General features: G+C 38.8%; 2 protein-coding genes across 2 annotated transcripts; both read left to right on the top strand.

Annotated features, from left to right (window-relative positions):
- The first annotated feature begins 11,875 nt into the window (after positions 1-11,875).
- LOC145073593 (uncharacterized) lies at positions 11,876-22,624 on the top strand. Its single transcript, XM_079020135.1, has 2 exons — positions 11,876-12,103; positions 21,796-22,624. The coding sequence occupies exons 1-2, from the start codon at positions 11,942-11,944 to the stop codon at positions 22,360-22,362; spliced, it is 729 nt and encodes a 242-aa protein (XP_078876261.1). The 5' UTR covers positions 11,876-11,941; the 3' UTR covers positions 22,363-22,624.
- Positions 22,625-40,728: 18,104 nt separating this feature from the next.
- On the top strand, positions 40,729-49,904 carry LOC145075213 (F-box/kelch-repeat protein At3g06240-like). Its single transcript, XM_079021512.1, has 2 exons — positions 40,729-42,371; positions 49,794-49,904. Exon 1 carries the CDS (start codon positions 41,194-41,196, stop codon positions 42,367-42,369), a length of 1,176 nt encoding a protein of 391 aa, XP_078877638.1. The 5' UTR covers positions 40,729-41,193; the 3' UTR covers positions 42,370-42,371; positions 49,794-49,904.
- The last annotated feature ends 22,185 nt before the right edge of the window (positions 49,905-72,089 follow it).

Here is a 72,089-nt window from a genome sequence, read left to right as displayed (position 1 = left end):
CTCATAGAAGGGGTGTTGTATAAACTTTGTTGGTCACTTACATTCGGAGTATTGTCAAAACAATTGTTATGGTCACTTACAGTAGGAGTACTGTCTAAACATGTATATGGTCACTTACAGTCGACACACTGTTTAAACTCATATCGGGACACATACGACCGTTGTGCCGTTCATATAGGGACACATACGACCGTTGTCCCGATAGAACTTTTGTAGCTTAACATTATTAAGCATTACAACCAAAGGTCTTCAAACTCAAACAATCGGGAACTATAACAATGTCCCAAATACAGATATACTAATACACACTAGGATGAGGTTGTATGTAGTAAAAAATATTGTTTGTAGATTGTTAAACCGATTGTTAGTGTCTATTTATACAAACACTAAATATTTTGCTTCACAAAAATATGTTAATATTTACTTTTATCATAATTATTTTAACATGGATACTCGTATTGGATTTCAAGTATCGGGTCTCACACGAAGCATAGCGGTAACATTGTTGACCATGTTTTGCCCAACTTATTTTGTTAAACATTCCATGTTTTATAAAGAGAATATGTAGTATAAATATTGTTTGTAGATTGTTAAACTGATTGGTGGTGTTTATTTATATAAACACTTAATATTTTGCTTCACAAAAATATATTAATATTTACTTTTATTATAAGTATTTTTACGTGGATACTCGTATCGGATTTCAAGTATCCGGTCTCACAAGAAGCATATCAGTAACATTAATGGCCATGTTTTGCACAACTTATTTTGTTAAATATTCCACATTTTATAAAGATTTCTTTTTATAAAACTCACGGAGTCAAAACCTGTGGAACTCACCAATAATTTTTGTTGACGTATTTTAAAAATGTGTATTCTCGGGTAACTAAGAAGTCGGAGGTAGGACATCAGTTTTAAGAAAATTATAGTTCCTTTCTTTTGGGAATAATCTTGAACTGTTTTTATTTACCGTTGTGTGTTTAAAATGAAGATATATGTAACGACCCAAAAATACGACCCAAAAAATTTCATTTTTTTAATATAACCAAAAACCATAAACTGAGTGTCATATCATAAAACCATACGTGATGTATCCCAAACATAATAAAAACACTGTGCGGAAAACTGTATCATATCTATGTCATATCAAAATCAAAAACTGAATCAACTCCCAGGATAAAAGCTAAAGCTGTGGTGTGTGCGATGCCATCATCCCGAGCTCTTCCCTCTGCTTGCGGAAGTACCTGAAACCAAAACTGAAACTGTAAGCACGAAGCTTAGTGAGCTCCCCCAAACTACCACATACCACACAATAACATATAAAGCACGTACTGGGCCTTGCCCACTGCATCGGACCGAAGTCCGGCTAAGCGGGGCCTTGCCCCCTACATCGGACCGAAGTCCGAAGCTGGCTGAAACATCGGACCGTAGTCCGAAGCTGACTGGGACATTCGTCCCCTACATCGAACCAAGTCCGAAGCTGACTAGGACATCGGACCGAAGTCCGAAGCTGACTGAGACATCGGACCGAAGCCCGAAGCTGACTGGGACCTACGTCCCCTACATCGGACCGGAGTCCGAAGCTGACATCGGACCGAAGTCCGAAGCTGACTAGGACCTTGTCCCCTACATCGGATCGGAGTCCAAAGCTGACTGAACATAGCATAAACATATCATCTAGCATAAACACATAACCCTGTCTGAACCACGAAGGCATCAAACATACTGACTACTACATCGGACCGAGGTCCGAAGCTGACTGCTAGCTAAACGGGCCGGCATTGTGGCCTTAGACCCGTTACTACTGGAAGGAACACTCACCTCGTGAACTGGCTGCTGTGTGAATGGCTCTGGAAGCTAACTGCTGTTGCTCCGGTATCTCCCCGGCTACAAGGCCATAAACACACTCAATCAAATACTAAACACTGCATTGGGGTAAAATGACTCTTTTACCCTAGGTCAAAGTCAACTCTCCCGGTCAAAGTCAACCCACAGTTGACCTGACTCGCCGAGTTGGGCCACCAACTCGCCGAGTCTCTGATCTCATTTCACAACCCCACTCGTGGCTACTCGTCGAGTATGGCTTCAACTCGACGAGTACTCTTTCTATCCAAGAACTCAGACAATCTTCATCCGACTCGTCGAGTCATATGAACAACTCGACGAGTTGTTCTTGAGCTCAAGAAGATTGCCTTGGACTCGCCGAGTTTTATGAACAACTCGCTGAGTCCCTCCATTATTGAGTCTACCCTCAAACTCGCTGAGTCCACTCCACTACTCACTGGTCCCACTCGACACCGCTCAAAAGGAAGAAATCGGGGACTCGCGACTCGACTCGCCGAGTCACAACCATGCAACTATTCTACACTCGATTCTGCTTGAATCCGTTACATACAAATGATAGATCTGAGTCCAATAAGCTGATTTACCACGTAAAGTTTCCAACTTTACGTGTACAAACACATGAAAAAGGGGATAAAGGCTAAAAAGGCACTTAAAAGGGTAGATCTAGGGTTATGATGCAAAATAGCTCCATAAAGGCAATAGATCTGGGCTCTACAACTCCTAAATGAGCAGATCTAAGGATATCTCGACATAATAGGGCTTCCATATCAACATAAGGCTTGAGAATAGCATCAACTAGATCTAGAGGGGTTTTTAAAGCATAAAAGGGAAGGAAATCCGAAGAATACCTCAAAGAACTCTGGTTTTCCCCTGAATCTTTGCTCTACAGCTCTTCTCCTTGCTCCTTTCTTCTTCTCCTTCTTCAAGCCTTCACAAATGCACACAAGATCACATAAATCACTCAAGAACGAATTAGGGTTTTCTCACAGCTCTCTGAGGGTGAAGGAGGCGAGATTGGGGGCTATAAGGTGGCTTAAATAATGGGGAACCCAGGGATTTAGGGTTTCTCACAGACAGGCAGACTCGCCGGGTCCAGAATATGGACTCGCCGAGTCGCCAGCTAACACGTGCACGAAAATCCCGTCCCTACTCGGCGAGTCAGGCTATGAACTCGCCGAGTCCCTCCTGAAAACTTCAAAGTAAGTACCATGGAATCATCATACCGGAGACGGGTCGTTACAATTATCCCCCACTTATCTCGGACTTCGTCCTCGAAGTCTGCTACGGCTAAATCTGCAAATATATCTGGGTAGTGCTCTCTCATCTCCTCCTCAGCCTCCCACGTCCACTCAGACCCCTTCCGGTGCTGCTACTGCACCTTCACTAATTGAATTTCCTTGTTCCTCAAGGTCTTGGTCTTCCGGTCCAGAATCGCGACCGGCCTCTCAATATAATTCAGGCTGCTATCAACCTGAATATCCTCTAGGGGAACGACTGCTGACTCGTCCACCAAACACTTCCTCAACTGAGACACATGGAAAGTGTTGTGGATTTGACTAAGCTCCTCAGGAAGATCTAACCGATAAGCAACCCGACCCACTCGGGCCAAAACCCTGAAAGGACCAATAAATTTGGGGCCCAACTTGCCCCTCTTCCGGAATCTGATGACACCCTTCCAAGGTGAGACCTTCAGAAGGACCATATCTCCCACCTGGAACTCCAAGTCCGAATGCCTCCTGTCGGCGTAACTCTTCTGCCGACTCTGCGCAGTCTGCAGTCTACTACGGACCTGCTGGATCAACTCGGTCGTCTTGAGCACCACTTCTGTGCTCCAAATGACTCGCTGACCGACCTCGCCCCAACAAATCGGGGTCCTACACTTCCTCCCATAAAGCATCTCAAAGGGAGGTCGATCAATGCTCGCATGATAACTGTTGTTATACGAAAATTCCGCTAACGGAAGATACGTATCCCAACTGCCACCAAAATCTAAAACACATGCCTTAAGCATGTCCTCGAGAGTCTGAATCGTCCTCTCGCTCTGCCCGTCCGTCTGAGGGTGGAAAGCGGTGCTGAAATGAAGACGAGTACCCATCTCGTCGTGAAACCGCTTCCAGAATCTGGATGTAAAACGGGCATCTCGGTCTGACGCCACCGATACCGGCACTCCATGACGTGCCACAATCTCTCGCACATAGATATCGGCCAACTTCTCTGCCGATATACTCTCCTGGATCGGGATAAAATGAGCACTCTTCGTCAACCGATCCATTACTACCTATATCGAATCCACTCCTCGTGCGGTCCTGGGAAGCTTGGTGACAAAATCCATGGTGATGTCCTGCCATTTCCACACGGGAATGTCTAACGGCTGCATCTTGCCGTGAGGCCTCTGGTGCTCCGCCTTGACCTTCCTGCAGGTCAGGCACCTCTCAACATACCAAGCGACATCCCGCTTCATGCAGGGCCACCAATAATCGGGTCGAAGATTTCTATACATCTTCGTCGCCCCTGGGTGAATAGAAAATCGAGACTTATGAGCCTCATCCATCTCCTCCCCAGTACGGTACCCACACTCTCCCATGAAGTGTCAGCAATCCCCGACTGTCATAATCAAACGAAGATGCTCGGCCCACTATTCTCTCACACTTCTGCCTCTCCTCCTTGAGGCCCTCGACCTGAGCCTCCCTGATCCGTTCCAACAACGGAGTAATCACTGTCATCCTCAAACACAAATCTCTGATAGGGGCTGCTGACACTTTGCGGCTTAGGGCATCGGCCACCACGTTGGCCTTCCCTGGATGGTAAAGGATCTCACAATCATAATCTTTCAGCACATCTAACCACCTCCTCTGCCTCATGTTCAGACTCGGCTGATCCATAAGGTACCTCAAACTCTTGTGATCCGTGTAGATAGTACAACGGACCCCATAAAGATAATGCCTCCAAATCTTGAAGGCAAACACAACCGCCCCCAGCTCTAAATCATGGGTAGGATAGTTAGCCTCGTGAGGCTTCAACTGTCTCGAGGCGTAAGCTATCACATGGCCTCGCTGCATCAACACTACTCCCATACCTGTGATTGAGGCATCACAGTAGACTACGAAGTCCTCTACTCCCTCTGGCAAGGTAAGGATCGGAGCCTCGCACAGCCTCTGTCTGAGGGTCTCGAATGCTGCCTGCTGCTCAGGCCCCCAACGAAATGCCACCGACTTCTTGGTCAGTCGGGTGAGCGGCACTGCTATCTTGGAGAAATTCTGAATGAATCTTCGGTAATACCCTGCCAACCCTAGGAAGCTCCGAATCTCAGATGGAGACTTCGGGACCTCCCACTGCATCACAGCCTCTATCTTGGCCGGATCCACCAGAATACCCTTCTGGTTGACGAGGTGACCAAGGAACTGCACCTCTCGCAACCAGAACTCACACTTGGAGAACTTTGCGAAAAGTCTCTCCCTCCTCAAAACTTCCAGCACCTCCCTCAGGTGCTCCTCGTGCTGCTCCTGCGTCTTGGAATATACCAAGATATCATCTATGAATACTATCATTGACTGATCCAGCATCGGCCTACACACGCGGTTCATGAGATCCATGAACGCGGCTGGGGCATTGGTGAGCCCAAATGGCATCACCACAAACTCATAATGACCATACCTGGTCCTGAAAGCAGTCTTCTGCACATCCTCATCCCTAACCCGCATCTGATGATACCCGGAGCTTAGATCGATCTTGGAGAACCAAGACGCTCCCTGAAGCTGGTCAAACAAATCATCTATCCTCGGAAGTGGGTAACGGCTCTTCACCGTCACCTTATTCAACTACCGTAATCTATACACATACGATGCGACCCATCCTTCTTCCTCACAAACAGGATAGGCGCTCCCCAAGGCGAACTGCTCGGCCGGATGAAACCCTTGTCTAGCAGCTCCTGCAGCTGCGTAGACAACTCTTGCATCTCAGGGGGAGCTAGGCGATACGGTGCCTTGGCTATCGGAGCCGCACCAGGAATCAGGTCGATCCCAAACTCAACCTGCCTCTCAGGAGGTATCCCCGGTAAATCCTCGGGAAATACATCCGGGAAGTCTCGCACTATCGGAACATCATCAACTTTCGTCTTGCCCTTCTCCCGGGCATCCAAGACATAAGCTACATAACCAGCGCAACCCTGCTGAAAATAGCGCCTCGCCCTTGCGGCGGAACAAAAGGTCGGTCCGCGCTGTGGCCTCTCGCCCTGAATCACTAACTCTCCCCCACTGGGAGTGCGAACCCTCACTAGCTGAAGCTTACAATCAATCACCGCCCCATTGGGGCTTAGCCAATCCATGCCCACAATAACCTTATTCCCTCGCAGGGGAATAGGAACCAGATCCACTAAGAACTGCTCATCAAACAACTGGAGAGAACAACCTCTATGCACTCTGCCGACCCTCACGGTCCTGTCATCTGCTATCTCAACCTCTAATGGACAATCCAGCTCCCCTGGAGCTCTGCTAAATCTCTTGCTAAGCACAAGCGATACGAATGATCGGGTAGCCCCCGAATCGAATAATACCACAGCAGAAATGCCGTTCACAGAGAACGACCCTGTCACCACATCAGGAGTCGCTCGCGCCTCCTCTGCTGTCATCTGAAACGCTCTACTCTTCGCCACTGGCGCCTCAGCTCGGCCCTGCCGGCCATCTGTAATCCTCAAGGTAGCAGGGGCAGGTGCAACCACCTTCCCTACTGCAGCTAAACTCGGACACTGGGACTTTTTGTGTCCCCTCTAATTGCACTGAAAGCAAATCAGATCTGATGCTGCAACAGTAGTAGCAAGGGCCGTACAATCCCTGCTCAAATGCCCAGTCCGGCCGCACTTGAAACAGCCGGAACTCCCTGCCTTGCACACCCCATCGTGCATCTTCCCACACCTGCCACATCGGCTGTGGCTCGGCTGAGACCTGGACCTGTGATCTGAAACCTTGGGCTTTTTGCCCGAACCTCCTGAACCCGAAACCGCCTCCGGTTTCCTCTTCTTCTCCATCTCGAGATCAATCTCCCTCTCTCGAGCCCTAGCAATCATGTCGTTCAGCGTTTTACAGCTGGACCGGCTCACAAACTGGCGGATATCGCTCCGCAACATCTCATGATAACGGGCCTTCTTCATCTCCTCATCGGCTGCATACTGAGGAACAAGAAGAGCCCTCTCCCTAAACTTGGCGGTGATCTCCGCCATGGTCTCCGTAGTCTGGGTGAGGTCCTGAAACTCCCTAGCTAACTGCTGCACCTCAATAACCGGTGCAAACTCCGCCCTGAACCTGGTAGAGAAATCAGCCCAGGTCATGGCGTCCAATGCTGCATCATCTCCCATAGTATGTCCGACCTCCTCCCACCAATCCCGTGCCCTGTCCTTCAGAAGACAGGATGCCAATCTGACCTTGTCCCCCTCGGGACACCTGCTAATGCGGAAAGCGTTGGCCACATCCGCCAACCATCTAGTACTCGCTATGGGGTCCCGCGCCCCATGATAGTCTGGAGCTCCACATGCCCTGAACTCCCTGAATGTAAAGGTGCGCGACCCCATCATGGCCGCCACCTCGGCACGGAAGGTGCCCAATCTCTCATCCATCAACTCTAGGATCCCCTCCTTGATCGAACCGAAGATCACAGGAGTTTGCTCTAAAATGATACGAGTAATCTCTGAAGAAAGAAACTCTCTGGTCTGCTCATCCATGTGCTCGTTTCCCGAGCCTGATCCTGATCCCTCCCCGGCACCTCCACTGCCGGCTGCTGTCCTCGGACGCAAAACCACCATACTGAAACACATCATAGCAATATCAGAAAACTGAAATATCTCAAGGGATCATTGATACTACTACTAGCTTCCTGGCCTTGTCTCGGCCTTCCTTGATTCGAGTACGAATCCTCTGCTTTCAGTAGTACGGGCCCATACTACCTTCCACATCTATCTGTACTTTCCTCAAGAACCGCCTTGACTCCACCAAGTCACTTCTACTACTGCTGATCTCTGCTACTCTCATCCTAGGCTTGCCCTAGGGAAACCTCAGACTCAACACAACTAGTCCTCAGCTGTTGAAGGCCTCCTTATAATGCTAATTAGCCACCACCTGAACACCATCACATGTGACGAGGCTCAGATAATCCTTCAAGTAAAAGACTCGTCCCTATAACGGTTGGACTCAAACAAGAGCTGCGCAATAGGGCCAAATCCAGCACTCTGAGATTATTCAACCCTGATCACATGTGATGTGGCGTATTCACCTAATGGCTAACTCCCACCACTCAGAGTCCCACAAAGCACAAAGCAAGCAGCATTCGGATAAGGGAAACATACTCAGGCAAAACTATTCTCATAACGAGAAGCTACTCTAGCATACAATGCTAAGCTCGCGCTACCAGGCATAACCTAAACAGGCTATCCTACTGTTGTTTACTTAATACTAGCATGCAATTCTCATAAAGTTGTAACACATAAAGCAGGCACATAAGGCATCCTCCTAGATCCTTAGTCCTACACTAGCATGTTGTTCTACTGAAGCTGGAACAATTAATTATAATAATAAAACTTGTATTGGTAATTTGGGAGTACTTACTTGAGCTCGGCTGATCGCATGCACCACACCCTTATCTGGTTTTTAAAAAAATCTTTTCTTTCTAAGTGCTTTTCAGAATCTAATTCGAAAACATTTTTTTTTCTTTTTGAAAATCTTTTTATCTTTCCCTTAGTTTGAGTTCAGATGCACCCGGAGGTGTATCCGAATCCCTCAAACCAGGGCTCTGATACCAACTTGTAACGACCCAAAAATTTCATTTTTTTAATATAACCAAAAACCATAAACTGAGTGTCATATCATAAAACCATACGTGATGTATCCCAAACATAATAAAAACACTGTGCGGAAAACTGTATCATATCTATGTCATATCAAAATCAAAAACTGAATCAACTCCCAGGATAAAAGCTAAAGCTGTGGTGTGTGCGATGCCATCATCCCGAGCTCTTCCCTCTGCTTGCAGAAGTACCTGAAACCAAAACTGAAACTGTAAGCACGAAGCTTAGTGAGCTCCCCCAAACTACCACATACCACACAATAACATATAAAGCACGTACTGGGCCTTGCCCACTGCATCGGACCGAAGTCCGAAGCTGGCTGAAACATCGGACCGTAGTCCGAAGCTGACTGGGACATTCGTCCCCTACATCGAACCAAGTCCGAAGCTGACTAGGACATCGGACCGGAGTCCGAAGCTGACTGAGACATCGGACCGAAGCCCGAAGCTGACTGGGACCTACGTCCCCTACATCGGACCGGAGTCCGAAGCTGACATCGGACCGAAGTCCGAAGCTGACTAGGACCTTGTCCCCTACATCGGATCGGAGTCCAAAGCTGACTGAACATAGCATAAACATATCATCTAGCATAAACACATAACCCTGTCTGAACCACGAAGGCATCAAACATACTGACTACTACATCGGACCGAGGTCCGAAGCTGACTGCTAGCTAAACGGGCCGGCATTGTGGCCTTAGACCCGTTACTACTGGAAGGAACACTCACCTCGTGAACTGGCTGCTGTGTGAATGGCTCTGGAAGCTAACTGCTGCTGCTCCGGTATCTCCCCGGCTACAAGGCCATAAACACACTCAATCAAATACTAAACACTGCACTGGGGTAAAATGACTCTTTTACCCTAGGTCAAAGTCAACTCTCCCGGTCAAAGTCAACCCACAGTTGACCTGACTCGCCGAGTTGGGCCACCAACTCGCCAAGTCTCTGATCTCATTTCACAACCCCACTCGTGGCTACTCGTCGAGTATGGCTTCAACTCGACGAGTACTCTTTCTATCCAAGAACTCAGACAATCTTCATCCGACTCGTCGAGTCATATGAACAACTCGACGAGTTGTTCTTGAGCTCAAGAAGATTGCCTTGGACTCGCCGAGTTTTATGAACAACTCGCTGAGTCCCTCCATTATTGAGTCTACCCTCAAACTCGCTGAGTCCACTCCACTACTCACTGGTCCCACTCGACACCGCTCAAAAGGAAGAAATCGGGGACTCGCGACTCGACTCGCCGAGTCACAACCATGCAACTATTCTACACTCGATTCTGCTTGAATCCGTTACATACAAATGATAGATCTGAGTCCAATAAGCTGATTTACCACGTAAAGTTTCCAACTTTACGTGTACAAACACATGAAAAAGGGGATAAAGGCTAAAAAGGCACTTAAAAGGGTAGATCTAGGGTTATGATGCAAAATAGCTCCATAAAGGCAATAGATCTGGGCTCTACAACTCCTAAATGAGCAGATCTAAGGATATCTCGACATAATAGGGCTTCCATATCAACATAAGGCTTGAGAATAGCATCAACTAGATCTAGAGGGGTTTTTAAAGCATAAAAGGGAAGGAAATCCGAAGAATACCTCAAAGAACTCTGGTTTTCCCCTGAATCTTTGCTCTACAGCTCTTCTCCTTGCTCCTTTCTTCTTCTCCTTCTTCAAGCCTTCACAAATGCACACAAGATCACATAAATCACTCAAGAACGAATTAGGGTTTTCTCACAGCTCTCTGAGGGTGAAGGAGGCGAGATTGGGGGCTATAAGGTGGCTTAAATAATGGGGAACCCGGGGATTTAGGGTTTCTCACAGACAGGCAGACTCGCCGGGTCCAGAATATGGACTCGCCGAGTCGCCAGCTAACACGTGCACGAAAATCCCGTCCCTACTCGGCGAGTCAGGCTATGAACTCGCCGAGTCCCTCCTACAAACTTCAAAGTAAGTACCATGGAATCATCATACCGGAGACGGGTCGTTACAATATAATTTCAATTCCAAAACTTAAAGGTTTCTAAAATATTGATTCAAATATGTTAAGTATTCGATATATGTGATTGACTGTGATCCAATTTTATAACGTCGCAACCTCGATGATTTCCGTCGTCGATCGGGATGTGACAGCTCCCCTGATAATTGTGTCGTTGTGTCTGGGCTGTGAGGGCTCATCATCAAAGACACATTAGTATGGCATACTCCTCATGTTCGTATCGGGGACTTCTCCTCAGGAAGATAGATGGGGCAATTCAGGTGAGATCCAATGTAAATTTTACTTTCTATTCACTCATGGGATTCGGGCGGTCCGCTGGGGATCACCATGGCTCATCTCTTCTCGAAAATCCGTCCATCCCTTATTCATTTATTAAAATATATTACATTCTAACATTATCATCCTAATTTATTATGAAATTTTGAGATGTTTTTACAAAGGACAAATGTTTTCGCCATAAGTCTATGAACATCATGACTATTTTGAGGTTTAGCTGACTTTTTTTATAAAATTTTAAAAAGTAATTGCTATAATTAGTTTGATCTTTTTTAATATAATTAATCAAGTTAGTTACTTTTTTTTCTTGGTAATTGTTCCTTTATTCTACCAAATGGTCCATGATTTAACGGTCTCAGAAATATTTGGAAAATATATTGATAAGTCACTTGATGATCCAAATCGCACCTTTACATGAAAAATCTAGATTTAGAAATAAAACAGAAAGTTAATTCATGTTCTACTGTTTTTATATTAAGTTATTTAGTGCCAAAAAGGAATCTTTCTTCGTAGTCGAACTTGTTTGACAAATTCTTCCATTGAATCTTACGTTAGTTTCCCTCAATCCAATATAACGTGTGCACCAAATTCTTCTTTCTCCTCTTCTTTAAATAAATACAAGAATTTTATTTTATTATTTATAAAATACATATAGACTGACCGTATTGACTTATTTATAATTACGATGATAAACGAATTTCGATGAACTTAGATCCTGCGATTTACATATGACTATTTATACATCGTTCAAGAAAAAATTATCAGAGTCATCAATTCAAATTAAAAATTAATAGTTTAATCTACTATGAATTGAGATGGAATTACCAAAATAGCCCTTGCATCAAAAAATGAATTGGGGGGGGGGGGGGGGGGGGGGCTCAGTTATTTTATATATATCAACCCCGACCACACAACTCTTTCATTTTCCTTCTAAACCTCTATAATACTTTTGGCTAACAATTAGTTCATATTGAAATCGATAAAGAATATGGAGGAAAATTACTTGAATTTTGTGTTGGTGCCACTAGGACTGCTCATGATGGTTGGGTACCACGTTTGGCTTTTTTATCAAATTCGTCGCAACCCTGTCGGTACCGTTATAGGCATGAATGCAATCAATCGTCGATTTTGGGCAATATATATGATGGAGGTATGTGTATTTATCTATAATAGTATGATTATGTGACTCAATGGCAATTTGTGGCGGATTTATAGTATAACAATGGTGTGAAATTGGTACACTTTTAAATCAAATATTATTCTATCATTTGTTCATATGGATCTTTTTCTTTAATAGAAATGTCAAAACGAAAAGACTGGATTAAAAGAGAGAATTAATAGATTAACATATGGTCATTTATATGAATAGAAAGATGGAAAGACAAAATATAAAAAAATATTTACTTTCTTTCAAATCATTTTTATTAGAAATGTGATTAATTTTAAAACAAAACTATAAAATATTAAAAATATTCATATTGCACTCTCTTGATTTTATAGTTGCATATCCTTCTTAGGTAGAGAGTTCATACTCATTTCCTTCTATATATAAGAAAAAATCAATTTATTTAATTAAATAAAGCTATACATACTATAAAAGAGACAAAATTTTCGCATCATAATTCTAATGACCTTTTAAATTTTCTAATAAACTATCATGACCTTTTAAATTTCTAATAATAAATAAATTGGTTAATTAATTTAAGATAAATACAAAATACAATATACCTAAATTTTAGTTTTTTATAATTTTTTTGATAAGAGTAAATTACTAAAATCATCCCTATGGTTTGATCAAAATTACACGTTTGGTCCCTAATTTTTTTTTGTACTCGGATCGTCCCTATAGTTTGACTTCGTTGCATTTTTTGTCTCTATGGTTTGGTCAAAATATCACGTTTGGTCCCTAATTTTATGTATGCAAATGACGAAAAATGCAACAAAATCAAACCACATGGACGATCCGAGTGCAACAGAAAACTTAGGTATCAAACGTGAAATTTTGACCAAACCATAGGGACGATTTCAGTAATTTACTCTTTTGATAATAATAAGTGGTTTAAAAACTAACTAATAATAATTTACAATAACATACAATTATAAATTAAATTACATTACCTTAACATTGATATTTTAAATAAAGAGCAAAAACTTATAAAATAGTCAAATAAATGATTTTAAATCATTTAATTATAACAAGAGTTAAAATTAATATTAAATCAAAAATTATATCTAAATTTATTCACGAGTAAAAGGTGAGTAGATGTTATTAAGTAATTTGATTCTACTAACTGTTTATTTTATCATATCGTTCAAATTAATAGTTATAGCTTTACATATCAACATAGTGTAAAAATATTATTTCGTAATTAATCTCCACAACGTGCAGACATTTGCTTAGTAAATAAATAATCATAACATGACCTTTCAAAACATGTATGGGTTTATTTTTAAAGTCTTTTATGTTTAAAAAATCCCACAAATAATAATATCCAATTGTGTTTGATAAGAATAACTGTAAACAAAAAGCTAGAATAATATAGTAATATTCGACAAAATCGAATATAATCAATTTATTGTTAACTGACATTATCTATTTAATTTATTTATGAAAATATATGTTTACTTATCAAAAAAATGTTTGATTTCTATTTAGTTTTGGAAATCAAAATCAATGTCTTTCATTTAATTATAGTCTTGCATCGTATCTTTAATTTCCAATTTACTTCTATTAAAAGATATTTGGTTTACCACTAATGACCTCTTAACTAAGAAGTAATTAGTTTAATCTCGCTTGAACAAAAAAATTAATTAAAAATAGATTAATTTGCCATCAAAAGATAATAATAATAAAATAAAATGAAGATGATGATATTTATTGAAAATTGAAACCCCTCATATATATATATATATATATATATATATATATATATATATATATATATATATATATATATATATATATATATATATATATATATATATATATATGGGTGTGGTTTAATAGAGAATTATTATTAACAACGAAGCAAAGAACCAATTGTGAGTCAAGGGAATAGATGTAAACACTTGTATATTGGACACTCTGTTAATGATTTTTCATCCTTTTTTTTATAGAGATCAATTTTGAATATAGAAAGCAAATTTTTTATTTTTCGAAAAAAACTCATTTCTTTTTGTTGTTTTTTCGATATTTAAGTTTATTTTTATCTAAAAAAGAACTAATTATACCAAAAATTTTAATTTTTTGTCCTCTTTTAATTAACATCAACACAAATTATAAAATAATTAAAAAAAAATCTCGATCACTTCAGATTCACAGTATGAATTTGAATTGTAAGTTTTTCAGTTTTAACATTCAAAATATGAATCTGACTTACTATTATTCAAATTGTGAATCTGCTTTGATTCACAATCAGACAATCTGAATCTGGGCAGATTTATAATGTGAATATGCCCGGTGAATCTAGGCAGATTCAGAATGTAAATCTATACTGAAATTAAAATGTTTTACAACAATACGACTCTATATTTAAAGAGTACCAAAAAAATATAAATTTTGATATATTTATTAAATTTTTTCAATATATGATAGGCTTTAACTTTTCAAAAAACAAGAAATGAAATGGTTTTATTTTTAAAAAAAATTATATTTTTGATCAATATGGATCTTTATGGAAAAAAGACGGAAAATCATGAACAACGGTGTATTCTGTTTTTTTTCGATAAAAAATATGGCCTAAAAAAATTAAACTATAAAAAAATTGAGTTTTGTTATAATCCGGTACATATGCGTCTATTATAAAAGTGTACAACCATTGTTTTTGATGTTGATCGCTTTAGATTGATTTTTTGGTTCCTTAATTAAAATAATAGTTATCTATTAAACTTTTCTCACACACTCTCTCTTTATATATATATATATATATATATATATATATATATATATATATATATATATATATATATATATATGTATGTGTGTGTGTAAGTACTATTTTATCGGTGAGAACTCCTAAGAACACCTTAAATAAATTTTTAAAAAATTAAAAAAAAATACAAATTATAAAATCGAACATAATACTATACTGAAGAGAAAAGAAATCGGAATTTTTTTTTTTTAATTATTAAAATTGAATCATTGATCATTTTTATGATCTATGATTTACTATTTGTTATCCATGATTAAATTTTAATGAACCAAAAAAATTACTATAATATTATGTTTGATTTTATGATTTGTCTTTTTTTATTTTTTTAAAGTTTCGTCGCCGAAAAAAGAGTCCTTACATGATCATGTTTCTGTGTCTGTGTGTGTGTGTGTGTATATATATATATATATATATATATATATATATATATATATATATATATATATATATATATATGTGTGTGTGTGTGTGTGTGTGTCTACATTTATTTGAGACCATGTTAATTTTGTGAGACCGTGATGCACAATCTAAAAATAAATTTAAAACGCAAAATAAAAAAAAAATCTGAAATTTTTTTTGTAATTATTATTTTTGTTATTTTATTGAACTAAAAAAATAAAAATATATAAATAAAAATTACCGTCTTTTTTAAATACTTGAAATATTCTAATAGAATATTACACTGTAAATATTTTAATGTTATTTTTAAAATGTTAGAGTATTCTAGTATTCTACTAGATTTTTTCAAATATGTAAAATATTCTAATATTCTACTAAAAAGTTTAATGGATATTTTCAAAAAAAACGGTAGTTTTTTTTTTTAATTTCACGGATATTTTTTTATTTTTTTTAGAAATGTTTTTTTATCTACAAAAGGAATAGCTAGGTATACGTCTCCCCATCTCACAAAATATGGTGGTTTTATATAACCTAACCATATATATATATATATATATATATATATATATATATATATATATATATATATATATATATATATATATATATATATATATATATATATATATATATATATATAATAATTAAATAATTAAATTATTTATTTTTGCAGAACACTTTCATATTCCTTAACAGAATCGAGAAGGAAAAAGACAAAACAATTAATATAAGATAATATAGAGATTCTCATAAAATATCCTTCAAAAAGCCTAGAGTCTTGGACTCTTAGAATAGCATTTTATCAATTATTAACTATTAAGGTCATTTTCAATCCAATACTAAAATTTAATTTTCTCATTATTTGTTGTCTCACCTGCTTTAATGTAACATCGTTTGCATTATTTTAATATAAAAACACTATGCAAATCAATTTGATTAACATTAATTTATAGAAAAATGATATTAAAGTTCCATTTATTAATAGTCCTTTTAATTTTAGGTTTATGTATTTAGTATAGCTGACTATTTAGTCAGATTTTAGACATAATAACTATTATTTATTATATTATATCGCATAGAGTAAATTACTGAAATGGTCCCTATGGTTTGGTCAAAATTACACGTTTGGTCCCTAACTTTTCTTTTGCATTCGGATCATCCCTATGGTTTGATTTTGTTGCGTTTTTCGTCCCTTACATACATAAAGTTAGGGACCAAACGTGTAATTTTGACCAAAGCACAAGGACGAAAAATGTAACAAAATCTAACCATAGGGACGATCCGAGTGCAAAAGAAAAGTTAGGGACCAAACGTGCAATTTTAACCAAACCTTAGGGACTATTTCAGTAATTTACTTTGATAATACAATGGTTACTTCAGATTAATTATATATGATGCTTTAATTGATATTGTAATACAATAACACAATTTATTGTCCTCGGTGAAATTTTGTGGTTCAATGATATCAAATGTTGATAAAAATGTCTCACACATCTAAAGCTTGTCAAATCTTGGTTAGAACAAACGGAGCAGTTTAAGAGTAATTTGTAGCTAATGTAGATCGTGTATGATTTTCGTTTATAAAAAAATACACTTATAACTTATAAGTGGTGTGTTTTTGAACCATATATAACTTACAAAAAATATATACTTAAAATATACTTTTTGTATAAAAAAAGGTGTATAATACACCTTTTGGTGGTTTGGCGTGTCAATGCCTTATACGACATGAAAAAATAAAATATTTGACACGAAATGAAATTCCGTCGAATTAGAATTGCAATGTGTTTTAGTGTCAAACATAAAATAAACGATGTCACGTCGTATCATGTTCATTTTCAAGATTCAACATGAAAGAGTTTGTCGTGTTTATTGTGTGTGTAGCGTTTTTTAAAATTAGTTTACAATTAACTAAACTAAAGGTTTATTTTATTTTATCGTTTTTAGGTTTCTTATGTTGATGGTTTTATAGTGTTTTAATTGTGTCATTTTCATGTTAATAAAACAAAACGCGACATCATGTTGTGTTGTATTTATCTCATATAAAATCATGTCGTGCGTTGTTAGCTAAAAACATAAGGCTATGTGGAGTGGTCACCATCAACCCATCGGAAAAGTGGTGTCACCTCTGCGCCACGTCACCTTCACCACCAACCCACTCTAAATAGGAAATGGTCACCACTAAAAACGTTCACTTTTTTATTTCTTTTATTTTTTTTAACATTATATTAAATAAATAACATAATTTATAAAAGACAAAATTACAAAAATGGTCCCTATGATTTACCAAAAATCACAAAGTCAGTCCCCATTAATTTTTTTTGATGCAAATAGTCGTTCTGGTTTGCGAAACTTGCAAAGTTGGCTCTTTTACTAACATCGTTAGTAAAACGCGGTTAGGGACTAAATCTGTAAGAGCATTTTCGTCTTTTCAAGTATAGAAGGACTGAATTCTGAAGGTAAGGGAGAAGGGTCGAACTCATGACCTCCACCACTCTTTATTTGACCAAATCTTAACCAGTTTAGCTGATTGCTCACTTGGTTATAATACCCTAAAACTAATTTATATAATAACAAAAACGTTAATATTTAAATAATAAATAAATTATAAAAAAACATTTTTCTTACATAATTTGTTTTTTAAATAAACAAAAAGTATTTTAGTCGTGTTATAAAAAAAATATTTTTTACAAATAATTTGTATGTATTTTTATGTACTTATTTTACATAAAAAAAAATGTATAAATTCTGTTGAGCCGCTAGTTCTAAAACCGTTTTTTCGATTATATGTATTAAAAACAACTTAACAACGATTATGTTATGTATCTAAACAATTTATACGGTTTTTTTATGTCAAAAGTACTATTAATTATCGTTATTTTAAAAAGATATATCACTATTTCTTTTCATCTTCATTTCAATCATACGATTTAAAACTTGCAATTAAGATGAAATACGTATTTTAAATAAGATATACAACCGAATAGGTTTTTTATGTTTATTTAAATACATATAACCGAAAAACGGTTTTCAGAAAACTGATTGGTCCAATCGGTTTTCTGAAAACCGTTTTTCGGTTATATATATTTTAAAAAAGTTGCAATACATATTTAGAACTAGCGATACAAAAGAATTAATATATATTTTTTATGTCATGAGTAGTGTTAATTATTATTATTTCAAAGACATAAACAATATAATATACGCAAACTTATTTTTTATATGAAAACTTATTTTTTAAAGAAATAAAAAAAATATTTACGTAAAATAAATACATAAAAATACGTACAAATTATTTGACATAATCGGTTGTATATCTTATTTAAAATACGTATTTCATCTTAATTGCAAGTTTTAAATCGTATGATTGAAATGAAGATGAAAAGAAATAGTGATATATCTTTTTAAAATAACGATAATTAATAGTACTTTTGACATAAAAAAACCGTATAAATTGTTTAGATACATAACATAATCGTTGTTAAGTTGTTTTTAATACATATAATCGAAAAAACGGTTTTAGAACTAGCGGCTCAACAGAATTTATACATTTTTTTTTATGTCATGAGTAGTGTTAATTATTATTATTTCAAAGACATAAAAAAAATATAATATACGAAAACATAATTTTTATACGAAAACTTATTTTTTAAAGAAATAAAAAAAATATTTACGTAAAATAAATACATAAAAATACGTACAAATTATTTGTAAAAAACAATTTTTTTTAATAATACAACTAAAATACTTTTTTTTTACTTAAAAAAAATTATGTAAAAAACTGTTTTTTGTAATTTATTTATTATTTAAATATTAACGTTTTTGTTATTATATAAATTAGTTTTAGGGTGTTATAACAAAGTGAGCAATCAGCTCAACTGGTTAAGGTTTTGGTTAAATAAAGGTCGGTGGAGGTCGAGCCTTCCCCCTACCTTCACTAAATTAATTTATTTTTTCAAACAAATTACAAAAATGGTCCCTATGGTTTCTCAAATGTCACGAATTCAGTCATTCTATATTTGAAAAGACGAAAATGCCCTTATAGATTTAGTCCCTAACGGTATTTTACTAACGGTGTTAGTAAAAAGGGCCAACTTTGCAAGTTTCGCAAACCACAAGGACCATTTGCATCAAAAAAATTAATAGGGACCGCCTTTGTGACTTTTGGTAAACCACATGGACCATTTTTGTAATTTTGTCTTTATAAAATACATAACTGTTTTTTTATATTTTATGACTAAATTAGATAAAAACATAATTTATAATATAATAAAATATTTTATATTAATTAAAACCACGTTACATAAGTTAAAACATAATTTAAAACATAGAAAATTAAACATAAATTACTAGAAAAACATAAAAACATATAAAAAAATAAAACTAAAGTACTAAAAAAACATAAAAATAACTTAGAAAATTAAACCTAAACTACTAAAAAACATCAAATCTAGTTGCGATATTGGTCGAGAACTTCTTGTTGAATTTTCAAAAACACCCTTAAATTTTCCGGGTCGAGATTTGGTTGCAGCACCTTGTTTGTGATTTGAAGATTGGTGAGTGCCAATTGTCGCCGGCGTTGCTCCTCCGTTGAATCAAAGTTTTTTCTAAAAAATTTAGAGTTTTATCGATTTTCTCCGCTGATACATCCTCGTTGGTTGATTTCCCGCTAGACGAAGCCCCCTTTCTCGCTTTGTCCCTTCCCGATGGTCGACGAAGATGAACGTCCGATGGACCCTCCCCCTCGGTGGCGTCGAACTCATCATTGAGGTCGAGTTTAGCACCGATGTCCGACTCGGACGTTCTCGGCCTTTTGTTGGAACCGGTGGTAGATCCCGAATGCGCCGTTTCCGGATAAAGGACCCATTTTGGTCCATTGCAACAAACTTTCCACGCTTTTTTGTTGCCAAAAGGTTTACCATTGTTGGTAATTTTGTATTGGTGCAACGTCGTTGATAAAATGTTGAAATCGTTGCTACCACTTCGATGCATATTTTTTAGATTGTCAAATACGCCGTTAAATTTGGTACAAGCCGCTCTAAGGTCACGCCATTTAGCATTGACTGAGTCGTATGTCCGGTTTGTTTGTCTTCCTAATAACGCGTGGAAGTGGTCTAAAACACGATTCCAAAAGCTTTGTCCCAATTGCGCGTTGCCGACACCCCCGTCTTGTGATATGGCAATCCAAGCTTTAGCTAAAGCTGCCTCCTCCTCCTCGGTCCATTGGGTATTTTTCTTTTTGTTGAATCCTTTGATTTTTTTTGCCTTCTACGAATTGGTTGTGTTTCTTGAACCCGTTCGTCGACGTCTTCAATGTCGAGGTTTACGGGTTGAGATTGAGATAATGGAACTTCAGATGGTTGTGAAGTTTGTTGATGTTGGGAAGTTTGGGGCTGAAATCGCGGAGCAGGTTGTTGTTGAAAGGGTTGAAATTGGGATTGAACAAATTGTGGTGGTGGTTGTTGTTGGTAGTAGTGTGGGTGGTATCAAAGATTGGTGAATAGAGGTTGTTGTTGAATGAGAGATGATAACAATTGCATATAGCCAATAGTTGCTAACGGATCATTTGGAGTGTTTGGGGTGTTCAGGGTGGGTGGGTTATTTTGGTTTGGATCCATGGAGGAAAATGTATTTTTTTGATGAGTGTATATGTTTGTGTTCAAAAGTTGTGGTGTGTGTGTTTAAAATGAGAAAAAATGTTGATATATATAAAGAAAGGATTGTAATTAATTAATTAATTAATTAATTAAATTTTTTTTTTTACAAACGGTCAAATATGCTTCAACGGTCAAAAAGTCTTTCCCCCAATCAATTCACTCGTCTTCGTCCATCTCCAGCTCCACGGAACAAGAAACCCACCAGAAGGTGGGGCGGTGTTCACGCGTGAAGGGGGCTGACACGTCAGCTCCCACACGTCTTTCTACTATCCACTATGGGTAGCCTAACACCATTACCCGATTTTCCACCCTAGGTATGGTTTGGATAATGGTTATGGTTTAAATGCAAAAAGACAAGTGTATGTGTTGTGTGTGTGAGAAATAGATAGATAGATATTGAGAGATGTTTTTAGAGTGAAACAACTAGATGCGGCACGACCGACAAGATCTCAAGACAATGAGGAGCAGACGAACACGTGGGGATCCAGAATGCAACATTTCCATCGAAATATTGGCCTTTGTTACTTGTAAGCGGTGCCAAAGTGAAAAGGACGACGTCTTGCCGTTTTGAATATTTTGAGAGTTGGATGTAATTAGAATCTCTAAAGTTTTGAATATTTAAATTGGAGGTGCGTTCGACCAAGAATTTTTATAGTTTTTAGCACTTAGATTTGAACAAAAAATTTGAATTAAATAAAAAGCATTGTTTGGCAGTATAACTTGTATCTTAAACAGAAAATTCATACTTAAAAAGTTATTTTATTTTAGTTAGTTTTTAGGGCTTTTACTTTTGTTCTAAATAATTCTACTATTTTAAAAACTAATAACTTATACTACATATTATTTTTACTCAGGACACGCAAAAGACTGGAGTTCTAGCTGTACAAACATTGAGAAACAACATCATGGCATCCACCCTTTTAGCTTCTACAGCGATCATGCTCAGTTCCCTAATCGCCGTCCTCATGACCGGAGGAGTTACCGGACGTGGCTCTGCCGGTGGCAACGACCACCAATGGACCGGTATAACCTATAATCAGGGCACCAAGCTCATGTCGACAATCAAATACTTCAGCATATTGGTCTGCTTCTTGGTATCTTTCTTGATGAACGTTCAATCGATCAGGTACTACAGCCATGCCAGCATGTTAATTAATGTTCCTTACAAAAACATCACCAACTTCACCAGCCACCGTCTGACTGCGGACTATGTCGGATCCACCGTGAACCGGGGTGGTTACTTTTGGTCTCTTGGTCTTCGTGCTTTCTACTTCTCCTTCCCACTGTTCCTTTGGCTGTTTGGTGCTATACCCATGTTCATTTGCTGCATTTTTATGGTGTTTATGTTGTACTTTCTGGATGTTGCGTTCGAGGTTGGGTGGGTAGCTAATGTGGCCTCTATAGATGAAGAAACTGGTTAGGAATAAGCCAATGTTTTGGGATTCAATCCAAGTTGAATCTCGCATTGCTGAAGCTTATGTTTTTTGGGATCTCTTTCGAACCAGGAATAAATATGTTTTGGGGTTCAATCCAAGTTGAATCTCGCATTGCTGAAGAAACCGGTTAGGAATAAATTAATGAATATATCATAACTTTCATTGTATTTCTTATATTGTTGCTTGATCGAGCATTTCAAAAATGCATATGCAATCTAGGGATGAAATGAACAGTCTAGCTACTTAATGAATTCGTGTATTTTGTTTAAATACAATACCCAAAAGGCCAAAATATTTAAGTCATGGCAAAACAAATGTAACATTTTGATCAATTTAATAATATTTTAACGGATTAATTGTCATTATTTCATATAGATAGAAAAAAAATAAGAATCAAAATAAAACCATATTTAATTTTTCATTATTAAATTTAATGTGGTATATTTAAAGGAAAATGACATATATAACCAACAGACTTTTTAGAATTGACCATTTTAGTCATTTAAGTTTTTTCTTGACTTTATGAGGAAATTAAGTTGTGGGCAACCTATCCTTTTAGTCCCTTTACTTGTTGTAGCCGGTTTAGATGATAGATAACAACTATGCACTACCATCTTCCTCTCTTTCTCTCTTATGTAGTCAACAAAAAACAATCAACATTTTCTTCATTTTCTGTGGTTCGAAAGAGATCTCACATACACAGACAAATATTTCCTTCTTTCTTCTTCTCTTTTTCTCAAAAACATACCGATGGCTTATGTTTTCGGTTCTTTGAAAAACGATAGAAGGGGTTGTTTAGTGATGCTCGGCTGTGAGAAAACGAAGGTAGAGGTGGTGGTTTCGGTTTGTGAGAAACACAAATGCAACAAGTGGCTTTATTGGTGGTGGTGGCTTTGCGTTAAATTAACCAGAGGTAGTAGTGGTTACCGGTGTTGGTTTGGCGGAGGTAGAACTCACGATGATGTTCGTTTCTGGTCACAACAGGTGGTATAAGGTGTTTTTGTTTGGAGGTTTGGCTGTGGTGGTGGTGGTGGTTTTTCACGAAGGTGATGACAGATGTCCCCGGGGTTCACAGACGGTGGTTTAAGGGTGTCGTGAATATTAGAAATCAACCTCCTGTTGCTATAGAAAAATCAGAAAAATAGAGTACAAAATAACAAAAACAAAAGGAAAGAAAAAACAGAGGAAACCTTTGGGGCAAATTTTCTGCTATCTTTTATTCGTGATTCTCAATCAAATCTGAAATGAGAAATGAGAACTTAATAAAAACGAAGGAAATTCCTAGAAATAAGCAAACATACTCTACTACTCCTCAAGATTAGGAGCTCATGGCCAACATGGCCTTTACTTATTCCAACTTAAAGAAAAAAAACTAGAATGCCTATGAAAAAATAAGGCTTATTTGAACACGTTTGGAGTAAATCCAACAGTGAAGGTGGTGGCTAGGTGAAACGATGGAGCTGAGATGTTCGCTTGTTGTATTCGTCATGAGGAATGGAACCAAAGGCGGTGAGATTCGGCTATGGTGGTTTACGAGGGTGAGATAAGGAAGGGCTACGACGAGGTGAAGATTCGTCGATGGTGCTTGCGTTATTGGTGGTTGAACATATGTTAAAAGTTGTTTTTTTTTTTTCAGTTCAAATGGGTTTCGGTGGGGGGTGGAATACAGAGCAGGTGGTCAAGTTGGTTGTCAATTGTGGGGTTCGGCTGATCTAAGGTGGTAGTAGCGGTGGTTAATTGGTGGAGTCTAGCTGGAGTTCTCAGGTTTGGTAGGTGTGCTTATGGTTTAATGGTGGTATAAAGAGAAGTTTGTGAGCTTGGTTGTTGAAGGGATAAGGTGGTCATGTGCTTTAAGATGTACATGGACAACAAAAATATTAAAGTATAAACGAAATTCAAAGTCAATGAGGGAAAATTGGTCAACAAATGTCAATGTAATCGGGTGACCCCTTCATTTTGGCCAAAAGGACGTAATCGACACGACAAAAATTACTTCGTTCCCTCATAAAACGATTAAAATAGTTTAGAGACTAAATAGACTAACCCTAGAAAGTTTGTAGGACAAATATTTCATTTTCCCTATATTTAATGAAGAATTTCATTTGAATAACAATACATTGTTTAAACCTTAAATCGAAAACATTCTAACCGTTTCATCTTGAATGGCAATTTTTACTCTTTTTAACAATTAAAATGCCATATAGCACATAAACACATAATGAAGGTGAAAATCTCAATTTTGCTAACCTAATAATGATATTGATTAACACGTAATTTCAAACATTATGTCCTTAAACTACAAATATATCTAGGTGACTTCTTTTTAAAATAAAATCTTTTTTTTGCATAATACGAGTTTTCTTCAACTTAGGGTATTTCTAATTTATCATAAGCTTATATATATATATATATATATATATATATATATATATATATATATATATATATATATATATATATATATTTAAATGTTTTTACTATCTATTGTGTGTTTGTAGGATTGATTTTGGACCAATCATTTTAGTTATTTTAAGAAAGTAATTAATGCATATTAAATGTTGAAGTTCTAATTAATGCTCATTATATCGTTAATATCTAATATGCATTAATTACTTTCTTAAAATAACTAAAATTATTGGTCCAAAATCAATCCTACATGCACACAATAGATAGTTAGAACAATATAACTTAACCCTATATATATATATATATATATATATATATATATATATATATATATATATATATATATATATGTATGTATGTATGTATCTTATATCTTATATTTTATACTATATATAAAGATATTAATAATATCTTGAATTTTAAGAGGTAAAAGATACAAAGCTTTGTACAAATCAATTACGCATAACAAAATCATTAATACTAGCCAAAACTTTACACACTTGAATTAAGGAAGGTTATTAAAAAATTAATTTGAAGCGAAATAACAATTTTAAAATATTTAATCCATCAGTATAAGTTAATTTACATTTCTTAAACTAGATGCCGATAATAATTAATTTACATCAAATGTATAAACATACAATATAAATATAAGTTCTAAATATAAATATTTTAATTAAAAGTGGTGATTTTTCTTATTACATAATAACTAATAAGAAAATCAAATAATTATTTTCCTGTAAGAAAACTATTCACCCAAAAAATCATTTATCGTCGTTGCTTTGCGCCGACACACATCTAGTATATATATATATAGGGTTAGAACGTTAGGTTCATGTGAGACAACTATATTTTATGAAATGGAGAGAAGCAATCTTAGTCACTCATTTTCTAGATAAAAAACATTTTTTAAATGCAAAATAATTGAAAATTTTCAAAACTTTTTTTTAAATATTATTTTCGTCACTTTTTTATCAAATAAATAAATAAATAAATAAATAAAATTATTGTTTTTATTTTTGAAATATCTGTGAAATATTTTAGTACAATATTAAGAATATATTACATATCTGAAAAATCTACTAAAATACTAGAATATTTTAACATTCTAAAAATCACACTGAAATATTTACAGTATTATATTTCACGTATTTTTCAAAAAAAAAACTATAATTTTTTTTATTTATTTTTATTGATTTTAGGTAAAGAAAATGACGAAAATAATAATTAAAAAAAGAGTTTTTGGATTTTTTTTCTTTTATTTTGTATTTTAAAATTATTTTTAGATTGTGTTTCTTGGTCTCACAAAATTAACATGGTCTCAAATGAACCTAAACCTATATATATATATATATATATATATATATATATATATATATATATATATATATATATATATTAGTTGTCACACTCGTGTATTACACGAGTTTATTTACAAAAACATACAAAATTAATAAATTTGAATTTATAAATAAAAAAATATATATTGAATTATTAAAATGTAATGTTAATTTGTTATTTGAACTTTTTTTTTCATTTCTCTTTTAAATTTAAACAGATAATTTAAATAAATAAACAAATGAAATTATTGGATTAAATTTAGAAACTTAGAAGTTAAAAGGAAATTGCATTAATTAAATTGATATGTATTTATTATTACATTTATTACAATTATTGCATTTAATTATTATGTAGAATTTAATAAAATGAAAAAAAATATAAAATGACAAGTGGAAAAACAATAAATCAAAAAATCTTAGAAAATGACATGTTTAGGTTGAAGCCCCATGAGGTGAACTACCCGACGCATGATCTGGAGCTGGAGGTGGTTGTTTTCGCCCTCAAGATTTGGCGACACTACCTCTCTAGGGTCCTTTGTACCAATTACATGGACCACAAGAGTTTGAGGTACCTCATAGATCAGCCGAATCTGAACATGAGGCAGCATCGGTAGCTAGATGTGGTGAATGATTACAACTGTGAGATCCTTTACCACCCGGGGAAGGCCAACGTTGTAGCTGATGCGCTTAGCTGCAAGGCATTCATAGCCCCAATAAGAGACATCTTTATGAGGATGAAGGTGGTGACTCCACTTTTGGAGCGGATCCGAGAGGCGCAGGTTGAGGGTATGAAGGAGGAGCGCCAAAATTGTGAGCGTATAGTGGGCCAGATTTCCTCCTTCGACTATGATAGCTGCGAGCTATTGACAATTCACTGCAGAGTGTGGGTTCCGTACAAAGGTGGTGTACGCCATATCCTGGTGGAGGAGGTGCACAAGTCCATATTTTCCATCCATCCCGAGGCGACGAAGATGTACCGAGATCTTCATCCTAATTACCGGTGGCCCTGCATGAAGCGTGATGTAGCCTGGTACATCGAGAGATGCCTGACCTGCAGGAAGGTCAAGGCAGAGCACCAGAGGCCTCACGACAAGACACAACGTTTGGATATCCCAGTGTGGAAGTGGGAGGATATTACTATGGATTTCATCACGGAACTTCCCAGAATTGCACGGGGAGTGGATTCGATTTGGGTCATCGTGGATTGGTTGACCAAGAGTGATCATTTCATTCTGATCCAGGAGAGCATTTCGGCCGAGAAGCTGGCCGACGTCTACATCTGAGAGTTAGTAGCTCGACATGGAGTGCCAGCTTCCATGATTTCTGAACGAGATGTACGGTTCACTTCTAGATTCTAGAGGAAATTTCATGACGAGTTGGGTACTCGTTTGCATTTTAGTACAACTTTTCACCCCCAGACGGATGGTCAGAGTGAGCGGATCATCGAGACCTCGGAGGGCATGCTGCGGGCATGCATATTAGACTTCGGTGGTAGTTGGGATACCTACCTTCCCTTGACAGAGTTTTCCTATAATAATAGCTACCACGAGAGTATTGACGATCGTCCCTTCGAGATGTTATATGCGAGGAAGTATAGGACCCCAATATGTTGCGGTGAGGTTGGGCATAGGGTCATGGGGAGTACCGAAGTGGTAATCAAGACGACAGAGAGGGTCCAACTATTGGAATAGTGTCTAAGGCTGTAACTATATTAGTCAAGTATTTGATCCAGTTGTGCATAGTCCTTTTGGGTTGCCTTCACCATAGCAACTTGATAGGATGATTTATTAAGAGAGAGTAAATATTATTAATATATTATGGGAATAATATAATGAATAATATATTGTTATTTGATTAATATAAGTCATAGAATTAATTAGAATTAATTTGGTGACTTAAAGAGATTAATTAAATAAAGGGGTATAAACTGTCAATTGTTTGATAGTTAAACTTTAGACTGAAAATCCATTTGGATATGCTATGGACGGATTCTAAGAGGTTTAGGATAGCTAAAATCGTCCATTAGAGTTATCTAGGAATGGATTTGGATAGCCTTAAGAGAAGATTATCTGATAGGGACTTATCTGTAATCCTTAAGGAGTCTACAAGTATAAATAGACCCTATGGCTGATGGAATTCGACACCTAACCTAAAGTAAGGAACCTCTGGTCGAATTCCTCCCCTCTCCTCTCTCCTAAATCATCCTCCTTGCTATTGGTGTTTGTAAGCCATCAGAGGAGTGACATTTGTGACTCTAGAAGCTCCAAGACAACAAGGTCAACAAGGAATACAAAAGGTATGATTCTAGATCTGTTTCAATGTTGTTATTTAGCCTAATTAGTAATTAGAAGTCTTGGATTCAAAGCATGTTTATTAGAAAGCCTAGATCCGAGCATTAGGGTTTTGCATGCGCACATAGGAAAGTTCTTATGGCTAAAACCCAACACTGGTATCAGAGCCTAGCTTGGTTTTCTTTAAATTGTTGCTTGATTAACTGAAACAAACCTGCAAAAATTCGATTTTTGGTTTCTGAGTCATGGACTCGGCAAGTCTCAAAGTGGACTCGGCGAGTAGGCCTGACTCGGCGAGTCCCTTTGTGCACTCGGCGAGTCCAGGCGTCAGGAATGGCCAGATTCGGGATTTCTTTGTAATTATCTTATCTAAACTTTCCATAAACTAATTAGATCAATGTTAATTCGTTTTTCTGATAAATATAACTGCAATCTTGATCTAATTAAAGATATTTATCATATAATAAAATATTTAATTTCCTTATATGATAATTAATTAATTATTTTGATTATTTTGATAATTATCTTCAAAGAAATCTTGAATAAATCAAATATAGATAATTAGGATATTAATTGTTAATTGGAATTATTTGTTATTTGATCCTCCATGTTTTAAATGTTTAAAACTTGCCCTCAAGTTTTGAAATTTATATTTATGATTAAAAGTTTTAATTTAGACAACTTAAATTTCAAAACCCTAGATTTTAAAAGGTTTAAAATACAACCCTATACTAATATGATATTACTAGTATAATATATATATGTATAACTAAATGCTAGTCTTACCGTTAGTAGGCCTCATTCACGAAGCCAATCTATAAGGTGGGTATAAGGTTGCAGCCTATAAAATGGCGCTTAATGGGTGTACACTCACACCCACCGCTTGCTTGATTGGTGGAGGGTCGTTAGCCGAACGGGTAGGATAGGGCAACCTCATCCTCTCATTAAAAGTATAATAAGAAATATAAAGTAACTACACATATTTTAAAATTTCCCAATCTTAGTTACTTTAGGAAAAGTGAATTGATGCAATCCCATGAAATTACACTTTGCATCTTGCTAAGAAGTTAGTGGAGCGTGTGTGGTTTACCGGCACACTAATTGGTTCTAAGCGAAGGTGGCAAAGGGTGATTCATTGTTTATCATAGTTCGATGGAGCGTGTGTGGTTTACCGGCACGTCGAATAGGTGATCGTTACAATGAAGGCACCATGTGAATTTGCATGGTAATTCACACCCGTTTTGTGATCCTCGGCATCCCAGTCACAAACTAGAGGGGCATATCGAGATTTAAACATGCCATTGAATAGTTTCAATGAATCTCATCCGAACCTAGGAATTCTCAAAAACACTTAGGACTAATAGTTTAGGTTTTTGTGATGGAGAATTAGTGAATCGTCATTCACTTACCTTCAATTTATTTGCATGTTAGATTACGGCATCCCTTTTCTAATATGTAAATGTCATTGTTGGATCCTAGCCCTAATTTTTCTTATTGGGTGATAATTAGAGATTCATATTCTAATCTATCCTTGTCCTTTTCTAATTATAGATGTCGAACGCAAACAACGCTGCTGCTAGTTCTTTCACGTTGATGAGCCTTTGCCAAAAGGTCACCTTCGATGGAACGAACTTTAGCGAATGGATAAGATACATTCGCACCATTGCTCGCTATGAGGACAAGGAGTATGTCCTTGATGAGAAGCTCGAGAAAATCAACACCGAAATCGCTACTCCAGCCGAAATCACCGCCTTTGAAACTCATGAGCGAGATGCAACGAAGGTACATTGCATCATGATTGCTACCATGAACTCCGAATTCCAAAAGTCCTACGAGGACATGTACCCGTACGAGATGCACCAAGACTTATTGGAGAGGTACCACCAAAACGCGAGACAAGAGCGGTATGAGATTTTCACTAACATGATTTCCGCGAAGATGGGTCATGGAGAATCTCTTACCGTGCACTTGCAAAAGATGCAAAGGTATGTCGACCGCCTTCGCAAGTTAAATGTTGACTTCGGGGAAGACTTGGCGATCGACATGGTGCTTCACTCTTTGCCTCCGATGTACAACCAGTTCAGGATGACCTACCACATGAACAAAGAGGAGGTCACCCTAAGCAAACTCCAAGGTCTCTTGAGAGTTGCTGAGAGCAACTTCAAAGACAAGTCTGTTGCACCGACTCCCAATCCACCTGCTGCTCCTGTCTTGGCTATTGGATAAGGAAAGGGAAAGAAGAGGAAGGCTTCATCAAAGAACCATCGCAAGGTGAAAACCCGAGATGGTGCCTCTTCTAGTGGGACCAAAGTTGATCCCGCTAAGCCTAGTCCTAACCCGAAGGAGGCAGAGTGCCACCACTGCCACAAGATAGGACATTGGAAGAGAAGCTGCCCAGAGTACCTGCAAGCAATCAAAGAAGGAAAGATCAAGCCATCTTTCGCAGGTATATACACAATTAAATCTAACGATTCTAATCATGCTATTTCTTGGGTCCTTGATACCGGTTGTGGTTATCACATTTGTTCTAATGTGCAGGGACTAAGAAGAAGTAGGGATGTGGAGCAAGGAAGGATCAATCTAATCATGGGGAACAGAAGATCGTCACCTGTAACCAAGATTGGAGTGTATTCTTTAGTGCTTAGAAATAGTTTGGTTTTAGATTTGAAAAATTGTTGCTATTCGCCAGAAATGGCAAGAAACATCATTTCATTTCATGGTTTATATAGACAAGGATTTAGATTTTCTTTTAATAATGAGAATGGTTCTATTTTGGCTTATCTAAATGGTGTCTTTTACTTTGAAGCTATACCATGTAATGGAATATATGAAACTGTTATGATTGTTGATAACTTAGGAAATGATGTTTTGAATATTGATTCTTCCACTAGTATGGATAAAGCATCCTTGTGGCATTGTCGTCTTGGACATGTCAACAAGAAACGCATAGCCCAACTCCAAAAGGATGGAGTGTTGGAGTCATTTGACCTTAGGGAAGATGACACATGCGAATCTTGTTTACTTGGAAAGATGACTAAATCACCCTTCACAAGTACATGTGTAAGAGGTGAAGGTCTATTGGACCTAATACATACCGATGTATGTGGACCATTTAGATCAACCACGAAGGATGGGAACCGCTTCTATGTGACTTTTACCGATGACTATAGTAGATATAGGTATGTCTACTTAATCAAGCAAAAGTCAGAAACCTTTGAAAAGTTCAAAGAGTTCAAGAATGAAGTGGAGAATCAATTGGGCAGGAAAATCAAGATGCTTCGATCCGATCGAGGAGGAGAGTACCTAAGTCTTGAATTCCACGATTATCTCAAAGAGTGTGGAATAGTTTCGCAATTGACGCCTCCTAGGACACCGCAGTTGAATGGTGTGGCAGAAAGGCGTAATCGAACCTTATTGGATATGGTTTGCTCTATGATGAGTCGTGCTTCACTACCTATTTCTTTCTGGGGGTATGCCTTAGAGACTGCCGCCCATATCCTTAACCGAGTCCCTACCAAGAAGGTTGCCAAAACACCTCACGAGATGTAGACAGGGAAAGCTCCCTCGTTGGCACATATCAAGGTTTGGGGTTGCGAGGCATTCGTAAGACGAGATACTCACGACAAGCTTGAACCTAGAAGTGAGCAATGTATTTTCATCGGCTACCCGCAGACATCCTTTGGATATCTCTTTTATAGACCGAAGGACAATGTGGTCTTCGTTGCGAGGAGAGGAGTTTTCCGAGAGCGAGAACTCATAAGCCAAGGAGACAGTGGGAGGCAAATCGAGCTTGAAGAGATTCAAGAGTCGATAGATGAAGGAACCTTTACCGCTGGCACTCAACCTGAGGAGGAAAATCCGGTTGAACCGATTGACGAATCCTTACCTCTTAGACGTTCCGATAGAGTTAGAGTTCTACCCCAGTTTTATGGTCTTCATATTACTACCGAAGGGGACACGTATATTAGTGATGGTACACTAATAAATCTTGATGAACCTAATAGCTATAAGGAAGCCATGGCAGGCCCGGAGTCTGCAAAATGGAAAGAGGCAATGGATAGCGAGATCAAATCCATGTATGATAACCAAGTTTGGAATTTGGTTGATTATGTGCCCAGACGTAAGACCGTTGGGTGCAAATGGATCTTCAAGAAGAAGACCGATGTGGATGGAAACGTGCACACATATAAAGCGCGATTGGTTGCGAAGGGCTTTACTCAAACTCCTGGAGTTGACTATGATGAGACCTTCTCACCAGTTGCGAAGATTAAATCTATTAGAGTGATGTTAGCTATTGCCGCATTTCATGATTATGAGATTTGGCAAATGGATGTCAAGACCGCTTTCCTTAACGGGAAGTTGGCTGAGGATGTTTACATGGCTCAGCCCGAGGGGTTTGTGGATCCGAAGCATCCGAATAGAGTGTGTAAGCTTGAAAAGTCCATTTATGGACTTAAGCAAGCATCTCGCAGATGGAATCTTTGCTTCGATGAGAAAGTCAAAGAGTTTGGATTTGTACGAAGCGAAGACGAGTCTTGTGTATATGTCAAAGCCAGTGGGAGTATAGTAAGCTTTCTCGTTCTATATGTCGATGACATATTACTCATAGGAAACGACATCCCGACTCTGCAGGAGGTTAAGTCCTGGCTCGGGAAGTGCTTCGCTATGAAGGACCTCGGAGAGGCTTCTTACATATTGGGAATAAGGATAGTGAGAGAAAGAAGTAAGAGACTAATTGGACTTAGTCAGAACACTTACATAGAGAAGGTACTAAAACGTTTTAGTATGGAAAACTCAAAGAAGGGAGAATTACCGATACAAAGCAATGCCAAGTTGAGTAAGACTCAAAGTTCGAGTACCGAAGCTGAGATAGCAGAAATGAGCCGAGTACCATACGCTTCCGCAGTTGGCTCAATCATGTACACTATGACTTGTACTCGCCCTGATGTAGCCTTCGCCTTGAGCATGGTTAGCAGATATCAAGGGAATCCCGGCAAAGCACATTGGATTGCGGTGAAGAATATCCTTAAGTACCTTCGGAGGACGAAGGAATGGTTCTTAGTCCTCGGAGGGAGTGATGACTTGAAGGTGCGAGGGTATAGTGACGCCAGTTTTCAGACCGACAGGGACAATTACCGTTCGCAGTCGGGCTGGGTCTTTACCCTAAATGGAGGAGCAGTGACATGGAAGAGTTCCAAGCAGGAAACCGTAGCTGATTCAACGTGCGAATCAGAGTACATTGCAGTGAGCAAAGCGTCGAAGGAGGCGATATGGCTAAAGAACTTCATCGGTGATCTTGGAGTCGTACCTACCATAAAGGAGCCAATGGAGATTTTCTGTGATAACGAAGGTGCGGTTGCCTTAACCAAGGAACCGAGGGATCATGGTAGATCAAGACATATCGACAGAAAATATCACTTCATCAGACATCGTGTAGAAGAAGGACAACTCGTAGTGAAGAGGATATCATCAGAAGATAACCCAGCAGATCCGCTTACGAAGGGACTGAGTAGGGTTAAGCACTTACAGCATGCTAGGAGTATTGGGCTGAAGGATGATATTAGCATAGATTAGATAGTATTAGAAACGTGTAATAGATAAATGTAATTAACATTTGATGATTAAATAAAGGAGTTTTATTTATGAGTAATGTTACTGTCTTATGTTAATCGTTTAACTATTGTTTCACTTTGCATGTTTTGACTTCCAGAATAATTGAAATTATTAGGAATAATAGAATTGTTCAAATTGTCCACAATCGTTCATATGTTGGAAGTAGATATGAATGAAGATTGTCATGAATTGGTGTATAGATTGTCTAAATGGTGTTAGACATAGCAAAGGGTTGCTGCAACGTTCATGAGTGCTTATGAACTAGTTTTGAGCATTGGAACAAACCCGCGCTTGCTGGAATCACCTTATGGAATAAGATATAAAAGGGTGATCGCAAGACGATAATATCATATAGTCTTAAAACCTAGATATATGGTTTGTTATTTGTTAATTGGTTGTACATTGATAATGCGAAAACGCATCAGTAACTCGGTGTTATAAAACGCATTGTTGTGTATAGTTGGTTAATGAATAAGTAAATGCATATAAGTCGAAGTTTATCTGTAACTTTTATCTAAGAAGGTAAAAGCGATATCTCGGCCGCTCGATGATTTGATTTGACTTATGTGCCGGGCCCGGTCAGAACTGAATTGATGTGTTCGATTAAGTTCTATGTCAAATAAATCGGAGATCGAGAAACCTAAATGCTTGACTAACCATTCCATAGGATTGTCAGCATGATATCTAACAGAGGACTGTACGTTCCCTTATCTAAAGGACAAGGTTGATTAGATCAGAGTTTGACAGCGTCTTTGAGAGCTACGATTTCAAACCGAATTGTACTTGTAAAGTTACCAGACTTATCCAAGTGGGAGACTGTTGGAATAGTGTCTAAGGCTGTAACTATATTAGTCAAGTATTTGATCCGGTTGTGCATAGTCCTTTTGGGTTGCCTTCACCATAGCAACTTGATAGGATGATTTATTAAGAGAGAGTAAATATTATTAATATATTATGGGAATAATATAATGAATAATATATTGTTATTTGATTAATATAAGTCATAGAATTAATTAGAATTGATTTGGTGACTTAAAGAGATTAATTAAATAAAGGGGTATAAACTATCAATTGTTTGATAGTTAAACTTTAGACTGAAAATCCATTTGGATATGCTATGGACGGATTCTAAGAGGTTTAGGATAGCTAAAATCGTCCATTAGAGTTATCTAGGAATGGATTTGGATAGCCTTAAGAGAAGATTATCTGATAGGGACTTATCTGTAATCCTTAAGGAGTCTACAAGTATAAATAGACCCTATGGCTGATGGAATTCGACACCTAACCTAAAGTAAGGAACCTCTGGTCGAATTCCTCCCCTCTCCTCTCTCCTAAATCATCCTCCTTGCTATTGGTGTTTGTAAGCCATCAGAGGAGTGACATTTGTGACTCTAGAAGCTCCAAGACAACAAGGTCAACAAGGAATACAAAATGTATGATTCTAGATCTGTTTCAATGTTGTTATTTAGCCTAATTAGTAATTAGAAGTCTTGGATTCAAAGCATGTTTATTAGAAAGCCTAGATCCGAGCATTAGGGTTTTGCATGCACACATAGGAAAGTTCTTATGGCTAAAACCCAACACCAACAGGTCTGGAGCAGGCTTCAGACTGCTCAGAGTCGGCAAACAAGTTATGCCGACAGGCGCCGTTCAGACCTAGAACTTCAAGTCGGAGATACGGTTCCCCTGAAGGTGTCACCATGGAAAGGTGTCATCTGATTCAGGAAGCAGGTCAAGTTGGGCCCCAGGTATATTGGTCCTTTCAGGGTTATATCCTTGGTAGGCAATGTGGCGTATAGGCTGGATTTTCCAGCCTATCTTAGTTAGATCCACAAGACCTTTCATGTCTCCTAACTGCGAAAGTACTTGGTAGATGACTCTGTAGTGGTGCCTCTAGAGGATATTCAGGTGGATGACAACCTGAACTACATCGAGCGACTGGTAGCCATCCTCGATAGGAAGACGAAGGATCTGAGGAACTAGAGAGTCAAGTTATTGAAGGTGCAATCGCAGCACCGTAAGGGATTAGAATGGACTTAGGAGCCGGAGGACGAGATGAGGGAGAACTAGCTAGAGCTTTTCCTAGATGCAACAGACTTCGAGGACGAAGTCTAAAATAAGTGGGGGAGATTTGTAATGCCCGGATCCTGGTATGTATATTAAATCAAATTGTTCATTTTTTCAAAGGGACTCGACGAGTTGGAGGCCCTAAACTCGTCAAGTAGGAATGGATTTTTGGACGTTGGACTTGAATTCTATTCGACGAGTTGAGAGCCTCAACTTGACGAGTAGTGCTTCCAGAGTGAAACCCTAATTTTCATGGTTTGCACCCTATTTAAGCGCCTTAACCTCCAATGGGTGGCCTCATTTTTAGCCTCTATCGTCCCAAACCCTAACCACGAAACCCTAATACGTTTTTGAGAGTTTTGAGCCATTCTTGGTACTTTCTTGAGGTTTTGAAGAAGAAGAGACTTGAGGAAGGAGCAAGGAAGTGAAGGAGAAGAGTAGATCCAGAAGTAGAGCTTCATTTCTGGTTCACCTGAGGTATATAGCTCTTACCTTGCTTATTAAGTGCTTAGATCTAGTTTTAGGGATTTTTCTCCATGTTTTGGTTCAATAATGGCGGCCTTTGGGATTTGGATGTCCCCTGTGGAAAGAACCTTCAGATCTAGAGCCGTTGAGGGACTCTATAGCATAAAGGTTCCAACTTTATGGCCATGAGAGTCCCATGCAATTTGTGAACCACCTTTTAGGGCCTTTTAAGCTAAATAACCCATGCATGGACGTAAAGTTAGTAACTTTACGTGATATATCGACCCTAGAGGACCAGATCTATAGTTTGGAAGCATTGAGCCAAACAAAAAAGTGACTTAATGGATATAGACTAAGGGGAAATCGACGAGTTGTTCATGCAACTCGACGAGTTGGATCGTGGCCCCAACCTTTTTTGTTACTGGCAAAACTGTAGGGTTTCAAAGCACTCCATGGATGATGGCAATGGGCCCCTTTGATGAATTGTAGGTTAAAAGCCCAAGACTTGTCTTTTCCTTATAAATAGTCATGTATTATTCAATATTAGGGTTAAGAGTGAGACAAAATGTAGCCGCCACATGAGGTTTTTTTGTGTTAGATTCTTTAGTCTATGCCGAAAGTGTAATTTATTCCTCATATTTGAATAAATCGAGTGATCATTCGACATAATCTTCATATTTGTGTTTGTTCTTATTTTCCGCATCTTGTTCATCAAATCTCAATTAGGGTTTTAATCCCAACAAAAACTCGTCGAGTCTAGGAGATGACTCAGCGAGTTGGACATGGTTTTTGTGTTTTGAAGATTGAAGAACTCGATGAGTTCAAGGAGGAACTCAGCGAGTTGTGAGTGAACTGTCTCGACTCTGTTATGAGGAGGAACTCGATGAGTTCATGAAAGAACTCGACGAGTAGGATCGAGATTCCAGGGTTTTATGGATCATGGAACTCGACGAGTTGATGGACCAACTCGGCGAGTTGAGTCAACCAAGATGTTGACTTTGACTTTGACCATTGACCAGAGTTGAACCTTAAAGGGGTTATGAGTATGAAAGGGTAACTAAAGGAAATTATGTGTAGGAGTTTGAGAGGAGTTGATCCCAAATCAGAGGACAGTTCAGTTACTACACGACACTCGACGTGAGTTACCTTCCAATAGGAGTGGGTCGAAGACACCAATGTCTGCTCACTACTATTGATTATAGTTAAGATGATTGTCTTTGTGATAATTGTCTGGGATGCCACTATCTGTTATGCTTTATGTGCTAGTATGCTTTATTATTATGTGGTAGTGGTAGGGGTGAAATAGTCCCTAATTACCGGTTGAAAGAGACCGAAGGGGAGGCCAGCACCCAGATATGCTAGGCTGTATATGATTTATATGTTTATACTAGGGTATTATGTAGTAGTGGTAGGGGATGAAATAGTCCCCGGTTACCGGTTGAAAGAGACCGAAGGGGAGGCCAGCACCTAGATATGCTAGGCAGCTACTGGTTGAAAGAGACCGAAGGGGAGGCCAACACCCAGATATGCTAGACATTATGTGATTATATGGTATGTGGTATGATGGGGGAACTCACTAAGCTTCATGCTTACGGTTTCTGGTTTTGGTTTCAGGTACTTCTTTTTCGAAGGGAAATGAGCCGACACGATAGCAACACATCATACACATGATTTCCGCACATGAGATTCTTCGGATTTGTACTCTGACATTATTTTCCTACGCTATGTTTTCAGATGGATGACTTGTGGTTTTCATGATATGAGATACATTGATGACATTTTTAGTAAACTGTTTTATGAATCTTCAAATTAAAAATGAAATTTTTGGTATTGAAATTTGGGATGTTATAGATACATGTTGATGTCAGAAAATTGGGTATTTTGTATACTCTAGGGTTTGGAGAAGATGATGTATTTACTACTAAAGAATTTGAAAGTGATGTTGATGTTATTGGGTGGAATGTTTTAAGTGAAACCTGACCTTATTTCCATCCTAATTTTGCAAAAATGAATGAAATTAAAGATGCTAAAGGTAAAAAGTGGTCAAGACACATATTTTACAGGTTTACCCAGTATCAAGTCACATAAGGATGTTTTAAAATAGAAAAACGAGAGTTTATTCCCTTAATTTACAAAAAATAAAATAAAAAATAAATAAAAAAAGAATTGGATAACATTTTAAAACAAAAACAATAAATTCGATGGGCTAATATGATATTAACAATAAATTAAGTATGCGTGAGAGGAAGATGCGGTAGACATCCCCTTTTTACTTTATTTAGAAATAAGGGTAAATTACACAATTCGTCCATCGTGCACATGCCAGAAAGCGTGTTTAGTCCCTATTTTCAAAAATTAACTCGGATTGTCCCTCGTTTGGTTAATAGTTGCACGCTTCATCCCTCATTAGTGTAAATTTGCGCGATTCATCCCCTGCGAGACCTAAAATGACTATTATGCCCTTTTATATTTCTTTTCCATTTAATTTAATGTTATAATTATTATTTTTAATTTAAAAATAAAAGAAAAAACAATATGGCCTCACTTCATATACCCACCCCAACAGATCATCGGATGAACACCACTTGTATCTCTCAAACACCATACATCCATCGCCAACTTCCCAATTCCACCCTTCTTCCTCAATCATATACCTTATACCACCTTAAAACCCACCACCAGCTTCCTACCTCCTCCTTTGTCGGGTTACACCACCATCGGACTACCCTTGTTGCACCCTAGTTCATCTAACAAACTGTAACCAACACCCACTTTAAACCTTAGCTTCAAAATCGGAAAACCCACCTCAGTCGGAACCACCTTCGTACATTCGAACACCATCGGTTCATTGCCTCCAAATAACAATTATAACCTGCTTTATACCACCCTCGAATCCAACCATGTATATCTCCCCAGTTTCTAAACTTTATCTTTACAAAAACTGCCTAGAACAACAACCACATCAGCCCTTGAAAACCATCTTAAACACCGCCCGAAATGTGATCACCTTTCCGTCTCCGTTATCGATGGAGAAGATTTGGGTTCGATTTGAACCCACTTCTCTGATCTGAATCTCCATCATCTTTGATTTATAAATTTAGGGTTTAGTTTGGTTTCATTTGCAGGTTCAGGGTTCATTTTTGAGGTTTGAGTAATGACTGGTGGTGATTGCAGGAGGTGTTGGCGGACTGTGAAATAGAGTGAGAGAGATGACCAATTAAATTCAAAGATGAAGAAGAAAGGAAATTGGGGAAGGATAAATCGCAACTTACTTCTCTCTTTTCGATCTTCTGATTTGCTGCAAATCGAGAACAGTAAAAATGAGAGGCGACTTAGGGTTGAGTGGAGATATGAGATGGTGGTGGTGATTGTGGTGTTGTTGATGATTCCACCGACGATGGTGGTGTTGTTGATGATTCCATGTATAGTTCCTTCTTGAGTTTTAGGGTTTGATAGAGGTGATTGGAGGAGGATGAAGATCGATTGGTCTGATTTTGGTTTATCTCTTTGGGGTAAAGGTGAAGGTGAGGGCAATGGGGCTTCGTCGGCGTCGGGAGTGGCTGAGAGCGGGGGGGGGGGGGGGGGGGGGACAAAGGCAAATGAATGCGTAGGAGGGGGAATCGGGGATGGGTGGGTTTATGTATGTATATTTATTGTTTTTTCTTTTTTTTTTTAAATCTAAAAATAACAAACAAATGAACAAAAATTAAAAAAGAAATAAATAAGGGCAAAATGGTCTTTTTATGTTCAGAGGGACGAAACGTGCAAGTTTTAAACGAATGAGGGACGGTCCAAATTAATTTTTAAAAATATGGACTAAATACGTTTTCTGACATGTTCACAAGGGACGGATGGTATAATTTACCCTAGATATAAGGTCTTGATCTCTTTGTGTACATATATACGTGATGGGGGTGCTTTTGTTTTATCCGTTTTCTATTTATCCTTGTAATTTTTTGGAAGTTACGTTGTTTGTCTAGGCTTTGTTTGTATTTGTCTAGATTCCCGCTCGCTTTTTTATTGTGTATATTATCATTGTTCACAAAAAAAGTAATTAAATAATTAAAAATAAAACTAGTAACAAATAATAATATAGATGTTAAAAAATGAAAAATAAAAAAAGTTATATAAATCGATTGATTAGAGAAGTTCAGTAGTAAAACCCCCAGATTTTTTAGCACCAATTACTAAAATAAAATGAACCCGTATTACAAAACTCCCACTACTCTCGAGTCTCGAGTCTTCCTTCATTCTTCCGAGTCCCCACCTCATATATTTTTCACAGAACCAAAAAAAAAAAAAAAAAAAAAAAAAAAAACCTCTGCTTCCTCCAGCCGCCGGAGTCTAAAACTGCAAAAGCCCTCTGCGCCACCACCTTCTGCCCTTCTGCTGCTCTCGGAACCTCACCGTATCTGTCTTTGTGACTTGGTCTCTCTTTCGTAGCTGCTCTCGATCTGTTTTTTTGGTTTAACAGCTTATTTAATTGAGATATGTTAGTTATTAATTGTTAGTGGTAAAGTATTTGTTGGTAGTAACCTGTCTTAAATTTTGATTTTTTTTTTTTTGGATCTGCGCTGCTACAATCTAACACCACCATCAAAGTCTAGAAAACAATCACTCTTCTCGATCCATCCATGGAAGACTTACCAGTACATGTGATGGTCGATATTCTCTCAAGACTTCCTGTGAAGACAATCATCCACTGCAAGTGTGTATGCAAAAAGTGGCTTCATCTCGTTTCAGATTCTTACTTTGCTGATATTCAACTCTCGAGATCACCCATAGGCCTCAAGATCTACCATTACTCCGAAAAAGAATTGATGGGTCGCCCGAAACTGCGTGTTTTGAAGTGGGTGGAGGTCAAAGACGACGTCAATCACCACCATTTACACCACGACCCTCTCATGAGCCTCGACCTTAACCTTGCACCCATTTTCCAAGACTCTCAAATACTCCTAATGGGCTCAGTCAACGGCTTGATCTGCTTGTGGCAGGTTTGTGTTAAAAGTGATAACATTTACATATGCAATCCAATCACAAGAGAGTATATGATCCTCCCTAGACAACAATACCATGGAAAAGGTTATGCTATAAATGTTCATTGTTTTGGTGTCAGTTTACTCTCACATGAATACAAAGTCATACGGATCTTCCAACGGGTATTAATATTACCTCGAAATATAACCTCATCATCATCGTCATCATCTCAGCCGAGTTTATTGGAAGCTGAGGTTTACACTCTAGGCACTGGTCAATGGAGAAGCCTTGGTCATGTCGTGTATAAGATTAATGGATTCCATGGACCATATCTAAATGGCCATGCTCATTGGTCGATTGTTGTTGATCAGGATTCCCTTGAAGAGATTTATGCTTTTGATTTTGACAAGGAGACATTTAAGTTGTTCCCATCTCCTCCTGTTGAAACTATACAAGGAAGTCGATTCCATTTCCGAACTTTAGCAGTTGTTAAAGGTTGTTTATGTCAATCGGATACCTTTGATTCTCAATTCACGATGTGGGTGATGAAGGAATATGGGGTCAAGAAATCTTGGGAAAAAGAAGTGATTATCAAGAAAAGTATTAGCCCCAGTATTGATTGGTTGATGTCGGGACCTATCTATCCTATTGAGCGTTTAAATGATGGAACAATTTTGATGGTCTATTATCAAGACAAATTGTTGATATATTCTCCGAAGGGAAGAACAATTGCAAATTCCGAACTTTTTGACAACTGTGTATCTGGAATGCTTTATTGTCCCAGCTTTCATAAGCTCCAGAACTTTGAATCGGAGAGAGTTTATGTGTTTTAAAGGTTAGTAACAGGAACACAAACTACCATTTTGTTATCAAACAACCTATTTGTGTTCAAACCATTACCATAACATGTAAATGTAAGTATCTACGATTAACACCCACTACTTCAATGGATGATTGTTCTTACTTACCTAGGCCTTAGAACTTTCAGCTTTAGAGAGTTCGTGTGTCCTAAACGCCAGCAAAGTTTCTACTCATTTACCATATGAGTCAAAAGAACTCGATAGAGTCTGATTTCATTTAATCGTAAATTAATGATTCAACCTAAACCTTCTATATAAATTAATATTTTATGTCATAGATCCATATTAAGTAAATTAAAAAGATGTGGGAAAAATTCCACATGTTGACTGGTCCATTTGGGGCTCCTCTCGCCTCTCGGTTTATGATGATGTCCCTACACACTTGGAAATAAACGTGACTGTGAATAAGACTAGTTGTGTTATTATATTAAAAGTTGTATCTCAATTACAATGTTACTGTTATAACACCAAAAGAATGAAATATGTTGCTACTTATAACACTCAATTATAACACTCAATGTCATCATTTTTTTTCGATTTATTTTTTTATATTTATAAAAACTAAATTAATTAAAACATGTTATTTAAATAAAACCTACTTTTTTAATTAAACATAACATTTAAAAATCTAAAAAAAAGAATTACAACAAAAAAACATTTAAAAACAAAAAAAATTACACTTTCGCCCTTAATTTATTCATTTTCATTTCTATTGTACATAAAATCAATCAAATCTTCTCGAAGTTGTTTGTGTTTTCATGCGTCTTGAATTCTACGACCCTATGTAAATATTCCATTGTCCCGGGTTGAAATTGTATGTGTCTGGGCTCTGAAGCCGAATACTCCGTAATATTTCATCATTTATCTTCAATCACCATGTTATGTATTATGATACATGCATACAAAATATCTTCTAGAACGCCTAATTGATATGGTCGTGCCGCATGCTCAACAATGTGTCATTTTGACTTTAGAACTCTAAAAGCATGTTCCACATCCTTACCGTAACATTTATATTTTTTAGGTTTGCTTTTGGACCCTTGAGTTTTGATTTTGTTGCAAGAAGGGTCCCCGATGTCAAAGTCCATGACTTTTGGTGTGGCTCGAGTACGCGGGGCGTACGCCTTGGTACGCTGAGCGTACTAGGTCCCGTGCGAGTACGATGCGCGTACTCCGATACGCCGAGCCTACGTGGTTCAGACCAAAACCCTAATAGTTAGGATTTGTGCGATATTTAAACCCCATTATGGCCCCAAGACCTTCCCCTTCATCAACCTTCATCCCAAGATCGAGCCTCTTTGCAAACCCTAGTTCATTTTGAGCATTTTGAGCTTTTTGGAGTGATTGTGTGCTTCCTTGGTTGTGAAGAAGGATCTTCAAGGAGAAAGCTTTGCCCTCAAGACTTTGGATCCAACATCTCCTCTTCATTTTGCACCATTTGGAGGTATAAATCTTTAATCTTGGCTTGTGTTCCTTTAGATCTTAGTTAAGGCTTGTTTTCTTCCTTTTAGTCCCCAAAATTTAGGGCTTGATGAGTATGAGGAACTCCTAAGCCTTCAAGGTGTCTTTTCAGACGTTTTAAGGCATCTCAGGTCATAAAGATGCAAGCTTGGACCTTGATTTGTCCTCATCCAAGAGTAGTGTAGAAAAAGGTGAAATAGGCTAGGTTTGTAGTGTTGGGCTTCTTGTAGCCATGCAAATCCATAAAGTTTGCAACTTTATGGCCTTAGGGGTCTCAGTGGATTCAGATCTATGTTTTGGTCGTAGGATCTTAAGGCATTAAGACACTTTGCATGATTTTGCATGAGGGGTGTGTATGTCGGGTGTAACTCCCTGTACACCGCTTGTACTACATTCCATTTGCAATCTTTCCGCTTCGGGCGAATACGCCAGTTGGTACGCCGAGCGTATGGCCCAGTCCAGCTTGGGGTGATTTTTGGGCCTTAATCGTTGGGCTTTGTCGTTGGGATGGATCGTGGACTTTCTTATTAATGGGCCACTTCAGATGATGGGCCCATATTAGACCTTGGATGATCTTTGGGTCCGAGCCTAGGATTTTATTGGGATTAAGAGACTAGCTTGGCCTTGGACATTAGGCAAGTGTTGTAGGTTCTAATTTTAGGTTATGTCTCAATTGTTAACTAGGACTTTATTGTTTAGTTAGCACGTTGATTTCTCCAGTCTAGTAGCCCGGGCATTTATCTGAGATTTTCAGCAGTTGAGGTGAGTTTCCTCACTAGATCCATGGGTATCCGCATTTTAAATAAATCGTACTCTGATGATTTAATACTATGATTTGTATGGGTTCCGAACAATTAGTGGATGTTTTGAATGATTTTTAAACAAAAAAAAATTAATTACTATTTTGGGACGTTACAAGTTGGTATAAGAGCCTTGGTTTGAGGGATTCGGGCACACTTACAGGTGTGTCGGAACTCAACCTGAGGAAATGATCATTTTCTTAAGAAAATAAAAAGTTAAACTTCTAAAAAGGTTTTATAAAAAAGGAGGGGGGTGTGGTGTGTGCGATCAACCGAGCTCAAGTAAGTGGTTCCCAAGTTAACCATACTTATGTGTTATGATTAGTGTGCTTGATATGAAAATTACATACTAGATTAGGGCTAAGGATACCTTCAAGAGTCGTATGATAGAATTGCCTGATTTTTGTGATGCCTTATAGCCAATAGAATATGATGCCATGTATTACTTGGAATTGATATCGGTTCAGTTATTTGCTAAGTGTATACTTTCAAAGTTATATATGATTAGGATTGTATAACCCTAGAATGATTGATTTAGCCTCATTTCCCGTTCCTTATTTGGTTGTGGACTTATGGTATAATCTTCATTTGACAGTCTATGTGATCCTATTTTGTGTACTATTTGCATGCATAAGGCAACCAACGGTGTTGATTGAGGTTTTTGGTTCTGCGAGTGGTGAAAGTTCAGAGTTCCTAGGAGAGTATAGGATATGTATGTTGTGTAGCATAAGATGTTTTTATGGTTGTAGGGTGGTAACTTAAAGGAATCAAGATTGACCTTGAGGAATGTGTAAGTAGGTGTGAAAGGTAGTATGGTCCCATACTACTAGAAGCACAGGACCTGTACTTGAGACAAGAGTAGACCTGACAACTCTAAGGAGGCCTTTGTGTTGGGAATGTCTCCCTCGAGTCATATCTGATTGTTATTATGTTGTATTCTAGTTTGAGGATGGTGATGATTACTCGTAGAGGTTCAGGTTCGGGCTCTAGTTCAGGTGTTGAACCTCTTGATAAGAGGACACGCGAGTTCATATTGGTTGAGGTACTCGTGGTAAGAGGATGCTACCCCTGTACTGTTCGATACCATCATGGAAGGGATTATGGAGTTGATGGATAAGAGGCTCAGGACTTTTCAAGGCGAGATTGTTGCAGGTCAGATTGGAACTCGAACTCCCTTATTTCAGGAGTTCAAGGATTGTGATCTCTAAGAGCCTCATTAAGCCATGTATACACGTAAATTTGGCAACTTTACGTGATAAACCATCTTAAGGAAGTTAAGTCTGAGTTTGGGTTAAGATCTTAATCGATTAAGAGCTGGAAAATGGAAGTTGGCCAAATGGGGGGAGTACGTTGGGCGTACAAGCAGGTACACTTAGTGTACAAACCCTAAAGCGAGTACACTACACGTACGTGATGAGCACCCCCCCCCCCCCCCCCCCCGCGTACTCAACAGGTTGGGCTTCAAGCTCTTGGGCTTTTGGTTTGGGCCATGTTTGAACTTAGAGGCCTTGTTGGGTCATTAGGTTTTTGGGTTGATGATTGTTTTGAGTTCGCTAGAAAAGGCCCATGAAAGAGATTTGGGCCCAATTTGGAAAATTTAGCCATAAATAGGCTTGAGGTGATTTTTTTTTTTGGAATTTGGGTTGTTGGACAATTGGATTGGGCCAAGTTAGGTAAAGGGTAAAAAGGTATTTTACCCTAGTTTAGACTCTTTGTTTGAGTTAGGATCCAATTATTGATTGGATGATTATTTTGTGATTGGTAGCGCGAGGATTTTTAGCGGGCCAAAAGTCAAAGATTCTTTCTGTGAGATTCAACGGTACGAGGTGAGTCTCCTCCCTGTATCCATGGGTCGAAGGCACTAATGTCGGCCCATTACTCGGCTATGTAGATTGTTAGTTGTGGTGTGATATATATATATATATATATATATATATATATATATATATGTATATATATATATATGTATATATATATGTGTGTGTGTGTGTGTGTGCGTGTTGTATGATCGGGTTGAAATATACCCCAGGGCGGGCCTAATATGGCATGATCGGGTTGAAATATACCCAGGGTGGGGCCCATTATGGCATGTCGGGTTGAAATATACCCCAGGGCGAGGCCCACTATCATTTGATCGGGTTGAAATATACTCGAGGGCGAGGCCCCAGGGCAGGGTCCATCCTTGCTTATTGGGTTGGAGTATACTCCAGGACTAGGCCCAGTTGTATGTTTGGTATGTGGTATTTTGGGGAACTCACTAAGATTTGTGCCTACAATTTTTAGTTTACGTTTCAGGTACATCTTTTTTCAAAGGTAAGAGCTCGGTTTGATTGTAGAGCACACACCACTTGATTCCACATTATGTGATTCACTCTGATTATTACGATGTATTGATAAATTTTGATTACCTTGGTTTTCTGACAACAATATGGTTTACTGTTTTATAAACTTAAAAATGGAAATTTTCCGGGTCTTATTTTGAGACGTTACAACATAGACTGTTTAAAATGGGTTGAATGTTCGACTGAGTACCCTGGGCATACTCGTGTGTATGTTGGGCGTATGTGGTAGGTGAGAAAACCCTAATTTTTAGATTTTGAGCACTATTTAAACATCCTTATCCCTCAAAACCCTTTCCTCCATCAGCCTTCATCTCCCAAAAACGTCCATTGCAAACCCTTGTTCTTTGTTGTGTGATTTTGAGCTTGAAAAGAGTGTGTTCTTGTGCTTGTGAAGGAGGAAGAAGGTGGTAGATCATTGTGAGAACCCAAAATTTTTCTATCCTATACACTTGTTCAAATCTATCAAAGATAGCCTCATTTTGCTAACTTTTAGCACTGTTTGGAGTCTATTTGAGTGTTCTAAACCTAGTACAATTAAGGTACGAGCCTAGAAATGGAATAACACGATGCATATCAAGCGAAATCGGGCCAAACACTCCAACACATGGAGTGTGCGGCCGCACACTTGAGTGTACGGCCACACACAGGTGTGTGCGGCCGCACACCTACTCCAGCCACACACTCCTACCTATAAATATAACCCTTAGTCATTTTTGATCACTTTTTACCACTCCTTCAAAGCTGGAACTTGAAATCCTCTCAAGTATCATCCAACTTTTCACTCCAATCTTCAAACAAGTAAGTGATTCATCCTTGGATTAGCTAACACACAACCATAACTACCCTTCCCCTCTATTTTGATCCATGAAAACACCTACTTGGTGTTAAATCTTCAAGAACACCAATAACACACACACACCCTTTTTGGACTATAACTGCACTTTTAAGCCCTAAATCGGGTATACACTTGAAATAGCTTGATATAAGCTAAGGATCCTTTAACATGATCTTCAAGTATGTATGGCCGCACACACTAAGTGTAACCGCACACACTTTTAAGGGTCCAAAATAGCAACAAACTTCCATTCCGACTAAGCAATGGTCGAAACACCTTCCCTAGAACATTGCTAAGGCTTGGTAATATGTTTTGGCACACTTCATAGGGAGTGTGCGGACGCAAACACAACCTGGCCACACACACACTAAACCTTTGGTTTTGTGGCCTTACACTTCAATATAGGACCATACACCCCTTATGTGCAACCATATGTGTTGGTAACACTATGTTCTAAGTGTTTTTATGTCCCTAAGGCATGTCCCTATCACCATTAGTGGTTATATACATTAAATGTATTCATATATGTGTAATTATATGTTAAATAGGATTCGTTTGTGCTCAAGACTCCAATTGCACCCAACAATCCTATATTGATCTTTCATTCGAGTTACTCACAACAGGTGAGTTCATACCCCTTTAATTAACCTTTTAAATGTTTTTAAACGCTTTTATGGGGGGGGGGGGGGCATACAAGTTGAATCATACTAGTTATTACATCCATCACATGTGATTAATAACCAATATACAAATGGATTTACTACACTTTTAGCTGTTTACCAAGCATACTACTTCTAAAATGATTTTCTCAAACGTTGTTTCATGTTAAACTCTTTATCAAACTGTCTTACATACTGTATCTTTCTTTTAAAACTCTGTTACAACTGTGTTTCAAAGAAAGGTTTTCATGTATTTCAAACTGTATTTCAGACAAAAGATTTCTTATACTTTAAATTGTTTATATCAAACAAACTGCTTTTAAACCGTTTTATAAATTGAAATCAAGCCATCAATTCTTATTTATTAAACTTTTGAAAGGTTTTACAAAACTTCTTTTAAACTTTTATATTGTCAAATGCATGCGTATATATGTATAGTTATATAAGCAATGTTTAAAGGACTTAGGACTGCTACCTCGCTTTAATTCCTTTTCCTTGTTTGGATGTGGCCTTAGGTTATCGGTTATTTGTCCGAATGTCGTCTAAATATTAGTTATATATTATGTATACATATATAGACATAAAAGTTCTATCAGTCAATTTAGTACCTTTGGGTAGCAAAGACATACTTTCGGTTATACACGTACATTACTAGTAACTATAATAGGTATAGTTAGGAGATACTACTTACTATTCCTAGTACAAGGAATCACACAAGAGTCAGTTCATTCATGAGTCTATACAAATATATTTCATACTATATGAAGAGATACTATTACATACTATATGAAGAGATACTGTTACATACTATATGAAGAGATACTATTACATGCGATACGGGATTGACCATTCTACACCCGACTGTTAGCTACAGTGGCAAAATTCACATCGACGGATGTCTACGGTTGTACTATTCGGCGAGTTACCATGTCGTGTTTATCCTAGTACAAAAGGATACAATTTCAATAATTATATTATTTTCCTTATTACCTTTATTTTGTGACACATTCACATAATTGATGAGGTAGACTAGATTTTAATAATAATAGTTGTACAAGGGAAAAACCTTCATTTCTGCAGAGGTTCAAACCTTCAAAACAGTCGAGTCTTGGTAACAGACTACTTTTTCTACTAGTATGAAATATGGGATTTTCTAGGGTTTTTCATACTTATACAAACTTTTCCTAAAACAATTACAAGTCTTTCATTACAAGTTTTTACTAATTAATGACACTAAAATACTTATGAATTCACCAGCTTAAATGCTGATCTACACTTTCAAAATAACTTGTATTCTCAGGTCACCAGTAGACAGGTACGATGACCAGTTTTGAGAAGACGGAGCAGTCAAGACTCGTCTTTTATTCTAATTACTTATTTTCATGTCTTATTCTATGAAGGGACACACTTGTATTAAAATTATACTATTAATGCAATGTATGATGTTGTTGCTTGTTTACTACTTTACACTGTTGTGATACTTTACATGACGTCCTCCGCCCCATAACGTTTCCGCTGTTCTTGGTTTTGGGGTGTGACAATCATCTTGGAAGCTCAAGGAAACTTATATCCAAAAGTATCTCACCCTCAAACATCCACTAAAGGCATAAAGCTTGGAACTTGATGAATGATTTCCTTGGATCTTGCTAGTTCATAGGTTTTTATGCATTTTGGTCCCATAACCTTGGTGCTCATGAGTATGGCTTACTCTAAACCATAAGAGTGTCCTTTCAGACATTTTAGAGTGTTAGGAACCATAAAAATGTGATCTTGGTCCATTTCTTCCCTCCATGAAAGAGTTATGATGCTTTAGTTTGTGTATTAAGTTAGGGTTTTGGTTTTTGGACTCCTTTTAGTCTGGGAAAGTCGTAACGTTGGAAACCTTATGACTTGGAATGATAATTGGGACTAGATCTGAGTTTTGGACGTGAGATCTTAATGGATTAAGCACTTAATGAGGATGGATTTACAATGAGTACGTTAGGCATACTAGGTGGTACGTTGAGCGTATTGGTTAGAGGCCCTGTAGTTTGGAGAGATCGCGACTACACTAACCTTAGTGACTAAGTACTCTAGGCGTACTCGGTTTGTGTTGACCTCCTTTGAATTTTTATCTTTTTGACCTTGAGTTTGAGTAGGAATTTTAAGAAGTTTGCCTTAGGGGCATTTGGGGTATTTTGAGTAGTAGTTTGAGATTAGGTCATTGTTTTTTTTGTATAGGTGACCCGTAGAGGTGGCATTTGGAGCAAAACTCATTTTTGCTATCTTTTAGACTAAGAGGTGAGATTTCCTCAATATATTTGTGGGTCGAAGGTGTAACGACGTAAATTTTCAAAACAATTTTTCATTTTTCAAACAACATAATTATCATTCAAACATTCTCAAATCTCATGTTCAACAATTTTCATCGAATAAAACATATCCTAAGATCACAAATAAAATCCTCGTTCTGTGTGTACGGATCATGCCGGCGCCTTCCCGCGATCGTCACTAGTACCTGAAACACATAACACATAACACTGTAAGCATAAATTCTTAGTGAGTTCCCCAAAATACCATACACAACACATATTAGCCACTCGAGTCTATAACTCTGTTTGACCCCCTGGTCAATGTGTCTCAATGGGACCCTCCAGTCCCACAACTCTGTGGGCCCTCTGGCCCTAACTCTGCGGACCCTCTGGTCCTAACTCTGTAAACTCTGGATAATACATAGCACAAATCACATAGAAATCATATCATACAGATTCCATATAAGATACTCTGTCACATAGCTCTAATTACCACTCTAGGTAAAGTATAGTGAGAAGACTCACCTCGGGTAACTCGGTAAATCTCATACTCAGTAATACTGGTCTAGCCTCCGCCTAATCAAATGAAATAATTACTCTAATCAATACAACTCTCAAAGGCTAGACTAATCCCTCTCTAAGTTCTCTAAGAAGGGTAAAAGGCCATTTTACCCCTCTCATGGCTCAAAGATCCAAACATTGACTAAACCCTAAAAGTCAACAAAAGTCAACCCTCCGGGTTACGTTGGGCGTACCCGGAAACTCATAGAATCGGGGAACGCGACCCCCTACGGTGCGCGTACTGGATTTACGCCCTGCGTAAATCCAAGTTTCGTACTCCTTTTGATTTTGGGTCTTAAACAGTTAAGGCACACGTCCAACTTTCGGATCTGACTGTCCGTAAGCCTCTTAATCCATAAAGTCGGTGACTTTAAGCCTTTGCATGGATGTAGAAGTCACCAACACCCAAATCATTCCATTTCCATAATTTTAAAGCCCATAACTCAAACATGGTCGGCTCTTTGTGACCAAGACTGGATTTTTATGACTTAGCAATCCCTAATGAACTAACATGGGACAAATCTCGGGTTCTAGTAGCTCATCAACACATAAAGTTATCAACTTGGGGGACAAAAACCCTAAAACATCCCCATGCAAAACACAAACAGAAAAGAGAGAAATCTTGGAGCTTTTTTACCTCCAAAAGATGTCTTTCCCACTGCTAAACTCGGATCCAAAAGCTTGAGCTCTAACTCCTCCTCTTTCCAAAGCTTTGTCTTCACTCAAAAGTCCAAGAATGCACCAACAAGCCCTCCAAGTCACTCTCTTGCTTTATTAACGAGATTTAGGGTTTTTTTTTGTGGCGGGGGGGGGGGGGGGGGGTTAAGTATCTAGAAATGGTGGCCAGAAAAGAGGCCATAATGGTCTTTAAATAGGTGGCTCTCAAAAGATTACGGTTTCATGACTGGGCCGGGTATGCCCCATGTACACATTGGTACGCCCCTCGTACCGGGCAATCCTCCGCGTTTAATATGTGCACGAGTACACTGAGCGTACACCCCAGTATGCCACGTGGACCCGTCATCCACTTTCTTCCTTTTGGGGACCAAAATTGACAATCGCCCAAAGATTAGGTTCCATAAATCATACCAGATTTTTGGGATGTTACAACTCTCCCCCATTGGAACAAGACTTGGCCCTCGAAGTCTCATGCCGCGAACAGCTCCGGATGCTGCTCCCGCATCTCCGACTCTGGCTCCCAAGTCAGCTCGGACCCTCTCCGATGTTGCCACTGGACTTGAACCAGGGGCACCTCCTTGTTCCTTAGAACCTTGATCCTCCGATCCATAATTGCGACTGGCCTCTCAACGTAATTCAGGTTCGCATCTATCTGGATATCCTCCAGCGGAACTACTGCCGTCTCATCGGCTATACACTTCCTGAACTGAGACACGTGGAAGGTATCATGTATCTGACTCAACTTCGCTGGTAGCTGTAAACGATACGCTACCCTGCCCACCCTCGCGGTCACCCTGAACGGACTAATGTACCGGGGCCCCAGCTTGCCCCTCTTCCTGAATCGGATCACTTCTTTCCAAGGAGATACCTTCAGGAATACGAAGTCTCCAACCTGCAATTCGAGCTCGAATCGTCATCTATCCGCGTAACTCTTCTGACTGCTCTGTTCCGTCAGCAACCTCTGTTTGACCTGATGTATCTGCTCAGTCGTCTGTAGCACTATCTCAGTGCTACCCATCACTCACTGCCCTACCTCTCCCCAACAGATGGGAGTCCAACGCCTCCTCCTATATAAAATCTCAAAGGGAGGCATACCAATGCTCAAATGGTGGTTGTTGTTGTAGGAAAACTCAGCCAACGGTAGGTATGTGTCCCAACTTCCCCCGAAGTCTAATACACATGCTCGAAGCATGTCCTCGAGCGTCTGAATCATCCACTCACTCTGTCCGTCCATCTGCGGGTAGTAAGCGGTGCTGAAATGCAACCTCGTACCCAACTCCTCATGGAAATTCTTCCAGAATATGGAAGTGAAACGTACTTCTCGATCGGACACAATCGAGATAGGTACTCCATGCCGCGATACCACCTCTCTCACATATATCTCTGCCAATCTCTCTGCGACAGAGCTCTCATTAATGGCAAGGAAATGAGCACTCTTCATCAACCGGTCAACGATCACCCAAATTGTATCGACACCCCTCGCAGTCCTTGGCAATTTGGTGATAAAATCCATAGAAATTTGTTCCCACTTCCATTGGGGAACCTTAAGTGGCTGCAACTTGCCATGCGGGCGTTGGTGTTCGGACTTAACTCTGCGCCAGGTCAAGCACCTCTCAACGAACCACGCTACATCCCTCTTCATACAGGGCTACCAATACTCTCTTTTCAGGTCCAAATACATCTTAGTTGTCCCCGGATGGATCGAGAATCTCGATTAATGCGCCTCCTCCATTAGTATGGTATGTGCCCCGCCTACAAACGACACCCAAATCCGCCTCTGGAAGGTCATAAGCCCTTGGCTATCGGTAACAAACTCAAATATCTGCCCGATCACCTGCTCTTTCTTGCGGTTCTCCGGTGTCACGGCCTCTGCCTGGGCCTCTCGTATAGCATCCAACACCGAAGTCATCACCGTCATCCTCATACAAATGTCTCGTATCGGGGCACTCTCCGCCCTCCGGCTCAAGGCATCATCTACAACATTAGCCTTGCCCGGATTGTACAGGATCTCACAATCATAATCCTTTACCACGTCCAACCATCTCCTCTGGGGCATGTTCAAGTTGGGCTGATCCATCAGATACTTCAAACTCTTATGGTCCGTGTAGATGGTACACTAAACCCCATACAAATAATGACGCCATATATTGAGGGCGAACACCACTGCCCCCCAATTCTAAATCGTGGATGGGATACCTCGTCTCATGAGGCTTCAGCTGCCTTGATGCATATGCTATCACGTGCCCTCTTTGCATAAGCACCACACCCAACCCCGATATCGATGCGTCACAATACACCACAAAATCCTCCATCCCTTCCGGAAGGGCTAACACCAGGGCTTCGTATAATCTCTGGCGAAGCGTCTCAAAGGAGGTCTGCTGCTTAGGACCTTAACGGAAAGTCACTCCCTTCCGGGTCAACTTGGTAAGAGGTACAACAATCTTGGAGAAATCCCTGATAAATCTCCGATAATAGCCGGCCAACCCCAGAAATCTCCTAACCTCAGTGGGGGATCTCGACACCTCCCACCTCATAACCGCCTCAATCTTGGCCGGATCGACCAATATCCCTTCCTGGTTAACGAGATGCCCCAAGAACTGGACCTCTCGCAACTAGAAATCGCACTTAGAGAATTTGGTGTAAAGCCTCTCCGATCTCAAAACTCCGATAATCTCCCTTAAATGCTCCTCGTGCTGCTCTCTGGACCTCGAATACACTAATATATCGTCAATGAACACGATCACCGATCGATCCAACATCGGCCTGCACACCCTGTTCATGAGATCCGTGAACGTTACCGATACATTGGTGAGCCCAAAGGGCATGACCACGAACTTGTAATGACCATAATGAGTCCCGAACGACGTCTTCTAGATATCCTTGTGATGCACTCTTATATGATGAAATCCAGACCTCAAATCAATCTTGGAGAACCAAGACGCTCCCTGCAACTAATCGAACATATCATCAATCCTCGGTAAGGGGTAACGGTTCTTGACCGTCAACTTGTTCAACTCCCGGTAATCAATGCACACCCGGTGTGAACCATCCTTTTTCCTGACAAAAAGGATCGGCGCCTCCCACGATGAACTACTCGGACGACTAAACCCCTTTCCCAATAGCTCCTGAAGCTGCGAGGATAACTCCTGCATCTTTGGCGGTGCAAGGTGATAAGGTGCCTTGGAAATAGGCGTCGCTCCCGGAACTAAATCAATACGAAACTCCACCTGCCTCTCGGGAGGCACACCTGGCAACTCCTCGGGGAAAATGTCCGGGAACTCTCTCACTATCGGTACATCACCAATCGATATCGGCCTCCCTGCGGCCACTCGTCTGTCCATCATATAGGCCACAAACCCACTACAACCCTGCTGTACACTCTGCCTCGCTCTAGTAGCCGAACAAAATGCTGACCCAGTACGGGTACCCTCGCCGTACACCGTAAGCACTCCCCCACTAGGGTCTCGTATGGTCAATAGTTTTCGCTCGCAGTCGATGACCGCTCCGAATCTGCTCAACCAGTTCATGCCCACGATGACACAGACATCCCCCATCGCAATCGGGACCAGATCTATCGGGAACTCATCACCGAAGATCTCGAGTACACATCCTTGAATCACCTCAGTGGAATATATCGCTCGCTCGTCAACTATGGAAACTCGAAGAGGTCGACTCAACGCCTCTCGATAGATACTGATGTGCTGACTAAATGCTAAGGACACAAAGGATCGACTCTTACCCGATTCAAATAACACCAAAGCGGGTATAGAAGTCACCAGAAAAGTACCTACACATACCATAATATAAGAACACTATCTCAAACACAACATAAATAAATGAAAGAATACATACCAGCCACGACGTCGGGCTCTGTGCGGACCTCCTCAGCTGTCAACTGGAAGGCTCTCCCGCGAGCCTTTGGTGCCTCAGCCTCCGCTGGCTGTGACATCCCCAAAATCTCGGCCAGAAAAGACCGGTTTCATTTATGCTTTTTAAACATTTTCAGAGTAAGTCCTTTTGATTTTAAAAGGGATGCGGAATTTGTTCCCATAAACAAAACATGATAAAATAGATTTTTATCAAAACATTTCATAAAGAAATATAATTTCATTTCATAATCAAAAAAATCGGGATGTCATGTTCCGATACAGACCATAAAGCAAAAACGATAACATTACAAGTCATTCAACAAATATATACATATACAGACTTGTAAACAAAACAACTTGATGATTCATCCATCTTATGCCCTTGCGCCACTTCCTGTAATACAAATAAACTGAGTGGGTCAGGCTTGGAGGCCTGGTGAGCATATAGGGTTTTCAACCCACAATAAATAATTATATTTAATTCAACAATCAAAAATAACCCGATTACCCATTCCCGTTATCCTCACTTTACGTCCCTAAAATAACATCTATCTCAAGGGACCTAATCTAGGATTTTCATCAGGGCGGACATTACTGCAGAGGGGCTTCCTCAACAATAAGTGTCCTAAAGGCAACCATGTTGGGGATTAGAGTACACTGGTGGACATCAAGCCCACAACACCTACAGGTTATGATCCTGCAATTGTTCCACTGGACAGTCTAGAATAGTTCGTGGTCGTCATCCATACTCTGCTGAATGACTAGAACAACACCAACAACGAGGCCTCTCATCAATTTATTTCATTACACACCAACTGTCTACCCATGTTCTACCCAACATATTAGTAGATAAAAATATACATGTTTTATACATAATTTAAAAAAAACTGTATAGCATGCTCGTTCAATACTCCATCCAAATAGCAACTAATACGTAAACACATAACAAGAAATTTCAAGGAGAGTCGTATAAGTCTATGTGTTAGAAGGTAATAATAATACCCTCACACAACTCGTATTCTTCAATACATTCAACGATTACTTGTATAATATCGTGTATTGAAAGGGACTATACACTCACCTGATCAGAAGACGATCGGGCAACACTACGGCTTGCAGAAGTAGTATTCTTCGGTAGATCTGGAAGATCTTCACAAAAATCGGGCTCCTCGAAGGTAGAGCTTCGGCTCGGGAATCTCACTTCTTCGGGACTTGCTTCGGGACTCGAAAATGATACCGGGGCTTCGGGATGTAATTCGCACACAAACCAAGGTGAAAAACTAGAGAGAAAGAAAGAAAAATGGCAAGGAAAATGGTTGATCTCGGTTTCTATTTATAGGGTGCTGGGTCTGGGATTACGCTGGGCGTAACTCCAAGTACGCTGGGCGTACAAAGCCTTACGTTGGGCGTACTCAACATCACTACATGCGTCACTTAATGGCACTCGAGTATTGGTCAGACAACTTGCACTCATCCGAGTACGTTGGGCGTACTCAAATTATGCTCGGCGTAATTTGACTCGTAAAACTTCTAAATTGCGTAATTTTCGCATACGAGCTCCCTTTTCGACGTTCTTTATATTCACGCGTAGGTGAGACTATGCTCTACAACTTTCGTTTAGACTCCGTCGGCTAATTTTGAACTTATTTTTATTATTTATTTTTAGTAGGCCGGGACAGAAAAAGTCCATTATAAATTCATAACTTCTTCATCTGACGTCCGTTTTCGTCCCTCTTTTCACCAATGCACTACTATCAACGAGATATTCGATTCTCATTTAGATTATTTCGACCAAAAATCACTTGATCTCGAATCGAGTATTCGGGCTGCATACTGCTAAGCTGAAACTTCAGAAAATCAAAATTTCCTCATACGAAGTCAGATTTGGACGATCTTTTTTATGCACGCTCTCGGTTTAACAAAATCTATGACTTTCGCTTAGATCGCTAAAGCTAAATATCGCTCTAACTTAAATTTCACTTTTTACGTCATTCAACGTTGCCGGTTCTGTCGCGAAACTTCGACAGGTCATAACTTCTTCGTTATAACTCGGATTTCGGCATTTTTTATATATTCAGAAACCTCGTTTCAACTACTACAACATCATCCATAGATATCGGCTTTATCTAACATTTCATTTTTATGCTTATTTTTATTCTTGATTAAATCAAATCACATTATTAAGCAGATAAGTATAAAACACATAATTCGCAAATAATACATTCTTATTATTTCAAATGGGTTACAAAGGTTAACCTAGACTATTACATTGCTAAAAATGGCATGACCAGCAACACGGACGTTCGAATCTCGGTAGCTCATACGGCAGCAGGAGCAGATCCCCATGGTGCTCCCTGTCCCGACCCCCGCAGTTGTGGACACTCGGACTTCTGATGGCCAGTCTGGTTGCATTGGAAGCACACTGCAAATCCCTTGGGGGCAATCCTTAGCCATATGCCCTTCCTTGCCACACTTGTAGCAAGACCCCGCTCGACAAATCCCCTCATGGCTCTTGCCGCACTTGTCACAAGTGCGGCCCTTCTGGTTCCCTGATTTCGAATTGGCGGGCTTTGCCCGCTTGGGTGCCGGCTGAGACTGTGTCAGTCGCCGATCCCTCCCCTGAGACTCTGCCTCCTCCCTGGCTTGAGTCTCGAGCTCAATCTCCCTCTTCCGAGCTTTCGCCTGGAGCTCGGCGAATGTCCGGTATGTCGAGTTCGCCACGAACTCGCGGATGTCTCTCCTCAGTATGCTTAGATATCGACTCATGCGTGCCTGCTCAGAAGACACATGCTCAGGGAAAAACATCTCCCTCTCGTGAAACATCCTGGTAATCATAGTAACAGACTCAGTACGCTACTTGAGGGTCAAGAACTCCTGGGCCAACCGTTCCTTTTCCACCGAGGGGAACGTACTCATCTCAAACATAGCGGTGAACCTCTCCCAGGTCATCGCGACAAGCTCTATAAAAGTGAAGTGCGCTGTAACAAACTTCCACCAGTCCTTCGCTCCCAAGCGAAGCTGATTCGGCGCGAACCGTACTCTCGGATGCTCCGGACATGAACACGTGTAGAAGCACCCCTCAATGTCAGAGATCCATATCATCGCAACTATCGGATCCTGAGTCCTATCAAACTCTGGTGGTTTCATGTTTCTGAACTCTCGGAACAGCAATGAGTCACCCCCCTGCGGCCTGGCAGCAGCGGCGGCTGTGGTGGCCGCAACAACAACAGCATCAGTAAGAGCGGCGTACCGCTCATCAAAAGTCTCGATCAGCGTGGTCTTGATAGACCCAAACATCTCTGGTATCTCAGGTCGGATGGCTGCAGCCACCTCCTGTTGGGTCAATATTTTTGTTTATACTTTGCTTTTCTAGGAAATTGATTTGTTATGTAATATTGTATATGTGTTTACGGTCAGGAAGTGTGTTACGACCGTAAACAGAGTTTACGGCCGTAAACCCAGTGTTTACAACCGTAAACCCAGTTTGCGGACCAAGTGTATATATAGGGGTAAGGGGTGTGAGGAAAAGGGTGATGAACACCAAGGAGCTTAAGTGTGTGCATTTGAAGGTGTTCTAGAGAGAGAGAGAACAAGTGTGTGTTAGTGTGTGTGAGTCTTTGTATCCGGATCTTCAGTCTAATCATCATAGATTCATCATCATTCTTTTTCTCCTTCTCTTCTATTAGATCTGACATTATCCGTTTGATTGGGATTCCGCACCATCAAACGGATCTGATTGATACACAGGCAAAAAGGGACTTACAATTGGTATCAGAGCTTGGTTGTATCAATCAATTTTTTTCAGATCTGGAGCTGATTTGATCTTATTTTGGAAAGATTATTGCGTTTTTCGATAGATCTCGAAAAATTAAGGGGGGTTTGTTCTTTGCGTTTTTGATAAAAACGAGTTTTTGAGCAAAAAAGGGTGAAATACGTTGTTTTTCACGAGATCTGCGAAGTGTTTACGGCTCTTGAAGGGCTTGCGGTCCGGAGTTTGCGGCCCGAAGCTTACGGTCCGAGGTTTACGGTCCGAGGCCTCGGAGTTTACGGCTCGCGTTTACGGTCTCGCATCCTCGCACCAGGTCTTCGCCTTCGTGCCACGGAACCGCACCTCGCCTCGTATCGGCCTCGTCCTCGCATCAGAGCCTTGCAGCCTCGCATCAGCGCCTTCATAAAAAAATAGAAGCAGATTTTGGGGTTGTCGGGGATCGAACCCGGGACATCTAATTCACAGCCAGCACGCCTTGCCAACTCGACCAAACGATACTTTGTGATTTCCTTTCGAAATTTTGAACTTAAACACTTCCAGTCGCACCCTAATTTCGCATATTTAACACTTTTAACCCCAAAAATTAATTTCTTTCATTTTTAAATTTCTTTTTCAACCAAAGAATTTAAATTTTTATTTTTTGACTTTTTACTTAAAATTTTGCCTTTGACTTTAATCTTTGACCTTCCAGTTTGACTTTTAAAATTTCAAATTTAGCTTTTCGGTTTGACTTTTAAGTTTGACTTTTGAGTTTGACGTTTTAAATTTGACTTTTGAGGTTGACTTTTGAGTTTTTAGTTAAAGGGCATATTTAAAAAAAAAAAAGAGTTCTTCAAACGTTTCAGTTACTAAAGTTTCATGTACTCCATCTTGTGAAATTACGATTAAGTTTCTTCGGGACCAAATTGATTTATTAAAAAGAGAAGTTGAGGACCTGAGATATGAAGGATATCAACTCAAGAAAGGACAGAAACCCCTGGAGGCTGAATTAGAAACAAAAATAAAGGATTTTAGAAGAATTCAGGCAGAGTACAGTGAGAAATGTGAACTGTACAATTATGTTAAAAGGCAAAATGATGCGCTGACTGCCGAGCTTGATACATTGAAGAAAAGATTTGATTCTGCAAACTTTGGTTTTCAAAAATTTGATGGATCAAGCGAGGTAGTTGTCAACATGATCGATCATTGCATGGATTTTAAACGAAATCAGTCAAAGGGTTTAGGATATGATAGTGTACCTCCTCCTTATAATCATACATATTTGTATCAACCCCTATCCAAGGAGGAGATTGCCAACGAACCATTTATGGTTTATGGCAAGCCATCTGGTTTCGTTTCAGGCAGATTTATTAATGTTGAAAGTACTAACATTTCTACTTCCCCTGCAGATCAACCCTTAGACCAGGCAAAGCATGGAGTCGGAGGACTTGTTGATGTTTTTGTTTCCTATGAACAACCTTCTGTTTCTGATGATAAAGTTGATGATACATCTTGTGATGCCTTTGATGCTTTTGCATCGGATCATGTTGAGTTAATTTTTTTGACATATTTGATTATTTGTTTGAAAATACTAATGTTCCTGTTTCCAGCACATCTACTTCATATGCAGGTAAAGTAGAACACCACTGAACAAACCAACATATCCATGAGTTCTGAATCTGTTGCTTCGAACTCATCTGCTTCTGATCAACCTGCTGTTGAGAAATACAGGCCACCAATTCCAACGCAACAGAGTTCTTGTTGCAATTGTGCTAGTGGGAACAATAAGAAACAAGGAAAAGATACGCCACCAGGGGCAGGAAGAAACAACTTCACAGTGAAGAAAAAGACATGTTTTCACTGTGTAACACCTGGTCATATTGCCCGAAACTGTCCAAATCGCACATACATTCCCTATTACACACTAGGCTGGCAACACGCACCAAGAGGGAGATACTCCAAAAGATACCCCTCGAGATCACGATCAGACATTGACGACTGGAATGCCAAGAAGGCCAATAATTCAACTCCCAAGGCCAAGAATTCAACTCCTAAGGCCAAGAAGCCAAATCCAAGAGATGCTCCACTGAAACAAAGATCCGTTAAATCAAAGTCATCTCAACGGCCGACATCAAGTTCCAAAGCAAGTACTGAGCCACCCATCGGATCGAAAAAGAAATGGGTTAAACCTAACTACCAATGGGTACCAAAGGCTCAATCTCCCAAATCAACTAATGACTCTAATATTTCTTCATCTTCTGTTTGTGATAAACAGGATATGTCATGGGAGAAAGTACCGTGCAAGGATGACAAAGGTCGACCTAATTTCAAAATGGATTGGTTTCCAAAGACCAACTAATCCTGCTTTGTGACGGAGCAGCTATGGAGGCATATCATCAGACTTCGGTTTGTTGCTAGTGGCTGTTCCTGGCACTTGATAGGAGACATCTCTTAACTGTACAACAATCAGAACATTGTTTGGGAGAATGTGTCCTTTGCGGGAAGGGAAGAAAAGAAGTGATCACTCACGGGGTTTGTGCTTAACGACATGAAGAATTCGGATCTGTTCTGAGTTTACGCGTGTTGTTCTCAGACCTTCTGGATGCAAATTCAATTGGTGACTTACGGTTTGAGTTTTCTTCTCTATACTCCTGAGTTTTTCTTAAGCTGATTCGCTTTAAAAAAAAAATTGTTTTAGGATAGTTTAAATTTGCGCATTTACTTTTGTTTCTCTCCTATGCACAAATTTAGGGGGAGAAATAGAAACAAAACAAAAATTAGAAAAGTTTAAAAAATCCAAAAACATTAGAAAATCATAAAATAAAAAAATTATGTTGGTTATGATATGTGATTGAGGGAGTTGTTTTGCGAAGTGATATGATCATGTGATAACAGGCAACCTGAGTCTGCGTAACGTACCCGAAGTTGAAGGGTCTATGCTCTGGTTTGATGCGTCGGTAGGCACGAAAATTTTTAAATGGACTTGACTAGGGAGAGTTGAACTTAGGAAATTTATAGACTTGACAAATCTTGACCTAGTTAGATCCGTTCAGCCTGACAATATGACGCTCGGATAGGTTGAGCAGGGAGATATATATGGGAATCTACTCGTCACATTAAATGAACCTGTACTTGGAACCGTGGTTTAACCTTTCCTCGATGTGTGGATTCTGTCCTTAATTCTGGTTGGATGGAGCGACTAGTAAGTTCCGATAAATTAGGTCTGTAGAATATCATTTTCTTTCTTTCCGTCTGTTAGTCATATGTTGTCTCCTTTGCGTGACTTCCAATCCGACCTGGTACACAACAAATGCAACTCTATTTCTCTGCAGGTTATATATGTGAAAGACTTCTTATCTGTTAGCCATATGCTGTCTCCTCTGCGCGACTTCTAATCCGACCTGGTACACAGCATATGCAACCTTCTACTTCTCAACCCCTCTGAAGTAATAAGTAATAAGTAATAGAATTCTGAATCTATCCTCTCTCTGAAGTGTTGTCTGCTCACCCGGTGTAAGGAGTAGTCTGGAAGTTCTTGATGGCTGGGGCATATCAGGAAGCTGGAAACACGTTCTAGTGCACTTAAAATTGAACACATACAGATTGTCTAAAAACTTTGATCCGAAATCACTCTTAAAGTTCGATATCATTTTTATTTTTGTTAAATTTGTCATAGTTTCTTCTAATTTAAATATTAGGGGAGAATTAAAAATTAAAAATAATAAAAAAAATCAGAAAAATTCAAAAATCAAAGAAAAATCAGAAAAATTAAAAATCCAAAAATAGTGTTATTTCTGTTTTATTTCTTGTTCAGAAAAATCAAAAATCCAAAAATATTTTTATTTCTGTTTTATTTTGTGTGCTAAGTTTTCTTTTAGTTTTGTTTTGTCTTGAAAAGTGATTTTAGGTATAAATAAGACTCATGGAGTTTGTGTTGAAGATTTTTGAGCCAAAGCCTTGTCCGTGAGCATCGAAGAATTCGCATTCGAAGGACCAAGAAATGAAGATTATTCTTTCAAATTCAATCTTTCAACCCCAAAAGCTAGGTGAAGCTGAAATTGAAGATTATGTGACGGATTGAATTGAAGCCTCCTCAATCAGTCTGTTGCTATCTTTGTACCTGCTGAAGTGATCCAAAAGATTAGTTCTCTCTGATGTTCTCTCTGAAGATTCTCAAGCTGAAAGCGCTATCTTTCAAGAATCAGTACATCAAGCCTCCTCACCCGATGTGTGTTCAAAGCCAAATTCTAAAGAAATGCCCAACCGCTCAAGATGAAGTCATTCATTGAAAATTCATCAAGTTCATCTTGAAGTCATGGAGAATTTGAAGATTAATGTTGAAGCCTAGTTCCCAATGTAGATTATCAAGAAAGCCAGCTACTTTTTAGGGGGAGCTTGTTGGGTCATTTAAGAAGAGAAAAGAAAGCTATAAACCAAGGGGGAGATTGTTGGGTCAATATTTTGGTTTATACTTTACTTTTCTAGGAAATTGATTTGTTATGTAATATTGTATATGTGTTTACGGTCAGGAAGTGTGTTTACGACCGTAAATAGAGTTTACGGCCGTAAACCCAGTGTTTACAATCGTAAACCCAGTTTGCGGCCCAAGTGTATATATATAGGGGTGAGGGGTGTGAGGAAAATGGTGATGAACACCAAGGAGCTTAAGTGTGTGCATTTGAAGGTGTTCTAGAGAGAGAGAGAACAAGTGTGTGTTAGTGTGTGTGAGTCTTTGTATCCGAATCTTCAGTCTAATCATATCATACATAGATTCATCATCATTCTTCTTCTCCTTCTCTTCTATTTGATCTGACATCATCCGTTTGATTGGGATTCCGCACCATCAAACGGATCTGATTGATACACAGGCAAAAAGGGACTTACACCTCCTCATGAATCAACCGACGGATCTCCTCATCACTGACATCGCTGCTCTCAGGTGTGTGGCATGTCTTAACCATGATGTCTCTCTAAAATACAACACAAAAATATCAGAGACCCGCTCAAGTATACTCACACTCGATAACTCAACCCTACTTGCTTTTCAGTACCCTAAGGATTCTTACTTGGGCTACGCTCTGATCCGGTGTCTTCCGTAGTACAGGCCCAATACTACCATCCACACCGCATCAGCATTCACCCAAGTCCTCCTCCTAGGATCCCTGATAACAAGTACTCTAATCTCGCTATACATTGGCTTAGCCAATTTGGCTACTCTCCAGTAGACCTCTCATAAGCTCCTCGCTGCTACTTACACACTCTCAAAGCATCTCATAGTAGCAGTAATCTCCTAGGCTAAGGCATCACAAATCAGGCCACTCTAGTCCTAATATGAATACCTAGCCTACTCTAGCATGCATAACATATCATATCATATCTCATAACACATAATGTAAGGGTACTTTGGGAAATCACCGTTCGGGAGCTGGCTGATCGTACACACTGTTCCGCTCTGCTTGTCTCAAAATCTTTTACTCTTTTAGAAAATTTGTTTTATTGTTGAAAATTTCTTAAATCCTCAGTTTGAGTTCAAATACACCCGAAGGTGCATCCGAGTCCCACAAACCAAGGCTCTGATACCAACTTGTAACGACGTAAACTTTCAAAACAATTTTTCATTTTTTAAACAACATAATTATCATTTAAACATTCTCAAATCTCATGTTCAACAATTGTCATCAAATAAAACATATCCCAAGATCACAAATAAAATCCTCAGTCTGTGTGTACGGATCATGCCGACGCCTTCCCGCGATCGTCACTAATACGTGAAACACATAACACATAATACTGTAAGCATAAATGCTTAGTGAGTTCCTCAAAATACCACACATACCACATATTAGCCACTCGAGGTTATAACTCTGTTTGACCCCCTGGTCAATGTGTCTTAGTGGGACCCTCCAGTCCCATAACTCTGTGGGCCCTCTGGCCCTAACTTTGTGGACCCTCTGGTCCTAACTCTGTAAACTCTGGATAATACATAGCACAAATCACATAGAAATCATATCATACAGATAGCATACAAGATACTCTGTCACATAGCTCTAATTACCAATCTAGGTAAAGTATAGTGAGAAGACTCACCTCGGGTAACTCGGTAAATCTCGTACTCGGTAATACTGGTTTAGCCTCCACCTAATCACATGGAATAATTACTCTAATCAATACAACTCTCAAAGGCTAGACTAATCCCTCTCTAAGTTCTCTCAGAAGGGTAAAAGACCATTTTACCCCTCTCATGGCTCAAAGATCCAAACATTTACTAAACCCTAAAAATCAACAAAAGACAACCCTCCGGGTTACGCTGCGCATACCAAAACTGTACGTCGGGCGTACCCGACAACTCACAGAATCAGGGAATGCGACCCCCTACGCTACGCGTACTGGGATTACGTCCCGTGTAAATCCTAGTTTCGTACTCCTTTTGATTTTAGGTCTTAAACGGTTAAGACACACGTCCAAATTTTAGATATGGCTGTCCCTAAGCCTCTTAATCCATAAAGTCGGTGACTTTAAGCCTTTGCATGGCTGTAAAAGTCACCAACACCCAAATCATTCCATTTCCAACATTTTAAAGCCCATAACTCAAACATGGTCGGCTCTTAGTGACCAAGACTGGATTTTTACGACTTAGCAACCCCTAATGAGCTAACATGGGATAGATCTCGGGTTCTAGTAGCTCATCAACACATAAAGTTATCAACTTGGGGGAGAAAAACCCTAAAACATCCCCATGCAAAACACAAACAGAAAAGAGAGAAAGCTTAGAGCTTTTTACCTCCAAAAGATGTCTTTCCCACTGCTAAACTTGGATCCAAAATCTTGAGCTCTAACTCCACCTCTTTCCAAAGCTTTCTCTTCACTCAAAAGTCCAAAAATGCACCAACAAGCCCTCCAAGTCACTCTCTTGCTATATGAATGAGATTTAGGGTTTTCAGGGAGGGGGGGGGTGTTAAGTCTCTGGAAATGGTGGCCAGAAAAGAGGCCATAATGGTCTTTAAATAGGTGGCTCTCAAAAGATTAGGGTTTCATGACTGGGCCGGGTACGCCCTGTGTACACATTGGTACGCCCCACATACCGGGCAATCCTCCGCGTTCAATATGTGCATGAGTACGCTGAGTGTACACCCCAGTATGCCTCACGTACCCGTCATACATTTTCTTCCTTTTGGGGACCAAAATTGACAATCGCTCAAAGATTAGGGTCCATAAAGCATACCTGATTTTTGGGATGTTACAGAAGGCACCAAGGTCGACCTACTAAGTTATGTATCCTGGTTAGGATGTTGCTATGATGTAGTGATCTCTTAAATCTACTTGATTATCTGTTATTTGTTGGATATTTGTTTATGTGTATATGTCGACATATTGTAATGGTTTGGGTTGAGGCAGTTTTGCTTTTTGTTGAAAGACAAGATACCGGGAGCATTCTAGACATGGGCTGAGGACCCTGTAGGGATATTCCAAACTCATGCTAGAGGCTTGGTGGCATTCCAGACATGGGTTGAGGAACGAGAAGGGCATTCTAGACTCATGTTGTGGGCTCAGGGTAATCCAGACTTATGTTGAGGACCCTATAGGGGTATTCCAAAAATAGGCTGTGGGTCCAATGTAGATGTTGTTTATGTTTCGTGTGTGGTATTTTGGAGAAACTCACTAAGCTTTGGCTTATAGTTTAAGTGTTATATTTTAGGTACTTCAGATGATCGGTACAAGGCGAAGGCGTGACCATAAACATCCTTCAATGATATGTTATGGAGATTTTAAGATACTCTGATTTTGAGATATTTGTATTTGGTACTTGGTTTTTATGACTTGGGTTTTGATTGAAATAATGATTTTACATAAATTGAAAAAAAAAGAATTTATTGTGATTTTTGGGATGTTAGAATATTGTAAGATCCCATTGAAAATGACATTACGGAATAAGAACAATCAATCCCGAATCAAACGGAAATGTAAGAACACCAAATGTAAATAATTTTGTTTAATCTTCATTCATGTCTGGAAGGTAATCAAAGTGTACAAAATAGGAAGGTTAAGAACACACACACACACAGATACAGACACACACACACACACACACACTCTCTCTCTCTCTCTATCTCTCTCTTTCTTACACATAAGACTACAACACTATTTATAGTAGTGTTCTCACAGACTCCAAAATGTACAGTGTGACTAATCTATCAAAGTACAACTTGAAAATGCACACTGAAATACATTATTCCACATTATCAGATTTAATATTTCTTGACTCAACATTCTCCCCATAAATGTTGAATCTTATGAGAAGCACGATTTTCTTCCATGACATTTTCCCTTAAGAATAATCAATCATGCAATCAAACATCCGATTCAATATTTCTCACATCATCAAATTCAATATTTCTTGAATCAATATATATATATATATATATATATATATATATATATATATATATATATATATATATATATATATATAGAAATCAATGTGGCAAGTTCATATAGGGAACATACACTAGTACATAAAGGACCTATGTCAATAGTTTTCAAAAAAGGGTTGTCATGGTTTTGGTTATTTGTGTCACTAAAGGTCATTTATCAAATTCTAGTTATGTTTTAGTCACATGTTAACTAAAAGTTATCACACAATGTCACCAACATGTGCCTATAAGTGTTTTATGATAACAATTTAATTTCATATGTATGTCTAATTAATGATTTTGAATATAAAAGAATAACAACATGTGACTGTAACCATTGTATTATGACATTTAAAAAATACATGTAACTAAAAGTATTTTATATTGATGTTTTAATTTTTATGTGTATCTAAAACTAAAAAAATAGCAACAACAAAAAAAACATGTCCTGATAAGTGGTTTATGGTGACAATGTTGAAAAATGAAACCAATATTTCGAGGGGAATTCAATTTTTTTCTTGTCATTCCTTTTCCCACTTTACTAAAATTTCAATATTCAACAAGTTTTCAAACAATTATTCAAATCCAGGGTCCACAGATATAGCTCCATATCCAAAGTGTGTGTACAATCACGCCAGTGCCTTCTCGCGATCCTCTAAGGTACCTGAAACACATAACATATAACATGGTAAGCACGAATGCTTAGTGAGTTCCCCAAAATACCACATACAACATTTAGCCACTCGAGGCTATACTCTGTAAGACCCTCTGGTCAATGTGTCTCAGTGGGACCCTCCAGTCTCGTAGCTCGTTAGACCCTCTGGTCCGGTCTAGCTCGTTGGACCCTTCGGTCCGGTCTAAGCAACAAATAACATAACATACAATACATATCACACAAACATGCATAACTCAAGAAAGCACATAAGACCCTCTGGTCACACATAGCTACCACTTTAGGTAAAGTATAGTGAGAAGACTCACCTCGGGTCAACTTGGATGATCTCGAACTCGAAACACTGATCTAGCCTCTTCCTAATCGCATACATAAATTACCTCCAATTAAAAACGGCTCTCAAAGGCTAGACTAATCCCTTCCTATGCTCTCTCAGAAGGGTAAAAGACCATTCTACCCCTCCAATGGTCCAAAAGTCCACTTGTTGACTAAACCCTAAAAGTCAATGAAAGTCAACCCTAAGGAGTACGCGGCGTGTACCAGCTCTGTACGCTGGGCGTACTCGGATGCCATAGAGTATCGGGGACACTTGACCCCTACGTTGCGCGTACTGGGATTACGCCCAACGTACGCCCCAGTTTCACCAACTTCATGATTTTGATCTTAATCGGTTAAGACATGAGCTCTTATCCCAAATTTGGTCACTCTAAAGCATCTCAATTCATAAATTCGGTGACTTTAAGCCTTTGCATGGCTGTAAAGATCACCAACACCCAAATCACACCAATTCTTTCCTTAAGAAGATCATAACTAATGCATGGTTCATTCCTAACATCCAAGATTGGATTTTTATGGATCTATGACACAACATACATTGAAATGGGGCAGATCAAGGTCTATGGAGCCCCTTTACTTATAAAGTCTCCACCTTTGGGACATAAACCCTAAAAATGGTCCATAATGCACAAATCCAAAGAGGTTAAGAAAGCTTTGAGCTTTTTACCTCCAACTGGTGCTCCAACCTCTGGAAAGCTCGGATCCAAGGCTTGCACTCCAGCTCTAGCTTCTTCAATGGCACCTTCTTCTCTTCAAAAGCATACAAGAACACTATAAAGCTCAAACACACACACACACACACAAGCTCTAGAACGTGGGTTTCGCACTCTTAGCGTTTCATTCTCTGAAGATGGTGGCTAAAAGTGAGGCCAATAAGTTCCTTATATAGGGGTCACCCCCACAATTAAGGTTTCAATCTGAACCTAGTACGCACAAGGTACACTATGGTACGCCCAGCGTACCGGGTAGCCTCCGTGTCAAGAACATGCTCATGAGTATGCACAACTTACTCCCCATTATGCCCAACATACTCAAATGCTACACATTCTTTCCAAGGACTAACTTTGACAACTTGAGGAAAGAAAAGGATCAAAGAGATATACCTAAATTTCGGGATGTTACACTTTACCAAAATTTAAACATTTTTATTTTCTTCTTTAAAAAAAAATAGACCTAATCCCCTCTAACTCTATCTTTGTCGTCGTCTCCACAAAAAACCTTGGACGTGCCCTTTTTTTTCTCATAAGCGATTATTGAAGCTAAAGGGGTGTTTGGATAGGGAAAAAAAGAGGCTGCTTATTGCTTATTGCTTAATCCCACCGTAATAAGCAAATTTAAGTGTTTGGATAGGAGTCTTTAAAAATCAGCTTATTGCGGTAGAAATAAGCCAAATAAGCTGATTTTAATAAGTAAGGGGAGGAATGCTTATTGCTTATTGGTCATGTTACTCATATAAACTGTTTTGTTTGCCAAACACTTCAAATGCTTATTGCTTATTGCTTATTGCTTATTGCTTATTCCCACCGCAATAAGTTAATCCAAACACATTTTAAAAAAATGCTTATTCCCACAGCAATAAGCAAATAAACAATAAGCTAATAAGCTAAAAACATTTTATCCAAACACCCCTAAGCCATCGATTTCATATTTGACTATAGGAACATTGATCAATTGACGACATCCTCTGACATCCTTAGACCCTCCAATTCTCTCATTTTCGTCGTCTCCACAAAAAACCTTACATTGTCGTTCCTTCTCCTCTTTGTCCTCAGTCGTCGTTCCTTCTCCTCCGACATCCTCAACTCCTCCAAAATTCCTCTGACATCATCTCTTATTGATTGCAAAATAGTCATCGATTTTACCCTTGATGATAATCATGATCGTTTTGTCCCTTAAAATCGTTGAGCAATGGATATGAGGTGACAGACATTGGATTCTTTTGTTAATAGGATTGCATTCCATCGATTTTGGGTCTATCTGCTCCAAAGAATTTCACGGTTTGTATGTATGTTGTTACTAGGTTTCATTTTTTCTTCATGTGTGTTGCTTTCAATTTCATTGTTGAATTGTAGGGAAAAAGAAGTAGAAACTTTTGGAAATAATAGTTGGACTCGAACAAGCTGAAGCTCTGGTATCATATTTTCATGTTATTGCTATGAAATAGTTCCTCATATACACATTACAGATAAAATTTATCTTTTTATATTGCTTTAGATATGAAAAATGGATCTTGAGGCAAGAAGCTTGCAACCAAATCTGAAAGTCGTGCTCCTTGCCAAACTAAGGGAATGCCAATCTGATCTGAATAATTTGAAGAGTGAAGTTAAATGATTTGCATCAGACAACTTAAACCAGACTGCAAGAGATGATTTGTTGGAATCAGGAATGACAGATGCATCATCAATCTGCAAGTTTTATTATTATTTAGTTGAAATGAAAATTTAGCTTTGAAAATTACATTTGTCTTAAAATGGAACATGAATCTTTAATGTAATTGAAATGTAGGAGTTATTAAATGTTAAAAAGGGGGTAAATGCATGAAGTAGAAATCTACTTTTTAATGTTTAGTAATCATTTATAAGCATGGGTAATAGGGTATTGTAGTTATTTATTTGATCCCAATGATGATTTTACTTAAAAATTATGGCAGCAGAGAACTATTAGAGGATAAAGGAGTTGTTATGGTGTTGGATTTCCTTTGACTGGTATCCATTTCAATTTGGGAAGAGTTCTTGTGGGGATATGTTGATGTTGTTTTTGATCTGAACATGTATTAACCATTTAGGTACCGAACTCCCTTCCTTTATGATTTTATTGATTTTCTTGTTTGCTAATTTAAGGCTTCAAATATGTAGGTATATGTTGATGTTGTTCTTGATCTTGGTCTTGTTCTTGATCTTGGCCTGACAACACATTTCATCACACCTACACCAGGATAGACTTCCATGGGTATAAACATGGCAGATCCGACATTGAGAATACAAAAGGGTTGTTTTTTTATCCTTTTTATTTACTAACCTATATTCAAA

The sequence above is a fragment of the Lactuca serriola genome, chromosome 9 (genome assembly GCF_051521515.1).
Source record: "Lactuca serriola cultivar US96UC23 chromosome 9, Lser_US96UC23_V15, whole genome shotgun sequence".
NCBI classification, from domain to species: Eukaryota; Viridiplantae; Streptophyta; class Magnoliopsida; order Asterales; family Asteraceae; genus Lactuca; species Lactuca serriola.
This window is presented reverse-complemented; position numbering and strand designations above follow the sequence as displayed.

Excerpts from the sequence above, each read along its gene's own strand:
- LOC145075213 (XM_079021512.1), top strand. The coding sequence starts at position 41,194 with ATGGAAGACTTACCAGTACATGTGATGGTCGATATTCTCTCAAGACTT.
- LOC145073593 (XM_079020135.1), top strand. The coding sequence starts at position 11,942 with ATGGAGGAAAATTACTTGAATTTTGTGTTGGTGCCACTAGGACTGCTC. Across the intron at positions 12,104-21,795 it reads GGGCAATATATATGATGGAG|GACACGCAAAAGACTGGAGT; the intron begins GTATGTGTATTT and ends ATTTTTACTCAG.